This window comes from Polyodon spathula, chromosome 15 (assembly GCF_017654505.1).
Source record: "Polyodon spathula isolate WHYD16114869_AA chromosome 15, ASM1765450v1, whole genome shotgun sequence".
Taxonomy (NCBI): domain Eukaryota; kingdom Metazoa; phylum Chordata; class Actinopteri; order Acipenseriformes; family Polyodontidae; genus Polyodon; species Polyodon spathula.
The window spans coordinates 25,019,345-25,070,203 of NC_054548.1; the positions used below are offsets into that span (position 1 = coordinate 25,019,345).

General features: G+C 38.8%; 2 protein-coding genes across 7 annotated transcripts; one reads left to right on the forward strand and one right to left on the reverse strand.

Moving 5' to 3' along the window:
- Window positions 1–12,070: 12,070 nt before the first annotated feature.
- Window positions 12,071–19,953, reverse strand: LOC121328052 (PCI domain-containing protein 2-like). Of its 6 annotated transcripts, none has more exons than XM_041272514.1 (12): window positions 19,869–19,953; window positions 18,728–18,789; window positions 17,511–17,589; window positions 17,130–17,219; window positions 16,679–16,752; window positions 16,243–16,308; window positions 15,892–15,932; window positions 15,228–15,282; window positions 14,880–14,983; window positions 13,965–14,071; window positions 13,315–13,443; window positions 12,071–12,157 (listed from the first exon to the last, which is right to left on the reverse strand). In XM_041272514.1, the coding sequence occupies exons 6-12, from the start codon at window positions 16,261–16,263 to the stop codon at window positions 12,135–12,137; spliced, it is 480 nt and encodes a 159-aa protein (XP_041128448.1). In that variant the 5' UTR covers window positions 16,264–16,308; window positions 16,679–16,752; window positions 17,130–17,219; window positions 17,511–17,589; window positions 18,728–18,789; window positions 19,869–19,953; the 3' UTR covers window positions 12,071–12,134. The 6 variants fall into 6 exon arrangements, with proteins under 6 accessions (XP_041128448.1, XP_041128451.1, XP_041128452.1 ...); XM_041272517.1 differs by having other exon boundaries at window positions 19,860–19,945; XM_041272518.1 differs by lacking the exon at window positions 18,728–18,789 and having other exon boundaries at window positions 19,860–19,949.
- Window positions 19,954–20,482: 529 nt separating this feature from the next.
- Window positions 20,483–44,838, forward strand: LOC121327867 (cullin-4A-like). The gene is made up of 20 exons (XM_041272153.1): window positions 20,483–21,158; window positions 28,499–28,614; window positions 29,223–29,326; window positions 32,340–32,409; window positions 32,891–32,964; window positions 33,104–33,266; window positions 33,536–33,625; window positions 34,351–34,433; window positions 35,047–35,114; window positions 35,435–35,553; window positions 36,199–36,391; window positions 36,938–37,042; window positions 37,476–37,586; window positions 38,006–38,091; window positions 38,968–39,075; window positions 39,586–39,699; window positions 40,039–40,144; window positions 41,430–41,602; window positions 41,970–42,122; window positions 43,692–44,838. The coding sequence occupies exons 1-20, from the start codon at window positions 21,014–21,016 to the stop codon at window positions 43,785–43,787; spliced, it is 2,277 nt and encodes a 758-aa protein (XP_041128087.1). The 5' UTR covers window positions 20,483–21,013; the 3' UTR covers window positions 43,788–44,838.
- Window positions 44,839–50,859: the final 6,021 nt, after the last annotated feature.

The window sequence follows — 50,859 nt, forward strand, 5'->3', positions numbered from 1 at the left end:
ATTTTATAATGAGAAAAAGCCATAATCCTCAAATGAGTCACTTACGTCACAAACATGTGAATCACTCATCAGGCTTTTCATGAAATGTATTTTTATATATTATACAGAAATCAAAATGACCTTTTAAAATGAATGCATTTGATATAACACATGCTTCTTTGAAAACTGCACATGAGAGACTTACATACTGTAGCAAAGGGAAATACACAACCCTAACCCTAGCCCTACCCTTAGCCCTACTCCTAACCCTAACCCCTAACTCCTAACTCCTAAATCCTAACTCTTCATGAGCCAACACAGACATCCATGCCAGCTGGTCTCATCTTAAGCACATAGGACAGCACGCTCATTTTTTCTGGTCGCTCGCTTTCCCAAGACTCAGTTAGCACACGAGAGGCCTCTCATCTGGCGTCCACAGATCAGCTTGAATGGCAAGAACCCAGTAGATATTTGGGGCAGCTCTCAGTAAGCAAACAGCAGGTAGGACAGCCACTTGCCCCAATTTTTTCCTGTTTCAGATACAAACTTCTTCAACATGCTCCTCAATGTTTGGGTAACTGCTCGACTAAGCCTTTCCTGTCAACTCGGTTAGAGTGGAGTCACTTCCCCTGGGTGGTCCGATCACTAGACTTATTGCTGGATTTATGGCTGCTGCTCGATCCTCGACTCTTCCAGGTCTTTCCTCTCTGGATTGTGAGCAGCCGGTGGACAGGATGTTGGCGGTGGGAGGAGGAAGAGATGACACAGGAGAATTTTTAAAAACCAAGGTGGCATGTTTTTATTAGCAAGCTTGCAGGGACAGGCAGGAACAGTGCATCAAAAATAAAAGTAATAAAACAAACAACTTTGGATAAAATTCTTCTGTGCATTGCTTCCACCTTGCACCGCAGCATCCTGTGTAGTGATCACTCACAATTTGTGGCAGGGGTGGGATCCAGTGGCCGTTCAGAAAAGCAACTATATCATTGTCAAATCACAAATCGTTAACATTTCAAATAGCTGACATATTTGTTTAATTATCCCAGTTTCTAAATTCGACATCACATGATGTTCTTTCTTAAAACCGAGTTGCCAACGAGCTTGACCTCTCTGAACAAACATGTCTGCGCTGCAGCAGTCCAGATAAATCTTACAAAGGTTACTCCTCGTTAAACATTTGCAGATGCTGCCTTCCCGCTGTGCTTTTTTCCTTTGCGACTGGTGCTTCCCCAGAATCAGTAATTAGAGAAAACCAGAACTTAAAACAAATGTTTTCCTTGTCATTACAGTAAAAACAGTCTCACAGGTCCCTGTTGTTTTGCTTTTTGAATTTAAATTTCAGGACTTTATTTTTACTCTTTACCTCAATTAAAGCCATTCTTCTCCTGCCACTACATTATCCCTGTTATACCTGTTTTGCACGTTATAAAATATTAAATCAAACCGATCGCTGTCTACATTACCTGTTTGACAGCAGAGCAGGTGACACCCCTGTGGGGTCACGAGAGGGCAGCTCGAGTGGCATATTAAAAAGTGGCCTTTCTCTAGGGAGAGTGTATCGAACATTTAAGAATGCTAATACGTGTAAGGCGTTCCAGCATAACTTCCTTTACACAACTTTTTTTTTTATCAAAATGTATCTATTTTTAAACTAGTCTGCTAATGACAGTACAGTTGTGTTTAATATACAGTGTGTGTATAACACGCCTATATATATATGTGGGGTGTGGGGAGAGGGTGATACTGTATTTTTATAACCACATTATGCAAGGCAAAGCTGTATTTTTTTTATAAAAGCAACCACCCTCCCCCTCCAAACCCGTACAAGACTGTTACTTGTATACCAGTCTTACTGTAGTTTTTATGTTAGTGTTTCTATCGCAAGAGAGTGCAAGCCAACAGCTTTTTAGAAGAGCTAAAACAAGGTAACCTGGAAAGAGAAAGCAAGGAGGAGCAGTGCAGCTATGAAGAAGCGAGGGAAGTGTTTGAGAAGGAAGAACCAACTGTGAGTACTGGCCCCTCTCTCTCACTTTACAAGCATTGGCAGGATCCTGCTGGTCATTGTTTGTATTACTGTGTGCTAGTATTAACCAGACACAGACTTACTTCAATATGAAAGAGAGACTACTGAAATAAAATCCGGATTCAAATGTGCTGTAGTTGTTTTTCACTGTGTTGTTGTTTTTATGATTGCTTCTTCAATGCCTATACTTTCAGGTTTGGTCAGAGCTATGAAATAAATCCAGTTTAACACACAGTAAAACCTTTGGGAGGGGGGGAAGTATAGGAATTAATAAAATAAACTGTCAAACATACCTCAATGCTCACTGGTATATACTGTAAATACCACTTTATGAATAGCAAGGGTGGAGACGATGTACTGGTCACACAGTTTAATAGAATTTGGTACAATATTCCAGGTCCACTGATAACCCATATCCTTAATTGAAAAAAATAAAAATAAACAATAACAACAACAACAACAAAACATGAAATCAAAGCAATCCAGAAAGCTAAAAAATGATCTATCCATCAAAATATTACAATTACGGTTGAAAGGATTTATTACAAATATCGTTAAATAATTGATAATATATATTTGTATAGCGGATCAGCGGTGTAGCCGCTGTGTTGGAGGTGCCGGGTCAATCTCTGCCTGTGCACTGCATTTTCTTTTTTTTTTTTTCTTTTTCTTTTTCTAAGAAAAAAAAATGTCAAATATATCTGTGTATACGCGCCACACTGTTAGTTACCGTGATGTACTCAGGCTTATTGTTTTACTTAGTTTGAGGCACGAAAGCGTCACATTATATTTATTTTTGAGCAATTCTATATATTGTTTGAAATTCAATATTTTAAATGTAAACTAATTAATGAGGTATCACTGCCCAGGAAGACTTCGATAATATTTAATAAGCAATTAATAGTCAGACCAAGTAAAACATAGCACAAACACTGTGCAGCGTGTCTTTTTTGATTTATTTCACTCTTCTGTTTGGTTAAAGCTCTCTTTATCCCACAGTGTAGACTGCAAATAAATCTTTGGCTGCGTTCGCGTTACTCCTAGAAAGTCTGCGTTGAAGTCGGGAGTCATACGTTTTTCGTACAGACTGTCCAGTGAGGTATGTGTTCAATGGTATTAAACACTGGGGTCCCCCAATATTATACATGGGTGGGGGTACAGTGTTCCATAGCTATTGAGAAGCCAAATAATTCTGTATCCCCTCACAATGTAATCAAAACATGAGTTTAATGGATAATGTCATATGTTTTTTTGTACAGACTGTCCTGTGAGGTATGTGGTCAATTGTATTAAACACTGGGGTCCCCCAATATTCTACATGGGTGGGGGTACAGTATTCCATCATCAACTCTTCAGTTCCTGTTTGGAAGCTCACCAAAACAAACCACAATCCTTAGTACCCTACTAAAGATGGGGATCACGTAGACCCCAACTTTGTTCCACTTCTTTTTTTGTTGCAATTGGTATTAAGTTAAAAGAGCTGGGGATGATCCCAAGATAGTACCGTACTAGCTGGCCACAAAACTGCAGATTTAAACATTTTAGATTGTATAATTAATGAAAATTATACATGAATATGGCTGTGTCCTAAGGATTGCCTTGCATCTATTATATATTGCATCAGTCTCCAAGGTTGATAATTCACTTCCAGCAGTCCCAAGTTTTAATTCTTCATTGTTACATACCATATATATTTTATTAAGATTGGAATTTGACTTTTTAGAGATTGCATTGAGCAAATCTTAATGCTATTTGCATGCATTTCAATCCATTTGAAACGAGATCTGAGATCAGCATTCAGGGGGAGAAATCAATCTAAACTGGATCAGATTCTCAAACCTTTTAATAACATCCTTGGATTTGTACTCTACAATTTTGGCTATAATGGAAAAGGATGAAATGAGTGAGAGAATAGGTCCCAGTTGTTTTTATAACTTTGGTACAGATATGACCCTATTTATTTCTTTCTAAACTCAAGGCCCTCCATGACCTTAGGAATCCTGACTAAGGACCTCTGTGTTAGGTAGTTATTTCCAAACATTTTATCCTTTATTTTTAAATGTAATTATTGTTTAAATGTAGTTTTTTTTCAGTGCCTTAAAACAGGGTTTTCTATTGTATAGCTTAATTAAATATGGAGGCAGTAGCACATTCTAAAACATTAGATTAAAGAAATGTAAAACAAATGTCCCCCGAGTGGCTCACCTGGTAGAAGCACAGCCGCGTGGTGCGTAGTGTGAGTTATACGAAGTAGGCCTGTCATCGCTAGGGACTCCGAAAGAAGCGTCGCATTGGCCCAGGCGCGCCTGTGAGTTAGGGAGGAAAAACCAGCAGGGACTGTTTCTCCTCATCGCTCTACAGCAAACCTTAATGGCGAGGCACCCAGTGAGCTAAGAGCAGACACCTGCAAGACTGGCCTTTGTCCTCCAGAGGTCGGTAACTCGCTGACATCCAGTCTCGAATTCCTGGGAGGAAAAAGGAAGCTAGCTTGATAGTTGGATTGGAGGATGCCCATTGAATCTTCATGTCTCCTGAGTCATGTGGGGAATTGCTATGGTGAGGAGAAAACTATTGGGCATTCCAAATTGGGAGAAAATCAATAATTATCATGCACCAGTAATCCTCTTCCAATCAACAAGCTATGCTGTTGCTAGGTAATCTGTTCTTGATTACACCCCATCCCAGTCCCTTTATTTCTTGCTACAAATAGTTTAAATCAAATCTAAAGTTCCTTTAACAACCCTGTAGCAGGATGGTAGGAAAGCCCTGCTTAAATGTATTGTTTGCTTATTTTTAGAACGGGGTTTCCCCCTCCGCCCCTGTGCAGTTTATTTTGTGTTTGTTTATTATTATTTATTGTATTTATGATGGTGTAGCCATGTGTTTTGTTTTTTTAAAAACCTTGTGGTAATGTGTGGCTGTCAGCTAGTTTGTTTTTAAACTAGCCGGCAGTCACACATAATTATTAAACTTGTGCAGATTGTGGCTGAGGGATAATAGAATAATTACCAGCTAGTTACACCCTGCGGTATATAAGCCTGCAGCTCTCCCTGCTCTGGGTGGGAGTTCAGAGGAGGAACAAGAGGGAGCGAGGAGAAAAGAAACTAAACTAAAAACTTAAAGCTTAAAGCCTAAAGGTTCAGTGAAGGCTATTGCCCAGCCTAGTCGTATTATTTAGTATCCCCGATTGTAGGTTTTGTTTAAATCTTTTATTTCTTGCTCTGTGAGCAGTGTTTTGTTTTTGTTCAAATATTTTATTTATTTTTGTTGTTTTTGAACAACATCTTTTAACTGCAGTTACCTTGCTTTTGTTTTCTTCCTGCATTCCAGCCTAACGTCAGCTCAGCCAAATCCTGTCACAGTGTGGGATCACCAGTGCCTTCTGGACTCAGGTCAGAAAAGGGTACTGCAGTATTTTTTCTTTTTTGTTTGTATATAACTTTTTGGAGTGAGGAAGAAGAGGAAAAAGGAGGAGCTGGAGCATCAACAGCCGCAGCAAGTCTGCCTGACTTGCTTGAGGGGGGAGGAGTGGTGTGCTAAAGTTGGCGAGGTCGGCCACGTGTTGCCCAACTGCTACCACAGTCCACCTCAGGAAGAAGAGTTGGAACCAGAGCTACAACCACAGGAGGCGGGTGGCTGGGAAGCCCTCCTCCACAGCATGGGAGTACAGTACTGCTGCATCTGTGTGGAGTGGGGGCATTTCTCAGCGAACTGCTGTGCCCTCCCCCACTACAGCCCAAGAGGGAGGAGCCCAAATGTCTTGCGCCTGAGTGGGAGGAGCTTGAACGTCCTGCGCCTGAGTGGGAGGAGCCTGAATGTCCTGCGCCTACCTCTGCCAGCAGAGGGAGAATACCTGCTGGTTCCACCTCTACCTCCATGGGAGGACTGCGTGCCGCTCCCACCTCCACCAGCAGAAGGAGAATACCTGCTGGTTCTGCCACCATAACCGAGGTAGGACTGCTTGTCGCTCCCACCTCCACCAGTAGAGGGAGAATAACTTCTGGTTCCACCTCGACCACCATGGGAGGACTGTGTGCCGCTCTCACCTCCGCCAGCAGAGGGAGAATACCTGCTGGTTTCGCCTCCATCACCGTGGGAGGACTACTTGCCGCTCTCACCTCCGCCAGCAGAGGGAGAATACCTGCTGGTTCCCCCACTGCAGCCAGAAGGGAAGGAGCCCTTGCTGCCTTTGCCACCAGAAGGGGAGGAGCCCCTGTCGCCTTTGCCACCAGAAGAGGAGGAGCCCCTGCTGCCTTTGCCACCAGAAGGGGAGGAGCCCCTGTCGCCTTCGCCGCCAGAAGGGGAGGAGCCCCTGCTGCCTTTGCCACCAGAAGGGTAGGAGCCCCTGTCGTCTTTGCCGCCAGAAGGGGAGGAGCCCCTGCTGCTTTTGCCGCCAGAGGAGCAGGAGATGCCTCTCCCTTCACAACAGGACGGACCAGGACAAGAGGCTGATGGTCCGGAGCCCCCTTTGCATAGGCTGCTGGGCAGAGCAAGGGAGAAAACTGCTGGGTCGCAGCGTCTGCAGAGAGGGCCATACTCAGCACCACAGCTAGTCCTGGCTCCCCTCTTGCAGTCACCTCCCGAGGGTCCGCTGCCGCTACTGCCCTGTCGTGCATCACCTGGGGATGCCAGTTCGTTATCGCCTGGGCATGCCTGCCTTGCACCGCTCAGGGATGCCACGTTTATATCGCTTGGGGTTGCCTGCTGCTCCACATCGCCTGGGGCTGCCTGCTGCTCTGCTTCACCTGGGGTTGCCTGCTGCTGGACTGCCAGCTACAAATAAGGGGGGGGAGGTCAGAAGACCAGCTCCCCCTGTGACAGCGCAGCCGTAGGCCCACCAGTGGGCGCTGCCAACTACAAAGAAGGGGGGGGGAGAGGTCAGGAGACCATCACCCCCTATTGCAGTGCGGCCGGACACCCACCAGAGGGCGCTGCCGGCCACAGAGAGGGGAGGACCTCCCACCATGGCCACCCCCATGAATTATTCCAGACCCCTCTTTACGGGACTTTAAGACTGTGGGGGGAGGTGGCCGTTGGGGCCATGTGTGCTTCGCACAAGGAGGGGGATATGTAGCAGGGCGGTAGGAAAGCCCTGCTTAAATGTATTGTTTATGTTTAAAGCAGGGTTTCTCCCTCTGCCCCTGTGCAGTTCTTATTTTTGTTTATTATTATTTATTGTATTTATGACAGTGTAGCCATGTTTTGTTTTTAATAAAAAATCATGGTAATGTGTGGCTGTCGGCTAGTGTGTTGTTAGAACTAGCCGGCAGTCACACATAATTAATAAACTCATGCAGATTGTGGCCGAGGGGTAATAGAATTATTACCAGCTAGTTAAACCCCTCGTGACGGTATATAAGCCTGAAGCTCTCCCTGCTCTGGGTGGGAGTTCAGAGGAGGAACGAGAGTGAGCGAGGAGAAAATAAACTAAACTAAAAACTTAAAGCTTAAAGGATCAGTGAAGGCTATTGCCCAGGCTGGTCATATTATTTGGTGTCCATGATTTTGGTTTTGCTTAAATCTTTTATTTCTTGTTCTGTAGCAGTGTTTTGTTTTTTTTTCAAATATTTTACTTATTTTTGTTGTTTTTGAATAAACAGCGCACCAGCGCGTCTTTTAACTGCAGTACTGCCTTTTTGTGTCTCTTCCTGCTTCTGGACTGACGTCACCACTTAGCCGTCCTGTCACAAACCCCATACATGCTTCACTGCAATATGTCATTGTTTTAAGTTTCTCTTCCCAGATGGTGATCAGTGTAGCCACACCCCCTGTCAGAATGGGGGGTGCATGCACTGATGGTATTGGAGCTTATGTGTGCGACTGCAAGGATTGCATTATACCTGATTAACAATGCAAGTGTTAAATCAAAAGGTGATACCTAACTGGACAGGAGAAAAGGGATTTGGCAGTATAAATCAATGTTAAAACCATCAGCTAATGCATGGAAAAGTTTTGTGTGGTACGAGATTGCAGAGATAGAAGGAACAACCATCTGAACCGTTCTATTCCAGTAGTAAACCATTCATTCTGCTGTTAAAGGTAGAATAACTAGAAATGTACTAAATGAAACAAATGTTTCAGCTACATATCGTTAGTTTTCAGTTATTTTTTGTTTGGGCTCAGCATGGTTCATAGCAATATTTTCTGTTTTCCACTACCCCCCTTTTTTTTTTTTTTTTTTTTTTTGCATTGCTAATGTAAGACTAAAGGTAAGAGAGTGAGACTACTTTAACTATTAGTCTCACCTTCAACCCCTGTGCAAGCTTCCCTGTAATAAAAACACAGCTGTCACTCGGGAAGCTTGGAAAGGTTGTGAATCTTCTTTTCATGTCTGTTTTGGTTTCTAGATACAGTGTCTTCCTGGTGTTCGCTTTGGGTGTGATCAGTTTTGCCATCCTGGCTCCTATAACTCTTATGTTTGCTCCTGTACAAAGGATTACACACTTGCCGCAAATAAAAAGACTTGTATTCCTCAAGGTAGGATTAATGACAATTCTTACTATTTAATTAAATTTTATTTTGAGCTTGTCAGTGGTTCAGGTGGCAGCGTGAGGGCTGCAACCTAGTAAATCAAATGGAGCCCCTGAGCGTTCAGATTCCCCAAAATCCCCAAAACACTCCAGACCCCTGACACAACCACTGCTCCAGTCTAGTGATTTAAAATGTATACAATAGTACTTCACTGTTTGTATGCTGACAGTGAAGTTTCCCTGTGGAAAACAGATGACTTTCCAATTCCCTTGGCAGGTAATCAGGATTTTTTTCCCCAGTAATTTTTTTATTTAGCCTGCCCATTTATTTTCTTCCTAGTTCAGACTGACTTAAATTTAGCACACTCGTTCAGCAGGTTGTCATTCACAAACTTCTGGGGAATCAGCTTCTTACCACTTGCTATCATGCCTTTTCCAACATTTTTCAATAATAATCACTGTCCACAAAGTCATCAATGAAATGTAATTGACCAGGGTCACTAGATGCCATGCACTCCCATACCATAACTCTGCCCAACAAAGCACACAGGTTTCCTTGTATTCTCCCTTCAGCCGCCACATAACCTTCCCATCAGCATAACTGAAAACGTTTTAGTCTCAGCAAACCTTCGCACAGAATCCCAGGAGCCAGAGTCCATATTAAATGGTCAGTAGTTCATGAGAACTAGGACAGGACAGCCAATGGTTATTTGTCAGCTGCAAAGGCCGTGCTGGACTTACGTTGTGAGATAACAATTATGATGCAGCAGTTGGCATTCTCCAGAACAGATTTGGACGCAAAGTTATAATTAATGCTCACGTGAATAAACTGTTAAACTTGAAAAAATTGTTAGAGACAACAGCTTTGCATCAGCTGTGAATCTGAGCAATTTAGAGGCAATGCTTGTGGTTTCAGACAGCTATGGCAGCTTGATGTGCCCTATTTTACTGCAGATGACTACTGATGACATCGCTCTTGAGTTTAGTCATCAGAAAGATACAGATGAGTGGAAGGTGCCAGAACTCATAAGCTTTCTTCAGAAGGAAGTACAGAGAGCATTGCATTTGACTAAAGCAAACAGCACACCCAAAGAAACTCAGATAAATCAGAAATCCTTCCAGTAACAAGGATCTGCAGCATAAATTTTCAATCCAACTGGGTTTTTAACTCCTTTTACTGTTCATGTAAAATGTCTCTTCCAAGAAATGTGGGAAAGAGGATTGGACTGGGATGAAGCACTGCCACCAGACTTGTCTGACAGATGGCATCGATGGTATCTAGAGCTGCCGCATTTACACCACTTGTCCATACCAAGATGGTATTGTGCAGGAACAAAGTGGGGAATCAGTCCTGTCCAGCATTTGCACGTGTTCTGTGATGCAAGTGAAAGAGCATACAGTACAGTGGCCTATTTACAGTGTAAAGCTAGCAATGGGAAGGTGATTACAAGCCTAGTTGCATCGAAATCCAGAGTAACCCCTCTGAAGAAAATCACGCTTCCTCGCCATGAACTGTTAGGATCACTAATAGGCGCCAGACTAGGGTCACCAAACCTCTACAGACGGAGCAGGTGTAGTGCATATGTGGACAGACTCGATCATAGTTTTGCACTGGATATGCAGTACAACACAAAAATGGAAGCCGTTTGTACTAAGAGTGACAGACATTTAGTCACTGACAATCATCATCCTGATCACATTGCAGCAGGAAGTATAATCCTGCAGCTCTCCCCACACGAGGACAAATGATAGCCAGCTTGAAGGAATGCAAGCTTTGGACTGTTGACCTTTGTTCACAATGAGGTTGGCGAACCACAACCACTGACACCAGCACATTTCCTAGTTGGACAACGACTCGCCTCATTACCACCTCAGAAGTTTCCAACAGTCGATCAGCCACCTAACGCCAACAGGGAAGAGATGCCCCAGAGGTGGAAATACTGGCAAAGACTCGTGAAGTTTCTGGACCCGCTGGTGAAAGGAGTATTTGCTGGATCTCAAGTCAGCACATAGTAGCAATCCAACACAACCATCAGTGCTGAGCGTGAACGACGTAGGCCTCCTCAGCGAGGACAAGCTGCCAAAGCAGATGTGGAGAACTGGAAGAGTCATGGAACTGTTTCATGGACAAGTCAGATCCTGTTCCCTACGCTTGTCCTCAGGGACTCTGTTGACTCTGGACTCTGGACTCTTCTGTACCCTCTGGAAATCTAAACTACTGAATGACTACAATGACCAAAAGCTTTTGCTTTAAAGGAAAGAGAAAGATAGGAGATGGAACAGACAGGAAGAAGGTAACAATGACAAGAGAGAAAGTATTCCACATGTGTTTTTTTCTGCACAAAGAGATTAGTTTCACTCAATTTTTTTTTTTTGGTTAGATAATACAGTTGCTAAATGCAGTTATTGACAGTTGTAAAGAAAAAATAAAACCAAGTTTTCGTTAAGAAAATAAACTTTGTAGTCAGTTATTTTTACTTTAGCTATACTATACAGTGTTACATGTAACTGCCTTTGAATTAAAATGACATTACAGTACATTATTTTACTGTCAGGACTACCACTGCATCTGTGGCTTACTTTTCTGTTGCGATGCAAATCTTAACACTTTTTTCATTAAGTGGGAGATGCAAAGCTCTGCAATCCCCTCCCTCTTCCTCCTTCTCACCGCACTTGACACAGAACCGTATTACATGTAGTCAGTTTGCCCAGAAATGATTCTTAGAAGTGGATTGCTTTATTCTTATAAGCTGATTATTTTACACATGACAATAAAAATTGCAGCAAAAGTCTGATTTCTTGCACTAAGACACAGTGGACAGTGGGGGGAATAGATTCTGTTTGCTGACAACAAGCTTCTGATGTTGGTGAGAAATGTATCCCTTGATGTGTCCCTGGTAGGAAAAAAAAAACAAAAAAAACAGGTTAAGTTAGAGTAGGGGAAAAAATTGCATACAAACCTCTTCTGAACAGACGTTGTTTAAATTTAACAATGTCAGTACTTCACAGAAAACATGACTGTGAGACACAGGGACTTTAAACAGAAGAAAAAAACATGATGTCTGCCATTGAACAAATTGGATGCTGTACTTACCACGTAGATCAGATTAGCTAAAATGCACTGAACTTCATCAGTGTCCACATCATCCACCTGCATGAATTTGAGGGCAACGAGAAAAGCATCTAATGGCAACTGGTGGGTTTTAAGCAACTGATACCTTAAAAAAAAAAAAAAGTAATTTATGATTACTCATTTCATTATATTTGAAAAGGGCAAGCAGTTCAAACAGATATAGATATGTATTCATTTAACATATCAGGTGTTGCACGCATCCAAACCCACAGACATCAAAATTTAAATAAATCTAGTCAATGTGCTGAATAGACCTGTATAACACTCAATTTAAATATAGTTCTATTCTGCTTGACACAACAACATGAGCTGTTCTAGGAAAATACCACAAATATTAATAGGGTATTCACTACAGTATATGTAAATAGAAACTCAAAGACAACTCTAATCTGATAGTTTGAACAACCAAACCATTTTTTTACTCACACTTTCTTAAAGAAGTTCCTGTAGGTGATGATTTTTAGCTTCTCGAGAATGAGAAAGATGCCACAGCGAATGAAGAAGGCCTCGTGTTTTGCCAGGGCATCATTCAGGAGCAACAGATTTCCTTCACTATTGATAAAGCACAAATACATAGGAGAAATCACGTTGCTTACTGGTAATACTAGCTGAAACCAAGAACCCGATGCAATTAAACAGTTTTATTCAGAAACATTTTCTGTTGCATGTGATGATCAAACAAAACCAATACATATACATTTCAATGAATATCAGTTTCACAGACAAAGCTGCCCTTTGACATAAGTGATATCTGGATATGCATTTTACCCAACAGGTAGCACAGTAACACAATGATTAAACATGTTATGATCCCCCCCAGAGACAGAGGAGAACTGCTTATCCACTTTAGATAAAACTTGGTTAGGAGGTTCCTTATCACAAGTTATTGAATATATGCAACTAACTGGTTTCTCTGTACATAGTTGGTGGACTTGGGACATGGAAATCTTTTTCAAGGTACTGAGAGGTCTAAAGTTATTGTGTTTACAGCATGGCAGGGATGCAACTAAAATTGAAATTCTGTTATTTGGCTTTTTGCAGACTTTGAAACATTAGTTTTCTTTTGAATATTCATAAATTGATTTAAGTTTTCTCCCCATTCCTCACCCACTCAAAATATTATATTTTCGTGTAAGTATTTCAATTCCATTTTTGATCAAGCTAGTTACTACGCCCAGCACTTGCCACAATAATCAGACTGATTGGCCAACAGAATCAGGTGATAATGTATTTGTGAACAAAGAACCAATGTGCAACGTAAGAACATCATCCTCCGACATCGAAACATACCTACTGTATACTAGGATGCAATGTAAGGCTGATTATTACAATGTCGGAGTCAAAATTAAAGAGCATTTCCTAGAAAATAGTACCGGGATAATACTGAATAGTAGACAAAAAATGGGTATAAAATCAGTAAAAACCTGAAAAAATAAAATAAAATCCTGTAATTTTTCAGTATAATTTCGCACAAACTGGAAATGCAGAACACTAAATATATTCTATCCAACCCCCACCTAAGGGCCATATACAGTTCAGTAACTGAAACCAAAAAGTGTTTCTGCCAGTTTAACATTGCAAAAAAACAAAAGAATTACAAAGTAACTCTTACAGTACACGTCTCTGTACATTACAAAACCCTGCAACCCTAAGGTTTCAATAAACAGATTTTTATGGCAGAGAACAGAAATGTTAAACCTGTGACAGACCTTGAATGGTTTCATCTTTTCTACTCGCCAGAAGCATTTTCACAGGCAAAAGATAAATGAGAATCATCCGCTTGTTCTTCCGACTGGATCTGTGACAGTGTTGAAAGGAAAAGGACAGGTACTCCTCCGCTGGAGTGTAAGGGCACCAATTAAAGACTCAGCAAATTACAGACACTGGATAGGTAGAAGGGAAACGGAACAAAAGTGGGCAGAGTAATGGGGATTTAAAAGCCTAACATTCTCTAGACTTAAGACTTAAAATACTGTTTTACAGCTCAAATGTAACGGAGTAACTGAAGATAATCAGATGGCAGTGCTCCCCTGTCATAATGACCAAGAAGCTAAATAATGCACACAAAAAATGGGGAAAGGCTAAACTTCCTAATGACCAGTTATGATTTAAAGTACTGCATTACACAAGAATGAGAGTGGTCGTGGAATGGCACCATGGAGCCATGACCATACGGCCCAATAGCTAATGGAGAACTGGGAGTACTAAAATGAGAATGCACAGCATTCCAAATTCCTTTTTTTATTTAAAAATGTATAATTCAATATTTTTGCTGTACAGAGGATGAAGTAAAAAAAAATATATATATATATATATATATATATATATATCATAATTGTTTTGTAACTTGCTGAGTCACCTTGTTTGAAATCGCTGTCAAACATTGCTTTCCTGCCCACATAGTATTTATAGGTCACCCTCTGTGCCATGCTGTATTCATCCTTCAGGTTCGAGCTGTCAATAGCCCTGATGAGAGGTTTGCATAAGTGCAGTTTGTTAATCTGTAACAAACAAAACAGTAAATGCCAGATCTGTACAGATACAACTTGTAGATTACATGTGCTATTGACAGAGGGTATGAGCAACGGAATATAACATATTAAACAAAGCTGGTTGATGAGAAACAACATCCCCCACTTTTTAGAGTGATCAATGCCGGCATGGCTGTAATAAATCAAGATCACTTTTAGAGTCATCAATGCCAACACGACTGTAATAAATCAAGATCACTTTTTAGAGTCATCAATGCCGGCATGGCTGTAATAAATCAAGATCACTTTTAGAGTGATCAATGCCAACACGACTGTAATAAATCAAGATCACTTTTTAGAGTCATCAATGCCGGCATGGCTGTAATAAATCAAGATCACTTTTTACAGTCATCAATGCCGGCATGGCTGTAATAAATCAAGATCACTTTTAGAGTCATCAATGCCGGCATGGCTGTAATAAATCAAGATCACTTTTAGAGTCATCAATGCCGGCACGGCTGTAATAAATCAAGATCACTTTTAGAGTCATCAATGCCGGCACGGCTGTAATAAATCAAGATCACTTTTAGAGTCATCAATGCCGGCACGGCTGTAATAAATCAAGATCACTTTTTAGAGTCATCAATGCCGGCATGGCTGTAATAAATCAAGATCACTTTTTAGAGTCATCAATGCCGGCATGGCTGTAATAAATCAAGATCACTTTTAGAGTCATCTGGCCGATACGGCTGTTATAAATCAAGGTCCAGATCTCTTAAGATTAAGATCTCTGGCATTCTCACTTGTCACTGGCACAGATTCTGAAGCAGCTCATCAATTGTTCAGCTGCCTTTTCAAGCATGTCTCCAACTTTGCCCTTGCCCTTTCTGGACAGCTGTTGTTTTGCCTGTCACAAAACAAAACATCTTGTTTAAATGAAAAACAATATATCATTAAAGTTGTATCACTGCATGACTCATTCCTATTGGTGGGGATTTAAAAAGCTCAAATGCAGAACTGAGCCAAGATTGTGACATTTAAAAAATGTGCATATGTATACAATAGAGAACAAAAATTTGAAAAAGGAATCCTGACTCAGCATGGAAGATAAACCATAAACAAAGATTCTTATGGTTTAGTTGAATACTTACATTATTGGCAAAAATCCGAAGATCTAGGGCTACAGAATACATCATTGGCAATGCCCTTAAAGAGAAAATTAACAGAATATTGTGCAACTCTGTTTAAGAACCAAGCAAACGTTTGGTAAGAGTGACATTCAACCGTTATAATTAATCAGCCTCTCTCTCTTGTAATTTACATGTTTAGTTGTTTTAACACAATACAACTACTTTTGAGTTCTAGTACATGTCTTGTATTACAATTAGTTTACTGTATTATGACTGGTTAATGGACTAACAAATCTATAAATGGCTGCCACTTGCTTAAAAAAAAAAAAAAAAAAAAGTATTTACAGATCCAGATATTACATCACATGCAAATCAAAAGCATTCAACAAGTGAAAGAAAAACTCCTAAAATGAAGACGGACCATGTAGTCTGAGATGAACTGGGGAATTTGTAGCAGTTAGTAGGGATGTGTGACCAAAAAACCTCACGCACAGAAGCCAAGTAAAAACACAGTGATCAGCCTAATACAGTTCTACCAAGAAACACTTTATAACACGGCCCCTTTTGTAGAAATCACATCTTTATATGGACGATTCTTATTTGGCTGTTTCTGCACATTCAGTTTTTGGCAAGACACGTAATAACAATACAACACAGTCAGTGTTGTGCTTTTCTCCACACTTACCAATTTTCTTCTTTGTGAGCTTGGAAAGCCTTTAAAATGATGTATAATGTTAAGGGCAAGAAGAACTAATTTACAAGAAACAGCTACACAGCATCCAGTATGCAACTTACATTGAAATGAGACAGAGGCTACTGTGATTGTAGCGATGCATTTCTTATTTTCAATTTATTTCTTTAATAGTTTGATTAAGTTTAGAAACCAGACCAGTTCTGTATGACAGCCTTTAGATATCCAAGAATGGTTCAGCTTGGTCTTTTAAAAAATATTACAAGCTCACCATGCTCAATTTAAAGAGGCCTGCTGATTCATCTGAAAACACACAGCCTTCATTGACTGCTACTCAAAGGATATTGAATCACAACAGTTTGGCATTTGTATGCGTCTGCAAAGTCATGATTTGACACTGCGTATGTACACCTGCAAAGATTGAGAAATAAAAACAAGGAATGTTTACAGGTTCACAGTAAAGCAAAGTGGAGGAGTGTGGAAGGGTAGCTTGGCAGTTGAGGTAGGCAAACAGAAGGAATAGCAGAAGCATTTCTTAGGCTGAGGAGATGTCATGAAGCACTAGTAGAAGCATTTTACGCTTGCAATATCCATAGCACAGGCAGCTACTTTCCTTGAGTGCTCATCTGAACTGAGAAGTGGTTTCCCTGGTCCTCTTTTACACATGTAGCCAGGTTAAATTAGAAATCAATTATCCAGTTTTGAAGCCTTGCACTAGTTTTAACATGAAGGCAATCAAAATTATGAGTTACCCAAATCAGGTCCAAACAAAATGCTTTACCTTAAATGAGCAGCAACCATTTCATCATAAGGAGGCTCTAGTACTTGCTGGCACTTTTCTTCTGGGTTTGCTAGCTGTGTGTATATATATATATATATATATAATATATATATATATATATATATATATATATACACACACACACACACACACACAACATTTTGCAGTCACTGCAGGAAACAAACCAAATGTCAAGTAGCATCTCATTTGTTTTTACCTCAATTACCTCTTTCCTATTAAAAAAAACACACACACACACACACACACATTTGTTTTGAGTTTAAATAAGTCAAATATACAAATAATTAAATAACGGATTCATTTATTTTTAAAAAAAAACAATGTTACATAAAACCTAATAAGATACTTGTATTTACTTATTGCGTATTATTATGTGGACACAGGGTGTTAATGTGTGTTAGTGAAGTCGTTTAGCAGGTGTGTAGATTACCTGTAACCTTGGGTTTGCCACCTGGGGGTGCTTGAATGACAGCAACTCTGCACAGAAAGTTCCATCCCTTGTATCAATGGCCTCAAGTACCTAAAATAATTAAAACAAAGCGGAATGTTTTTCAATTGATGAAAGAAAACACAACCATCCTGAAGATTCACAATCAAGGCTATAAAAAATTAATTTTAATTTATATTATTATGGACTATGGTATTTTAGTGAAATTAACACATTTTCCATTCAATTTGTCACAAGTAGAATAATAATAATAATAATAATAATAATAATAATAATAATAATAATAAAAATAATAAATAACATTTCAGATCAAAACAAACTGAATTAATATGACAATCGACAGTGAACTGTGTAGAGTCTTACCTGTTGCAAGTATTGGTTTATTGTGATGTGCGCAATGCAGGGGTTGTCTCTGCTTTTCATCAAACAGTAATAACTGTCCCTGTAAAAAGTTATGAAAATGATAGCTTAGGGTTAATAGTGAATAAAGAAAATAATAATTTTGGCCACTAAAGCTCTTTTTAATATATATACTTTTTTTTTCACAATTCAGCAAATTTATTTGACTAACTGATGAGCAACGAATTGGGTAATCTAAAATTTAAACTTATACCATGTTGTGGGTGAATAACTGTTTGCCTTGTTGGTAGCGATTTGTGCAGCCGTCAGTCACAGCACTTCTGAATCAATGTACCCTTAATCACAGCCTTGTATGGCTGGAGAGCTAATTTTAAAGGTGTCAACATAACTTTTTAAATTATTATTTTGTTATCATAAAAATGTGTATTTTAAGTGCAATAGGTTTTAAAGGTATGGTGCTAAACTAAAATGTGTTATCTAGTTAATAAATGCCATTTCTCTTGCCTGTTGTACCCATCGTCCATGCATGGCTTGGAAGGTATCAACAAAAGGTGTTTATAGTTTTATTGTTTATTTATTTGACGACTTATACTGAAAAATAACTGCATTTTACAAACGCTCAAAGTGTACTGAACCAAACGTTGCTTAAACAAAAGTCAAATGGGGACGGAGGGGGGGGGGGGCGACGAACAAACTAAAGATTTGCCGAAAATATTACTATTTTTGTATTTATTTTTTTATTTTAAATAACGATAATTACATTTTGTCTATTTGTGACATGTGTTTTTTATTTCGATGAGGAGACTCCATTCGCATGTTTCTTACAAACTGACGCAGCAGCGAAGTTCCCAGCTATTCTCCAAGTAGAGTCCACAGTTTTTTTGTTGTTGTTGTTTTTGTTTTTTTTTTAATCATAGGGATGCAGTACAGTACACTGTAGTTGTGCAAACGTTTTAATATGCGGTTTATTTTCCTTTTTTGCTACGCATTACATGCATCAGTAGTAGTCCTATACTCTAACAATCACAATAATCTTCACAACTGATACTGCCTGGGTTTATGGTGTATGTTATGAATGTGTGTAATGGAAATATTATACAGGTGTTTTCGTAGTGTTTTGGTATTTTGGATGAAGTCAACATGTTGATTAGGCTTCAAAGTGAAGGGTCCTGAAAAGGTCAAGAACGAGGGTAATTTGATGTCAAATTTTGATGACTCACCTCAGTCACGTTAATGACAATCTCACGTGAAGGAAGTTGGGTAATATGCCCACTAGCCTTCCCTGATGAAAAACAAATGGCACTCTTATACCATTAGAGCCAGGGTCAACTGTACATATTAACGTAGCTTACATTTACATGTTAACATTGCCATATAAAGAGGTACATATACTACAAACACTACTTTATCTCCAAACTTTATATCTAGCTATAATAACCAACATACCAGATCCAATGTTGAGTACACAGTACACACATGCAGCATGCATATACACCTCGTTCACAATAAATATATATTATATCCATCCGTTTAAATGAGGGAACACAATCACATGTACACATCTGCAAATAATGTACATTCCACGAACTTAAATCTGCATATTTAAGCAATGTTAAGGTCTGTAGCGTCTTATGAACACAACTAATGATTCAGAAATGCATACATTTAAAGCCTTTACACATCAGTAGCCTATTCAATAGTTTCTTGCTTAACATTGTACTGTAGGCTATACCGCTGTCAGTGTATTGAATAAAGGTACATAAACTGGCAAACAAACGTACAATTTTCGGACCTTACACTGTCACTGGTCACGTTTTGGTACGCGCACCACATTCTGACGATGTCCTGTCGTGCGGAATTAAATGCACACTTACTTTGGAATACCGAAAGATCACGGTAAACCACGCCGATGAATGCATTAATAGCTTAAGTAATCACACAGACAAACTTCAACTAAACACTCACACATGCGCATATCTCAAAGTCTGGCAAAATTCCGCAATAGTAAAAATTCGGCACGACAGCACCTCTTTTTGGACCTACACCAGTGTAGATACTGTATAATTCCCAGCAGGAAGTAAAACAACTGTTGCCTGTGTTACTTGCCTGGTACTATTTGTTACAATCATAATACAATTCCACAACAAACCAGACTTTAATAGCCGATTTAGTGTCCTCTGTTCAATGTTATATCTGAGAATATTTGCTGTTATGAACTGCATCTTGCAGTCAACTTTACCTCAGCTATTTGACATGTTAACCCCCTGCAATGCGTCAATAGTTTTGACCACCCACAGCTAACAGTAGTAGGATCTTTAAAAAATAAATAAATAAATAAATAAATAAAAATACCAGACTAACAGCTGTTTTAACATCAATCGTTCACAGTCGTGATGAACACACCTCCTTGTTTTTAGTCGGAGTACAGGAAGTCGCTGTATAAAGGTCACGGAGCAGGTTGTACTTCCTGTTGGAAACTAAATTAGCTTTGTTGTCGGTAGCAGTATGCTCACAACAAATTGAGCAACTTAAGAAGAAAATGAATATATTCAGTGTATTTGTATGTAATACATCAATCACGATGTATGCCTCAAACGAAACAAGTATGTGCAGACAAAGACATTGATATATTATATGAATTCGTAAAATTCAGTTTTTTACTTTATATAATCATTGCATTGTCTTGAGTATTGCAGGTACTTAAATATGTGTATACGGCTTCCTACAAAAAAATAAAAAAAATGTTTTGACTTGCAGGAATAACGTTCCCCAGGGATTTCAGCCGGTTGACTAATGTCATTAATGAAAAAAAAATGTTAATGACGTTAAAATGGCTTAAATAAAAGATCAGAAGCCATATAAATGTAATACACATTTGTCACGAGTTGAGAAAGATCATTCTGACTGCACTAATAACATCGCCAAACTCAAGTGCACTTAGGAGGAAAAAAAAAAAACTCTCCCAAGATGCATCGGCTGGAGGTGGAGAAAGGGGCCATTTTGTTGGTTTTTGTTCCTTGTATGAAGCGGTTCACTGTTTTATTGGACTTTATGTAGTTATTATTATTATTTTTTATATATATATATATATAACGAGCGGGACATTTGTGTATAGGGAAGGGTTTTCGTTGACAGAAAAACGGGCTGTCATGGATTATTATCCCCAAACACACTGTAGTTAGTTTCATGCTTCGCTCAAGTACGAATACTTTTACTTCAGGGACAAAACTAGTTCATTACCCGAGTTGCTTTCAAGTAACTGATGTTGCTGGTGGAATACACAACAAACAGTTCTGGAGACATTGATTTAATTCATAAGAAAAAATATCTGGTTACTGGTAGACTGGTAAGGACCGTTGTGTTTACTCACAATAGCAATAAGCCATCAGCAGCTACTGGTTAGTCAACAGAAAATCATTAAATACCCCTAACCATATCAAGAGGAATCTGAGGAAGGACAGTACCCACCTGCCGTGTATGTCATATAACAAGCCGTGCCGCCAGCAATGATGTCAGAAGAGACTGGGCAGAAAAACAACAATAAAGCTAACTTCACTGCTTTAGCAGAGTACACGAACGGGCTTACAAAACCATCTGCACTAGTCACCAAACCTGGGGCATCTAAGAAATTAGTTATAAAAAATTTTAAAGGTAGGTTGGCTCTGAAATTAATTACTGCACTGTGTCTAAATATTATATTAATGTTTTGTCATGTTCCTCTGTTAGAACACTCAGTGTAACATGTTAGGATCTATTTCTGAAAACATACATCAGGCATGGATTGTTTTTATCTTAATACTTATAAGTATATAATATAAGATATTTTAGGGATGTGGTCTAATTGATATTAACTTATTTGCAATCCATAGATTCGAATACTGTAACGTTACTGTACTGTAGGAAAAAATTGTTAAAAAAAAAAAAAAAAAGTTTCTATTCCCACCGTACACAGGCTATGTCGACGTTATCTGTTTTGGACACTGTTGTAGAAGGCACGCATTCACCGCACCACGGCATCCTGCTGGTAATAAATCACACCACATTATGTTTCTAGAAGAACGGGGAGGACCAGTACATACCCCTTTGGAGTGATGTCATTTGCAACCAATCATAGTTAACCGCAGCGGTACACGACTTTTTGCCTTTACATACAGATACAGTACTTGTTTGTCTAAAAATACATACAAACAACTGTTAATTAACTGTGCTTATGTAATCAATTTGGATATGTTGAATTTAGAACGTGAATTCAGCGAGTTTGAATGGGATATGGCAAAACATTATGGACACAATCTGTACTATTTCACTGTATTTTAATAGTTTGATGTCCTCCACTTTTTTTCTCAGTAGACAGTGGGCCTGTCTCACCAAATTACCACTCCATTACAATTTATGGCACACAATTGAATGACAAGGGCCTAAGTTTTGTGGGAAATTTCACATGGAGAAAAACACATTTTTAAACTCCCATTGTGTTGCAGTTTGTGCCATTACAGGTATTCCCATGAGCCTTGATGGTGGGAGGCGTAACCGTGTGATTCACAGGCTACTGTACACAGTACCTCACCTACGGGCCTCAGGGCTTAGTGCAACGGTAATATACTTCCCCATAATCAGCGACAAGGAGTCTTTTTAGAAATAGGTACTAAGCCTTAGATTGGATTTAAGGATCTAAGCAGAAACGATAGCAATCATACAGAACACATAGTAGTATAATATACAGGTAAGATATTATTGGTAGGATGTAGATATATAGTAAAGTATCCATTAAAATATTCTTGTAGTGCCTTGTGAGCCAGCCTCTTTAAGCCCCTACTGTGTAGTTTGAACTCATACAGGAGCTGTATTCGCATTGATTATCCTGTAGTGTTGCTAGATTTAGAACCTGTGTCATTCCAGCTCAAGATGATCCCATTATGGGGAGGTGGTGGCTGGACTCCCTCAGAACATTTTGTGAAAAATCATTCAGATTGCAGAGGTGTGTAGCCCTGATGGTTTCTCAAAATAGTGCGGTCACAATTACCATGGGCCTGTGAACTTAAAATTACTTTGGCATTTTTAAATGACAAATTCCCCAATGATATATGTGATTGAGAAAAGGGTGGCTAATGTGCATGCAGAAGATCATGACCCACATTGTGACAATATATTTTGAAAATTGCAAAAATACAATGGGGGGCATGGTGAAAAGGTAAATTGTCAGAATGTTGTCTACTAAAAATCTGACACCACTTTTGACCACAAAAACAGATATATTCTGAAAGCTAAGATATTAAGCTTTAATTTAAGGTATGATATGCCTTTGTGTATCAAAGTGTCATTAACTCATGGCCCCCTTGTTGCTGCATGCCTAATATGTGATCACAGGTGTACGGGTGTGGTGAAAGTAACACAAATTTAATAATTAATGACAATTAATTAAACGTTAAATTTAAGCAAGTATTGAATATTGAATTTTGGCATCAAATAATAAATACTAGCATTAAATGTTAAATTCATATATCAGGTGTTGAATTTTAACATCAAATAATAAATTCAAGATTGAATATTAAATGCAAACATTTAATGTTAAACACTACCATTGAATGTTAAATACAACGGTCGAATGTTCAAAACTAGCATCAAACATGAACATTTTACATACAAAACAGGTAAAACAAGACGACCCTTTTTAATTTTAATTTCTACAGACAGCAGAAGACAGTACCATATTTCAGTTTAAAAATCAAAGTCTCTCATTGGCTGAACAGGTTAACAGGTAACAAGGAGGAACACTGATCTCCCCGGTGTGGGAGGGGGGGGGGGGGGGGGCAGATGGGATTGATTGACAGTTTTTAAGTGCATGCATCAAATGAATAAAAAGCACATCAAATGGATAAAAAGCACATTCGATTGTTGCATTTAACATTCAATACTTGCATTTAATATTCGATCGTGAATGTATTATTTGATGTTAAGATTTAACATTTGATAGATTAATTTAATATTTAATGCTAGAATTTATTATTTGATGCTAATATTCAATACTTGGTTAAATTTAATTTTTAATGAATTGTCATTCGTTATTTATTTTTTGTTACTTTCACCACCCATACAGGTGCACTGACAATATATTGGTAAAAGTAACTAGATGCTGGAGAGTTAATATATATTTGTGTGTGTGTGCATTGTATACAGTATGAGAAACAGCCTTGTTAAATCACAGTGGGTTACAAACAAGTTAAAGTATAACATGTGGTATTGAAGAAAGGTGATTTCTAAAATGTTATCAGTGTTGGGTTTACTGCCTTCCATTTTTCTGAAGCACACTGCTGAAAAACAAAACGGGTGCGCGCTTCGTTTGTGCATCAAAACCACTTCCCAGCAGAATTGAAGTGGAAGCACACGTGACCACAAAGAGGCCCTGTGTCTTTCAGGAGATCATAGTGTTCTTTGTTTAGGTTGCACATTTTTAAAATGGGTGAGATCTCTCTTCACAGGCACATAAGGAGATGACAGTAAAGTGAGGAGACCTCTCACCCAGGGGGCACTGAAAAGGTTAAAGGTATGAATGGGATCTGGACGTGGACTTTGTTTTTCAAACCCCAATTTGCTGCTACCATCTTTTAAAAATACTTTAACAAGACCTTGCTTTAGAGATACTCAGAAATGTAGGACTAAGGTTTTCAATATCAGTTTCAGGAACAGAGATTTTATCCACTGTATCCTAGAATGGAAGAAAGAACAAAAATAATACACTGATATTTCAGGATTATTCCTTTGACTTGCCATTGTCATAGTGGCTGTCTGTTATTACTAAATTAAATTTATTTAGGTTACATTTACCTGGAGATTACGAATGCTTTTTATATATATATATATATATATATATATATATATATATATATATATATATATACATATATATATATACACATATATATATATATATATATATATATATATATATATATATATATATATATATATATATATATATATATATATATTGTGATTTTAAGTTATCACACACTACCACCTGGTGGCAGTTCAGTATGGTAAATATCTGTGTCAGCTGTATCAAGGTCTTTATGACATCTTTGAAGGAAAGATCGTGGTGCATTTGCCAGGCCCAAATTGTCCTGTTTTAAAGGGAAAGTCAAATCAGAACTTTGAGTATCCAATAGTGCTGCTTTTGGATTGTTTAGTCCAGAATTACAGCCCCATTAACTAGGGATGGAAAGTTTAAACGTATAAACTAAAGAAGTGGTAAAACATTTAATATTATGCAAGACGTATGACCGGTCACGTGACAGATGTTGCCAAATGCATCTTTTTTTTATGCATTCATTTTAGTACTTTATCATCAGTAGTCCGTCGCGTATCAGACTGCTCTAGTGTGTCAGTAAGGGTGGATATTATAAAAAGCAAGGGGTTTGGCAATTGCCTCCAAGTAGTATTTCTAATTGGTGCAACAGAAAGATTGACACTGGCGGGTTTTATTCTTAGTCGATCTGGTGCTTCACTGGTGCACTGTGTGTGTTTATGTCTGTAGTAGGTGTGGTATGGTATCAATTGCATGGCGAACTAAGTAGAATTTTTTTTAGTTTGTTCTATATTTAAAATGGCATCTCTAAACAAAGGAAGCCAAGCATTTTTTTTTCTGAATTCGTTCTATATTTAAAAAGCCACATTTTGAGGAACCCGACGAGAAAACCGTGATATGTAAATAATTATGCCAAACAAAACTGCAGTACCACAAAAAACACAAGTTCAATGCTTCACAGTTTGAAATGAAAACATTCAGAATTATTGTGGATGGAGCACTGATGGCAATAAAAACCACACATCCATAACAACATTTGCTATAGATTTGACCGAACAGAGTGTTTACGTTATCCCCTATGAGGACAGTGTGCGTGAATCGTGAATGCAGCAGTTTTGAAATCGATTATCCCAATACTGTGCCGACCCATAAAACAATAATAGTGAGTCTGGAAAATAGCGAGGCTAAAGAAAATCGTGCTGCATTTGTTCATACAAAACTTTCAAAGGGAGGAAAAGTTGCAATTACCACAGACTCGTGGACCCCATTCCCCAATCTTCCCATAGGTGGAAGGCTTTTTTCACTTGAAATTGTTCTATAAGCTTTTTGTCCGAACAGCTGTTTATGTTTAGTCCAATTGTTATTTGTATGTTGGAACTACTGCGCTAAAGCAAAGGACCCCTGAGACACAATTCAAACAGGATGGCTAGGCATCTCTTTTTACAATTTAATGTAAAGTTGTGTGGATATGTGAATTTGAATACGTAATTTAGAATTACCATATACAATTAACTGCACAATAAGGCAAACATTATATTAATTACTTAATATATTACTTGATTGTGTGTTTATTTAGCATTTAAAATAGGACTTGTGGCAATGTTTGGGAGGTTTATGTACACTAGTACACTATGTAGATCTCAAAAATCCCAACACCACTGACCGCAAACTTTTAAATCTCTGAGGCAGACTTTTTAATATCAGTCACAATGCTCTACAATTCCAAAATATTGTGCTATTTTATCCCAGGTAATGACTTTCCAGAAGTGAAAGTATTTCCAACTTTTTTTTTCAATCGTAAGCACAACTCGCTTTCCTGTAGCCATTTTGCATTAGCGCTGTACAGTGTTCGTCTGATTTTTCATTACATTTTTTAAACCATATCATTTTTTGCAAAAATAAAAAAATACCAAAAAAAGTAATAGGTTTCAGTTTTTTTGTTGTTAAATGAGCCTTTAAAAAACACACTGTTCTAAAAACATTATACTATCCGAAAATGTGTTCAGTATGTATAGAGTTATATCTTCACTAGCAACTTTAATTACAACCATAAATATAAACATTTCAATGTATAATCTGATGTGTATGTGTTTTTTTTTGTTTGTTTTTTTTATTTTGTAGTTAAGTGTTGGAGATGTTAAAATGTTATTTGCTTATTTATGGTTTATTTGCTAAGAAAATACTAACCAGGGCTGCCAGCATCAGAATGCAATATAAAGAGTGAATGTAGATATGGTTTAAATGTTTAAACGCTGACATTGCAAACTGTTTAAACGTTCATAAAAAATTTACCAAAAGCACATCCCTACCATTAACCAAATATTGGGATTGTAGTGGATATGGCTGAACCTATTATTCTAAATGGGCTGCTTTGTGAAAACTTCAGATGGTATGTGTTTGGCATAGCTTATTGACTCATAGTAAAACCAGGAATGGATCAAACTGCTGTGCAATATTTTCCAGTCTATTTCCTAGACTATTTCCAGCCCTGCAAACTGCGAGTTATGTTGAATTGGATATTATTTTGTTGTGACTTTATGTTGACTGGGGGGCTAGCGCAGAACCCCCTAAGCAATTTTGTATTTACGTTTTGCTTTCTGTCCTCTCTGTCTAATCTGAGCACACTAAGGCTTGTTACTGATAAGTGTACCCAGCGATTCTCACTACTGGGAGTATTTTTTTTTCTGCATTTGTCATAGAGAGACAATAGGCTTGTTGTGTGGATAAAAGTAGCCTGATGAATGGAAAGGCAGGCAGTGTGCTGACAGCCGTGATGGAACCCTTTGTTCCTGCATTAATCTGGGTTTGAAAGCAATGTAAACAGCTTACAAGGTTTTATACATCCATTGTTAATTATTTTATGTTAAATCAACTGGTGCAAAGTAGGTTAGAAAACAAAGTCAGTTGTTGCCCTGGACCAGCGGCTTTCATTTCATGCCACTGGCTCTAGCAGTAATTACGAGAAAAAGGACAGTTGTATTATATGTGCACAAATCAAAGGTAAATGGCTCATTAAAAGCAGGCTGTCTTTTCTATTCAGTGTTTTCACTATACCTAAAACTGACCCACAAATACACATTACACTGTATTGTATTATGGTCTGTTTAGCTTCAGTGACTATACCCTGATGACTTGCTTAGTGTTTCTTTTTAAGGTTTGTTGCTCTAATAAACTGCTTGAGTTTGATTGAACTATACATGGTTGTATTGTTGCATGTTATTCTATGAGCATGCTGTCCAAGTGCTTCCCCGCCTATTCCAAGGCATTTACCATCTCGGTGTCTGGGATTCTCCCAAGGACCGCTACTATGTTGGGGACCAAGAACTTGAATGTATTTAACTACAGTTATGCAGAGTGTTGCTCAGTGATGGTACAAAAGCTTTGTATCACTTAGAATTTTAGGATTGATACATATAATAATAATAATAATAATAATAATAATAATAATAATAATAATAATAATAATAATATAATAATAAAATAAAAAAAAAAACTATATGAACATAATTTAGGTCTTATTTAACATCATGTAATCAGAGAAACTACAAAAAGAAATCACAGACTCTATCTGACGCTGTAGTAATTGTACAGTATTTCCAGTTAGATTCTGAAATGTCAGGTGAATATGGAAAAACTACAAAGAGGTATGCAATTCAATATGTTAACGTAACATTATTCAGCAGCTTTCATTCGACTTTAAAGCAGAATTAGTTAATTCTATAGGGTGATGCAAAACCTTTGGCCATTCTCTTTAAACTGTACACAATGGGACTACAAATGTAGTGAGATGTTGAAAAGAATACTGAGACTGATGCACTTCAGTAAACACATGCAAACAAATATTTTCTCAGTTATTTGTAAAGGGTGTTTCAAATGTATCATCCTTGTGGTTTTTACAACCTCAGGTCTGGTTTCAGCATCAGTATGCTCTTGCAGTGGTTTGTATGTGACCCACTCTTCAAAGCTGGCACTTCTCCAGGAATGTTAAGACATATTCTTTCTTCAAACAGGTTTCAGTAGAACAATGAATTAGGTTAGAATTCATGGAGTATTCCAGTGTCTTTATGTTTGTGTACTGGTGATATGTGTATCAGCAGTACACATAGTAAACAATATGGATATCGGTAAATTGCATTCATTTTACCGTTTGCATCATTTATTCATAATTCCCGTTTTAATTTCACAGATAGACCAAAGCTCTCGGATAATTACACTCAGGATACATGGAAAAAACTCCAGGAAGCAGTGGGAGCCATACAGAATAGCACCTCGATTAAATACAACCTGGAAGAGCTGTATCAGGTAAGTCAGGGGTTATGACTGCTAATTTACTTACATACAGTATGCAAAACAAATGAATAAAAACCAAAGTAGCACAAATTAGCTAAATAAATACATACTATACTACTTAGTCATACATTGTCATCTTATTAAAAGAGATTCATCTGAATTTTAAAGGAATGTTATTATTTTGGCAAAATTTATGCCTATCCAGTTGAAAATGTGGCCCCTTATTCAATGGTATTGTCTGTCTGTCACACCTGCTGTGGTGAACACGATACCTGCCGTCGGTTTTGACAAGTCTCCAGACTTGTATCATAGGTTCCTAGTCTCCTCTAGACCTTTTGGATTACATTTGAGTACAGTCGACAAACATGTGATACAAATATTTGATTTATAGATGCATGATTATGCTGACTCTCCACACACGTATGTATGTGCACTGGTTTATGATGCAGTGAATGAGGAGTCTTAGAAAAAGGCAGCCATGAATATTCAGTCCTGTTTTGGACCTGTTCTGATTTCTGTTCTCATCATTTGGTGGGTAAATGCTTCATTTAACACAGGTAAGAAGAGACGTACGCTTGTTACAGTCCAGGCTTCTTCAATGTTTTCTCTTTCTCTCCTAGGCAGTGGAAAACCTTTGTTCCTATAAGGTATCTGCTACACTGTACAAACAGCTAAGACAAGTCTGTGAAGATCATGTCAAAGCACAGATACATCAGTTCAGAGAATATCCTTTTGAGTTAAGAATAAGGGTTCTGTTTTGAAGCAATCTGAAGCTAATTATGGATGACTGTAACAGCATAAAACTACTGTAGTAAGAAAGACCATCCTGGACGGTGCAGTTAAATTATTGCTATGAGTAGTTTCTTTTCTAGTTTTGTACCATTACAATTATAAAACACAGATGAAGGTATTTGCTGAAACATCGGACGATTCTACTTGTAAAAACTGTTCTTGACAGTGTTCAAAGTTGTTGTGTTTTTTTTTGTTTTTTTTTTGGGTTGTTTTTTTTATTGAAGGATTGTCTGCAGAACCCTTATAAAAGTTTAAACTGTTCCACTTGTACTATGCTTTTCCTATGCATTTACCATGGCTTACCCTGTTTAGCTGTGTTTTATAAAAAGCTATCTCATACAGTACTGTGAAAAAGTATATGCCCCCTGTCTGATTTTCAGCATTTTTGCATATTTTTGACACTGAATGTGATCAAATCTTCAACCAAAATCTATTATTAGATAAAAGGGACCCTGAGTGAACAAATAACACAAAAGTTTGATAGAATCATTGTCTTGCTGCATGACTCAGCTACGCTTCAGCTTCAGCTCACAGACGGATGGCCTGACAGTCTCATGTAGAATTCTCTGATACAGAGCAGAATTCATGGTTCCTTCAATGATGGCAAGCATCCCCAAATCATGACACTACCACCACCATGCTTGACCGTAGGTATGAGGTTCTTGCTTTGGAATGCAGTGTTTGGTTTTCGCCAGACATAACAGGGCCCATGTTGGCCAAAAAGTTCCACTTTTGACTCCTCTGTCCATAGAATATTGTTCTAGAACTCTTGAGGACCATCCAGGTGCTTTTTGGCAAACTTGAGATGAGCATTCATGTTCTTCTTAGTGAGCAGTGGTTTCCTCTTGCTACTCTACCAAGAATCCCATTTTTGCCCAGTGTCTTTCTGATGGTGGAGTCTGGCAAAGTGGTTTGTAGTGCTCCGGTGTATAGGTGAGTTGAGGTGCTCCAACAAAGGACAAACACAAAGTCTACCGGTCAGGTTTCTTTTAATGCCCTTTTTAAACCGGGTTTCAAATAATAAAGCTGGCTCTACCCAGCAATGGGTATTGCCAGTGAAAACTGGACCCAAAATAATAAAGCTGGTTCTACCCAGCAATGGGTATTACCAGCTACAAAAAAAAAAGGGGTTGCAGTCCCAAAATAATAAACACAAAAACACGTCTCCAAACTGGGTGCTCTGGTGCAGGTGCGGTGCTCTGAGTGCTGGTGCTCGTGCGCGTTCAGGTCCGGGCTTCTTGCTGCAGCTCCAGCTTCGTATCAGCCATCTGGCAAAACAAACACAATACTCCTCAATGAACCCACACTTCATTCAAGATTCCGTCCTTGTCTTCTCCCATTAACCACAACAAAGGAGCCGATTACGGCGTCACGTCCCCCTAAAGTACCCTAAGCCCCGCACCCTCCGATAGCTAGTTCAATCACGTCTCCTCCAATTCATGACTGAAACTTCGCTCACCGTACTAGGGCGATGACTCCAGGTACCGTAACGCCGCCCTCTTCCTGAATGGCCGGCTCCCGACTGTCCCCAGGATGAACTGCCCAACCATTCAGTAGGAAGCCCGCAGCTCCTGTTGTACAGTGCCCTCACTGGTCGAGAGGGAGATTTTTGATTCGGATTCATTCACTCTCCGTCACATGGAGTTATGAACACTGACCCTAGCCGAGGTGAGAGAGGTCTGCAGATCCCTGGGTGTTGTTCTAGGGTTCTTTGTGAATTCCTGGACGATTTTATACTAACAGATTTTGGCAGGATGGCCACTCCTGGGAAGATTCACTACTGTCCGAAACTTTCTCCATTTGGACAATATGGCTCTGAATTTGGTTTTTTGGAGCCCCAGAGCCTTAGAAATGGCTTTGTAACCTTTTCCAGACTAATAGGCATCAACAACTTTTTTTCCAGTGGTCTTCAGGAATTTCTTTTGATCGTGGCATGATGTGCCTCTAGAACCTGCATGCTAACAACTGACACTGATGGTAAGGACCAAAGTTAGTCAGATTTATATTGGACAGGGCTGGCCCAAATCAGGCCTGATTGTTAACTAAAGTATTCAAACAGCTGACCCTAATTATCTCTTTAATTGGGTTAAGTTAACTAGGGGGGCAATAACGCTTTTACACCTGAAGATTGCATGTTTGATTACCTTGCACACCAAACAAATGAAGGAAGCACCAAACTTTGGTGTCATTTTTATCTCTCAGACTCCCTTTATATACTACTATAACCCACAAAAAGGAAAGCTAGGGGCCAGCTCTACAGGTCAGCCAGCTGTTAGCCAGGATAACATTGTCGATTGCCTGATAGGGCGAGAGAAGGTGGAGCTGGGGTTAAAAGATATGAAAACATATAAACAAACATTGTGAGACTTGTCTTGCTTCTAGGTGGCAATGTGAGTTCAACGCAGCCCCCAGCTTCCACTAGCACAGTGAGCTTTAAATCAGTCTTGTTTTCCCCAGTTCCTGTTTTAATGTGAGCGACTCATACCGGCCTTAAAGCTGCAGTGTCCGAGGAACTGAAATTGTATTCCTGGGCGATTTTGTTTATTAGATTACTCTGTAGTTTGCCACTTGCCACTATAATCATTCCTGGGAACTGCACAGGCATTCTCCTGTGACTGCCTGCAGAGGGTTACAAATGACACGCACAAGCTGGGCTGTAGATCACAGAAGCAAAGCAAACACGTGAAGGAAATTGGTGTTTTTGTTATCCTCATAACATTTTATGGAAACAGTATAGAACTGACATTTTTAACATGGTCCTATGCAATGAAGTAAGGGAACAACTCTCTTAAAACGGACCATAATGTCATTTTATTTTTCTTAATTTTCCTGATGGCTCTGATTTGAATTTAGAGTTGTGGCGAGGCACTGTTGCTGACATGCTTGTTTTGTATTATTATTATTGTTGTTGTTATTGTTATTATTATTCCTTAACGATGGTTCACAGATTCATTGGACAATGTTTTATTTCTTAAAAAGATGAATAAATGTTGGCAGGATCACTGTAGACAAATGGTAAGCATGTAAACCCTATTGATTCACGTTCAGGGTTGGGGTCGATTCCTGTTTTTCAATTCCAGTTCCTTTTTAAAATGAGTTCTGAATTCCAGTTCCAGTTCACATTCCTTTTTAATCCATTCCCACACGCCATTGATAAATCAGCAATCAGCAGTCTTCTGTTAAAATAAGCTTCTTACAGTGGCAACAAATTATTTAAATCACTGAAGTCACTGTTTTTTTTATTACATTGGCTTCAAATCAAAACAGTTGAACAATCACAATAATTATGTCTCCTAAAATAAAAACAATTAAAAATGGGAGTTGGAATTGGGAATTGATTTTAAAAAGTAATTGCAAATGGAATTGACTGGATGTAGACTAGCATCTAATGATTATTTTCTAAGTTCATTTTTGAAGCCAGGCATGGGCCAAAAAGGGCCTTAATGACAATGTTGAGCTTTATCATGTTTTCTATATTTTGATTTTTCTTTGATAGATAATGATAAGAAGCATTTTCTTATTTTTGGATCGAGTGTACGTCCTGCAGAATTCAATGCTGCCCTCTATTTGGTAAGTTATTTTTTTTTTAAACCCAATTTCCAGTATTACTTTCTGATATACAATATTCTCTGCACAGCTGCTTGTTTATCACACATCTGTTGTTTTGCATGCATATTCACACGGGTGCATCCCGGTGTCATTTTAACAGGGACACGGGTCTGGAGTTGTTCAGAAGCCATATAGTCAGTGATAAGATGGTCCAGAGTAAAACAGTTGACGCCATTCTTCAGTTGATTGAGAGAGAACGGAACGGGGAGGCTGTAGACAGAAGCTTGTTACGCAGCTTGCTAAATATGCTTTCAGACCTGCAGGTGAGTATTTAAAGTCTCCTCTACAGCACAGTACACTTTCTCCCACCCCCTCTACATTTTTTTTTTTTTTTACGAACACATTTTCATGCTGCTAGTAGCTTTTGACATTGGATTAGCCTTTCACAATACAAACAAGTTAACTGTTGTACTGCATAGCGTGCCGTACAGTGCACAATTAACAGCCATTTAAGTTTAAGGGATGTACGTGTCTGGGTGTTTTGACAAGTCAAATATTTTTAATTAAAGATTCTTTCCTTCCCCTTGATTAGGTGTATAAGGATTCTTTTGAACAGAAGTTTTTGAAAGAGACTCATCGTTTATATGCAGCTGAGGGTCAAAGCCTGATGCAAGAGAGAGAGGTAAATGTAACTTAGTCTAATTCTGATTCGTTTGGTCACACTCTGTAGAGTCACTTAGCCCCACATTCTTATGTTCTGCAGCAAGTCGATGGCATCTGCAAGTTTATCCATCAGGTCTGTGATGATTATGTTAAATTCCTAGGTTTGGTCACTGGTTCAACACAGCAATGTTAGGGTTAAACCTAAAAAAATATATATGTAAAAAAAAAAAACACCTCGTACTATCTCTGTTGTGGTTTGTCTTGTCTACAGAAACCGTCTATGAAATGTAAGCCTTATTATATGCAGTTGGGTGAATGTTATACGCTAATTAATTGTTAGAAAACACAATTCTCTCTCGGCTCAAATAACCAATAACAAGGGGACAATATTGCTGGTGAACCACTTGACAAAGAGGATTTAAAAAAAAAAAAAAGAAACTAAAATGGCAGTGTTCTGTAAAATACAGAGGGCTGAATAGTGCTTTATCTGTGACCATAACATACAGTGTGATGCTCATAAGCACCTTGTCATTTTGCTAAAAGATATTTTGTGTTTACTAGAGAAAGCCAGTTAAGTAGTACAGTATAGTACAGTACAGCAATGTCATTCGACTAAAACCCTAATGCATACTGTATGGTGTCTGGAAAAGTTGCATTGCTTGTGTGGCACATTACTTAAGGCTGGTTTCCTTTCAGAAAAAAAAAAACAACATCTCAGTATTGGTTTGTGTCTTGCATATTCAGGTACCAGAATATCTTCACCATGTCAACAAACGACTGGAGGAGGAGACAGATAGAGTAATAACATACTTGGATCAGAGCACACAGTAAGCACAGCGGAAGCCTTTGTTCAGCTCTTGTATGATGTTTCTGCCTGGCATGCCAAGGATGACTTCAATCTAGTTCTGAAACACGTGCCAACCAGTGCTTTTAAAATCCATTTTCTTACCTTATTAGTGTATTAACATTATCACTGTTGGTCTTTTTATTGTGCTGAGATTATTTTAGTTATTAATCATCATATTTTATTGTGAGGAATGCCACTCCCCGGCACTGAGGGTTGGGAAAGCTTGGAGTCAAAGCAAGGGAGGTTGCAGCAGGCTGATTCAACAGCCTTTCATACCTTTCAGCTGAACCACAGTAATGTTACTGGTGATATCATGTGTCTCGGCATCTCAAAGACTTAAAACTACCGGTAGAAGGAAATATGGTTTTGCAACAGTAGATGAAGCGCTATATTCTCACAGGATCTGGTCATCTTACCACCACATTCAGAACTCAGATACAGTAGTCAGTCCAGTATGTATTTAATCAGGAAACTATGCTGATAAATGAAATGCAATATACACTATCTAACTTTCAGAACCTGTTTGTGTTAGCATATTTAAATCTTTTGTGTTTGCCTTTTTTCGCATGTCTTAATCCTTCGTTTTTTAAAAGGAAACAGCTAATACTCACTGTGGAGAAGCAGTTACTCGGAGAACACCTGACAGCCATCCTTCAGAAAGGTAACTTTGTGTTTGACACGCATGTGTGGTTTCCACTTCAATTGAATTTGACATGTTTAATATCACAGTACGAAATTCAATACTGTTTAAAGTTGCTTTCGTTGTGTTGCTGCCTCCCTTCCTGATCTGTCAAAGTCAACCATTTTTTTGGAGCCTCCACCTGCCAAGTTTTATTGCTTTGATATGATTTTTTTTTCCCCACAACAGCAGCTGAAAGGGGCTGAGTGCCTTTCTCATTTTTGTGTGTGTGTGTTTGTATGTGTGCGTGTGTATGCCACATGCTGTTTGTATACCAGTATGTTTTTTGTGGTTCCTTACAGGGCTTCATCACCTGTTGGATGGAAACAGGATAACTGAGCTCACCCTCCTGTACCAGCTCTTCAGCAGGGTCAAAGGTGGACTGCAGGTGCTTTTGCAACACTGGAGCGAATACATTAAGGTACAGCACAGGGAGGTGTCACATTTCAAAGTCTTCTTGTTTCAGTTTTAGTTTACCCTATTTCTTTACTTAACTCATAAACATACACTACAAAATTAACCTTGTACATTTTAATTGAATGGCTTCATTCTTACTTGAAAAGTACATTTTATTACAGCTACAGGATAGTACATTAACCCATATACTGCCAAATGTTGCTTTCAGACACCATTCTGTTTTGTAACATTTTGCATTACGTAACATGCCCCTTTAGTTGAAATCTGACTCCTCTGGTAAAGCGAATTGCCTGAAAAGCGCTGCATACTAAATGCAGTGTCTTTGCAACACAGTTTAGTCACAGCAAAATTGATCCACGTTCCCATTCATTACTTAGTCTGTGTGACTTTCTTTGTGATAAAGACTGACCCTTGAGACTTCTTTCCTTGTTATACTCCTTGATAAAATGTGTTGCAGTCTTTTTCAGAACCCTACGTGCAGGATAAAGCAGCTTTGTGTGTCTTGTGTTGTATTAAAGAGCACCTCCTGTCTACTACACTAGCAGTACTACAGAAAACTATAACTGTGGGTACACAGCGCTGACCGCACAACTCCAACGTACTATTGGTTTGTGATTTGGTGTCATTCTTTGTCTCCTTTTGTTGCCAGACCTTTGGAAGTGCACTAGTGATGATGCCTGAGAAAGATAAAGACATGGTTCAGGAGCTGTTAGACTTCAAGGATAAAACAGACCAGATCACTGAGGCCTGCTTCCAGAAAAATGAAAAGTTTATCAATTCTATGAAGGAATCCTTTGAGACGTATATAAACAAGAGGCCCAACAAGCCTGCAGAACTAATAGGTACTTATTTGATTTGAAATACATTGTGCTACAAATATTACAGCAGCGTCTGGTTTCACAGACCCCAACGGTAACTCATCTTGGATATTGTTGTCCGTAATTTGTACCATTGTGAAACCAGGAGTAGGGCATTTTACATGCAGTAAAACTCACCAAACTCGCATACAGTATACTCACCAAACTATTCTAATCTGTCAGATACAGAACTATTTTATATTATCTAGAAAGTAGCACTTTCTAGAGAATATAAAATATAACCGGTATTTCAATTGCTCGATCATTTGAAAGTTTGTTTAAAAAATTGAAGGAATGTGTTTGCAGTAAGTGTGATTTCTAAGGAATCAGGGATGAAAACAAGACTATTGCATAGCAGTTTCACCCATCTCAGGTTTTACTATGAGCTTGATCAGCCACAGAGTATAGGTAACAAGCTCAAGTGTGTCTTCTGAAACTCATAGTAAAACCAGAAATGGATCAGACAGCTATGCAGTGGGAGTCTTATTTCCATCGCTGGATGAATACATTTGTTTTTGTTGACCTCTTTAGCAAAGTATGTTGATTCAAAATTACGTGCTGGAAATAAAGAAGCAACAGATGAAGAGCTGGAGAGAATACTGGATAAGATAATGATCATCTTCAGGTTTATCCATGGCAAGTACACATTCTAGATTATATTAAATGTACCAGTAAATTAGTTCCTGAGCATTCAATTCACAGACCTGCCGTTCTGTCTCTTTATTTCTTAAGGTTTTGTCTTGCACGCCTTTGAAAAGTGTATAAAGCAAGCAAAGAACCTAACAGTCTTTAGAACAACGAAGGGGTGACGTGGCAAGCATTACATTCCACTCCTTTAAATACATTGATTACTAACCTCTGAAAGAGGAAACACTTCAGCTGGGATTCTGATTGGATTTATTATTTTAAAAAACGAATTAGTGAATTAATTACCAGTAACATGGCTGCAGAGTCCCTTATTGAATCCAGGCATTGGTGATATATGTAGTTCACGGCTTTATCTGTGGCATATCTCTTTGGTTCATATTGCTTGTTTGTTTAGATTTCTATGCTGAAAATGTTTTTTCAGGTAAAGATGTGTTTGAGGCATTTTACAAGAAAGATCTTGCCAAGAGGTTGCTGGTTGGGAAGAGTGCTTCAGTAGATGCTGAGAAATCAATGCTGTCCAAACTGAAACATGGTAAGTAGCAACACACTGGAGATATTCTTCTATGAGCAATGGATGTTTGACCTAAAAAAAAAAAAAAAAAAAAAAAACACATCTAATTGTGACTTGATGCGAGCATTGCTTAGAACAATTAATTTGGATTTTAGAATCTTGTGCTACCTTCTCAGGGATTCTTACATTATTGAGCTAAAGGAGGTTTTGTTTTCAGAACAGAGTTTGATGTAATTTAGACATCAAGATTTGTCTTCATTGTTGATAATATTGATTCTCTGTCCACTTCCATTATCATCTCGGCCATATTGAAGGTTCCATTGCGCTGATGTTTGTGTAAATGCTGTAGGTCGCCTTTGGTTTTTGTCATAGAAACACTAGTTTGTGGCAGAAGCTGAGTCATGTGAGAGGTTCTATGATGATGCTTCTTTGTTCTTTAGAATGCGGAGCAGCATTTACCAGCAAACTAGAGGGGATGTTTAAAGACATGGAGCTATCGAAAGACGTCATGATTCAATTCAAACAGGTATTTATTATTTAATGGCATTGTTGTCTGTTGCATGCCTTTTTGTTGTAGGACCCCTAGTAGTATTATACACATAACAATGCCTGTTGAGAACAAGAGCAGTGTAATCTTGGTTCTTTATAGTTTAGTTACTGAAGTTTATTTTTATTTTCTTGCAAAGGTTCTTGGGAAATGCCTTTGTGTTCTAAAACCTTGGGCTTGTATATAAGTAAACGCCTTCATTGCTTGAAGATAAAGGAATTATTTTAATAATCGATGGGTCACTGGGAAGACAGAAAGTGAAGGGAATGAAAAATATGTTTTGTATACAGTTCCATATTCCATTAAAAGTACTTGCATTAAAATACAGGTTGTGTACTGCGTGCTATTGGGTAATGTGAGTTCAGTCATTAGTACTAAAATGTAAAAACAGGTAAATATAGGAAACGTGGTATAACTTTATTGGTAGTTTGTTTTCTGAAAATGTGATCAAAATAATTGCTTCAGCATTTTTTTTTTACTACTAATAAAAGGATACCCTGTTTCAAAATACTGTTCACAAAAACAGAGATTGTACTTCGTTGTTATTATGAACATTTACTATACAAAATATTGAAACCCCAGATTTAATAAGCTTTTTTTTCCCCAATGCAAATTTTGCTCCAGTATTGAAATTTAGGTTCATTTCTAAAAAGAGTGAGATCCAAATTAGAGTCACACTGAACTCTTTATTGCTTGAAGGTAATCGAAGGCTGAATAATTTTATTAAAACTAAGGGGATCATTTGTGAAACACTTATATACTGTCTATGGCACCGGCCTGACCTATTATGTTTAAAGTTTTAAATGTGTTTTTTTTTTTTTTTTTTTTTTTTAATTGAAATTATTTATTTTTCAGTTCGTGCAGAATCAAAGTGACCCAGGCAACATAGAACTGACAGTTAATATCCTCACGATGGGATACTGGCCTACATATATACCCATGGAGGTGCACCTTCCTCCTGAGGTATGGGAGCTCTGAAACCACCCACAAAACAGCTGCTTGTTCCATTTCTTCCTTAACTTGTTTGTGGAACTGGTGGACTGAACCAGCGTTGTTATTGTGGTACATCCAAGAGAGAACACCATTACAGATTACACAGTACATGTGGATGCAGGGTTATTGCTGCAGTTTGATAGTCTTTCAAGAATGTCCACCTCCTTATTTACCTCATTATAGGAGGGTTGATGGGAGGATGTTTGGAAACATGCTCAAAGGATGACCCTGCATGAAATCTTCAAATTAAGGAATTTAAAATGCATGTTTTAAATCTTGCAGTCACATAATCACTAAGCTTAAAGCTGTAGTGCCTTTTTCAGTTTTACATGAAGGCGGCATCTTTCCCTTGAAAGCCCATTTTGAAAATATCAATTCAGTAGGTGTTTCTTATAAAGTATACTGTAGTATAGCAAAGTACTATTAGAAGAAGATACATGCTGTTCATTCATGTGCCAATTAGCTAATTTACATTAACAGATGGTGAAACTTCAAGAAGTATTCAAGATGTTTTACCTTGGCAAGCACAGTGGCAGAAAGCTGCAGTGGCAACCCACACTTGGACATGCTGTTCTCAAATCAGAGTTTAAAGAGGTTGGTGTATACAATTACTGTATGTTTCTTTTCACTGTGCGTGTGGAACACCAATAAGGGTGGGGGTGTTGCAAGGGGACGGGTTAATGGTAACACTCTGGTGTTGACATGATTCTGAGAGCTCTATTGAGTCCATACGGCTGCTTTAAACCTATGGTTTTAAAAAGTCCCCAGGATGTTGTGCCTGAATTAGAAATGATACAAAGTGAAGAAGAAGAAAGCATTTAGTAAGATTAAAATAACTACATTAAATAAATTCTTCAAATTCTACAATTCTTGTAACTTGTAATTCTGTTGGTCAAAGTCACTGATTCCTGGGTTTGGGGATTTTATTTACAGGGTAAGAAGGAGCTTCAAGTGTCCCTCTTCCAGACCCTTGTCCTTCTCATGTTCAACGAAGGAGAGGAGTTCACCTTCGATGAGATTAAAACAGCTACTGGAATAGGTATGGAAATCTGTGGGAATGCATGACACTTTTTTCCTTAAATAATTAAAATACGTGTTTAACAGACATTACTGCTCTGAAGAATCCCAATACAAATACTCACACAATGAGGTAGATTTAAGGATCTAAACCGTATGGATCCAGTTCTATTATATTGCGTATATTATATTTGGAAATGTTGCTATGCAGTCAATAAATACAGTAGAACCCCATTCATCCGCGGCTCCCTGATGAGGTTTATCTGTGAAGTACAGTACATTATTGCCAATGTAGACTTCCTGTCCGCGCTGCACACGCACACACACGCACACACACACACTCACACACAACGACTCGAGCATCAGTCTCAAACCTGTGCCGTCGACGCAAAGACAGCAGTGCTACAGATGGGGAGGATTTATTTCCTGGTATGAGCAGCGGAAGCATGCCGAGTCTATTTCTAACTCATTTTAAAACATTATTTTGTCTTTGTAATATAGTATATTGCATACATCTCCAGTAAATGCTAATTTGGTTTATATTACCAGTTTCAGTATTTTATCATGCATTCCAGTCACAAGCAATGACACCTCATTTATCTGCGGATTTCACACATCCGTGGATCTATGTTTCTCCAAGCACGCGGATAAACGGAGTTCCACTGTACCATCAACTTAAATACAATAAACACCAGAATCATTTTTAACATTGCTAAATGGCAATTTTACTTGACTGTTTATATAAGAAAAAGTTACACTGTACAAAGTGGCATTTTTAATCATAGCAACATGTCAGCTTGAAACAGCTGGCAACTTTCTTAAAACAGCTGGTCGTAGGGGATGTTTTAAGGAATTTTCCAGTACTACAGTACCTAAAATCAAGAATGTTTCAAAGTTGTGGATTGAGTATTCCCCTTGGTGAAAATTGCTTCAAACTGTCCACTACAGTTAAAGCCATGGCAGCTGTACACCCACGTAGGCCTGCTGCAGTACAGTTACACAATGCTGCAACCGTGTTTTTTATGAGTGGCTTCCAATTCAGCTGCAACTGACAAACAAAAGTAGAAAGCCAGTCACATTAAATTAGATTTATTCATAGCTTCTCCCCAGTCGCGTTGCAAAGTGAATTTACTTAATCTTTTTAATAATTTGTTTCAGTTGGGTTCAAATTATTCAAATGCCAAATGTGACACAAAATTGGCAGCACTACCCTAGTATGGGATATTCCTGCAAGAAAGGCGTTGCACGTGGCATGGTGACAGTTATCCTAAATGTCCAATTGTCTGACCATTTTGTTTTTATCACAGAGGACGGTGAGCTGAGAAGAACTCTACAATCTCTTGCCTGTGGAAAAGCTCGAGTTCTTATTAAAAACCCCAAAGGAAAAGATGTAGAAGATGGTGATAAATTCTTATTTCACGCCGACTTCAGGCACAAGTTATTCAGGATAAAGATAAACCAGATACAGATGAAAGAAACGGTATTTGTTTTATTTTTTTTGTCAGTATTTGTACCTTGGCAAAATATGACATTTTCAACACACACGCTTAAGAAAATAAATTAATCTGCATGCATTAGACAAAGACAATACAAGCACTTTGGGTTAAAAGAAGCTGCAGAATACATTTGCATGCTGTCCGGTTCATAGGCACGCTACGCTTTTACTGAAACAGTAATTGATCGGCAAAGTGCCTGTTCAGGTTTAATGACACAAATTACTTGGAAAGCTGCAAGCTGTTGAATATTGTAAATAACCTTACTGTATGCTTTTATTTCTTTATTTCTTTATTTTTTAAACAGTGGATAGCATGCCATTTATTCTCTGTCCCTTCCCTCTTGTCTGTTAGATCGAGGAGCAAGTGAGCACCACGGAGAGGGTGTTTCAAGACAGACAATACCAGATAGATGCTGCCATTGTCCGCATCATGAAGATGAGGAAGACTCTGAGCCACAACCTTCTTGTGTCTGAGCTCTACAATCAACTCAAATTCCCAGTCAAGGTCTGCACAGTTATACTGCGCCCCTAAGGCTACCCAGCTACATTTATGCTGTGTCAACCCTTGCACCCACCATCCCAAGCCATAATGCTGGAATTCTAGATAGAGAACTAAAATTAGACTCTGATGCTGTAAATCTGTCAGCAAGGCCTCTGGCCACCATGGGCAGACGTCACTGGTTCCACATGACTGCTTTGCGCTAATTTCTCAGCACTGCAGGTCAAGGAATGATAACGGCACTCAAAACCAGTAAACTAAACATGTATATAGGTTTGAAAGGAGGTATAACTGCAGTGTACAGTAATTAATTTTTCCATGTACACAAAAGTTTAAATGATTAAAAAATAATTTATTTCGGTATGTTTTGGACAAAATCGCTTCTAGCTTAATGAAAAACTAAATTGAAAAGCTTACGTGAAAATATAATATTTTGAGTGGATGAGGAATGGGGAGAAAACGTAAATCAGTTTATGATCAAAAGAAAACAAATTTTTCGAAATATTCAAAAAGCCAAATGGCAGAAGTGGGCCAGATGAGGCAGAGGATGCATTGTGTTGCAAACACTGCTGCATTGATGTACATGTTTGTGCTGACAGAATACAAGAACATACTGAAAGTAAGTGACTCATTAAACTAAAACAAGAAAATGAACTGAGAGACAAGCAATCCATTTCTGCTGCTTTTACACACGATTTAATAAAAGAGAGAGCACAGAATGACTGTGTTAATGAGTTTGTCAGAGCGCTGCTTCGCTGGACAGCCATTGTTTATTGCAGATAGTTGTGTATTGGTGACTTCATGTGACAGTACTGTCCATCAGCTAAAACACTGTCTAACGCCGACAATCTTAATCGTAAACATTTGACAGCAAATTATGATGCTTTAGTTGGTAAACTTATGGAACACATTGATGGAAATATTGTGGTCAGTGTGGTTTTTGATGTGTTTCCCTATGCCTTGGGCCGTCCAGTTTTGTCAGTTGTCTTTGTTTTTTATGATTTCATGGTTAATAAACTTGTTTTGTGCTGATGTGCTGCTTGCCCAAACGTTCGCAAAGTACCAGCTAACTTGGGAAAATGTGGCCTCAACTTGCACAGATTCTGCTTCATTTCTTCATGGCAGAATTTGCCAGGGACATTAAACTTAATCAGAAACCAGAACTGCATTTTTTATATTATGTTTCCACACAAATAAAAAATTGTTCATAGAACAAAGAAACACTGAAAAATTCCCAGGAAAAATGTGTTAACATAAAAACCAAAAATCCACGACACTACTCATGAGTTAATTTAACGGATAAAATAAAATAAATAAAAATGTCAAGCATTTATTCCCGACTGTTGTTAAAGAAACAGCTTTAGTCAAGGCATTACAAAAGATAAGGCATTGACTAAAGTCTCCCTCATAAAATGGTGAATACCAGTATTTTTACATATCATTATAAAGTAAATGGTTGCGCTGTCCAGTATGAAAAAAGAAAAAAAAAAACACATGCATATGCTTTAATTGTATTGTATTTTTATTAGGAAATGATTGTTTTAACAACATTTTTTTGTATTCCAAATTCTGCAGCCTGGAGACTTGAAGAAGAGAATTGAATCCCTCATTGACAGAGACTACATGGAGAGAGATAAGGACAACCCCAACCAGTACCATTATGTAGCATAAATCTCCCTCCGGTGGCACTTCTCACCTCACCTGCAGAGCATTGGCAAAACAAAAAGGACTGCGCTCCTTCCAGCTTTGCTGCCAGCACATGTCAAAGCTCAGGGATAACCCAAGCAGTGGCATGCGCTGCGGGGAAGACAACACATTGTTTTGAGTTTTTATATCATTTCTTTTTCTGAAATACTTTTTTCAGTTTTGCTTTTAGTTTATGTTTTTGAGAAGCCCCCCATCTGGCTTCCCCTGTTGTCAACATAGTCAAACAGACGCAGGGGAAGGCAGAAAATAATGCTTGTGTTTGCGTATAGAATCCTTACCCTTCACGCCATTCAAGGTCCTGGCACAATTACTGGGTTTTTTTCTTAACAAATAATCTAGGCACCAAATTCGAGGCTCTGATGTTGTTTTTGTAGAGCTCGCCATATTTAAACTTAATTGGTTCTGTGCATAAACTGAGAATAATCTTTATTCTTAGCTATTGAGCTCCTGCTTTGTGAAGAAAGGAGTCTGATATAAAATTAAAAAAAAACATCTAAAATAGTAAAACTGTTAGAGCCTTACAAAGTGCCAAGCAGAGCAGGCTTCAACTTCTGCAGATTTTGTTCTGTTTTGTTATCTAGCACAGTCGGAAGTGTGTCTACTCCGAGAACAGTATCGCGCTGGTTTAGCCAGAGTGTTTCTGGTTTATGCTGATTAACATCTCTTTTCATTTTACTCACCGGAGTAGATTGTGTTGATGCATTGCAGTTTGCCTCTGGGGGGATACAAGGTAATGTACATGAAGAAATGTAAAGTGCAATTTACTGTTTCAATTGTAATTGCCAGGATTTGGGCTTTCTAAAGGAAACTGTTAATGTTAATGAAACAGGGAAGGTCTGTTTTGTGGAAATGACACCTTGGTTCACATTGTAAATATGTTGTTTGGTATGTGAAAGAGAAAAGAAAAAAAAGATTTAAGAATTGTATGGGTTATGTAACTGCGATGTTGAGTGAGTTGTACACTTGTAGATGGATTGTGTTAATAAAACTGCTGTATTTGCTAAGTACTGTAAAATAGCATATCTGATTTTATTGTATTCCTGGGTTATATAATGTGCATCTACCTCTCATTAGCTTTAGTATTATTGTAACTGCTCCCCTTCTCTTTCACATTTCATATTTGATACCATGTAGAAAATGTTCTGATTCATATCTGATTCAGGATCTTATCACCTGTTGATTGAGTTCAGTATATTTCAGCCGCACTAGAACTAGAACAGAATGAACTTTTTTTTTTCTCAAATTAATGATACAATACTATGTAGACTTGCATAGCTAAGTATATAACCCAAATGTGAAGAAAAGGCTGTTCATAAAACAAAACCCAGTTCACACACACATTTTGATTCTTTAATAACACCTTATTCTGGGTGGCATAAATAAGTATTACACTGATATGCAATTTAACCATTTATTTCAGGTCAGTTTCATGGTAATAATAAGCAGTCAATTTTGCTGCTTGTGCTCACATTTTTATATGTATGTTTATGAGGAGTTATATTGGTAGTTCTAATATTTGGGACATAGAGCTTTATAAAAACCAGTTTTTGGAATAATACAGAGATCCTTTTATATGGTTACACCCTACCCCCTATTATAATGACTAGGTTTAAGAATATGCTAACCCCTTTTAACAAAGCTTTGTGAACACTTTGGCCCTGAACCTACCTATGGTGTTACTTGCCCAGTCCAGATTTCCTCTTCTGTGAATTACTGTATTTATCTAGTTGTTTTCAGGAGGCTCTTGACAAACTTGTGTTACATTCTTGAGACCCAACCAAAAACACACCCTTTACATTATCTGACGAATTGGTTTTAGCTGTCAGGCATTGGGTCCAGAGGACCCTGAATGACTTGAACGTATTGTAAAAATACTAAACATGCCGATAGTTGAATGAACTAACGGTATACTGTAAATCTTCACTATTTAGGTCTCCTGTTAATCCAAACACATGTTCATTTTTTAATAAATTATGGGTGTGTCTATTCCTTTTAATATATTCCATTTGGAATATAACTAGAGAAGTGTTTGTTCAATTGTAATGGAGCTTGTTTGGGATAGCGCAGGTTATTGACAGTCTGAGGCACTTCATACATGCAGTACACATGTAACCCTGTGGAGTTAATGTGTAATTTGTTTTGAACCAAAAGAAAATTTACTCTGTTGTCAAAAAGTAGTAAAACTGTTTTTGGAATCTCATGCTACTCCTGGTTTTTATTTTATACCTTTTGTATGTGAAAAGTTTTACTACAGAAGCAGCATTTAAAGAAGTACTAAGCAAACCATAGTTTTACTTGCATCTTAACTCATGAAGTGATTAGGTACCAGGAAGCAGCATCCACTGTCTTTAAATTATGTGCATACTGCAACATGGCGTGAAACTATAACAAGCTAGATAAGTCAAAAAGATGGTATGCAGTAAATTTCGAAATCCATAGTTAAATATCCAATATGCTTAAATTGTGTACCAAAAAAATCCCAGTTCTGCAAGAGGGTTTTTTAATTTTTTAAACAGAATCGAACCATACACTGTACACTATGGATAATAAACACCTCAATTTACTTGATGAAGTCAAGAAGGGAGCTTGTGTGCCTTTAGAAAATGTAAACAAACTGATAAGCAAACTTTATGTTTTTTGAAGAAGTATTGCACAGAAGTGTAAACCATAAAACAATGTTCTAGTCACTTGAGAATCTTATTTTAGTACCACTGAAAAGTATTAGGGTCCATTCAAATTACAAAAATGCATTTTTAAATTTGCGTACACACAATAACACAGTTATGTATTTGTTTATTATTGTTGTATACATGAACTACACATTATATTCTAAAATCACTGTTTAGATGTTTTTAACATTCAACTAGGTTATGCTTTTCTATTTTTATGGAGGTACCATTCCATAGTGTTTTCAGCAGGGTAGTACACTGCATATGTTATACTGTACAGACAACAGAGATTGTTCACCTGGTATTTTGGCTTGTGTAATTGTTTTTGGCTACATTTAGTTTTTTCTACAACCTATGTCTACTATATACTAATATTCTGATTTATACAAATGAAAAACAGTTGTTATTTTTTTTTCAATAAAGAAATCATTAGGTTACTCATGTAACCTAGGTTCCCTGAAAGAGAAGACGACCACCAACGACATTATGTATGGGATATGCTTGCCCATTGGGTAGGTATCACTGAGCTCTGTATATCAGAGCTGGCAATAGGCCCCTTCTGGGATGACACACTTGGTCCCCGCCCACCGAGGGATTTAAACCTCGCAATTGGTAGTCATCTTCTCTTTCAGGGAAGGAAGGCTGTCTTTATAGATTCTTCAACTCTGTGGAGCGAATAGGCTCAAACGGGGCCTTCGTGAGAGCCTCCAGTACAACATCAAGGTTCCACTCTGGGAGGACAGTCCTCCTAGGAGGGCGTAATGACCGAGCTCCCCTGAGAAACCGGGTCGTCAGAAAATGCATACCTAAAGATACTGAATCTATGGGGGCATGGCACGCAGAGATAGCCGCTAAACACTCTTTCATTGTGGAAGGTGATCTTCCAGCAAGCTGTTCTTGGAAAAATTGCAAGATAACTGGCATGGGGCGAGAAAGCGGGTCGTGACTTGTAGTCAGACACCAAATCTGGAAATACTTCATCTTGTACGCATACAGCGACCTAGTGGTCTGCCCTAGTGCTCTGCAGAGTAGCCACTTCGATCCCTGTTGAAAAGGGAGAGACAACTCAGAATAGCTGCTACTCTGTCATCCAACAGGTATGCGTGCATCATAATGGAGTCCACCCGGAGTCCCAAGCACGTCATGCACTACACCGGTCAAAGCCGACTCCTGCATTGCCTCGCCAGATGCTGCGCCACCATTGCTGTGTGAGCCACTGCTCCCTCCCGCGACTGAGCACAGATTAGGCAGTCATCTAGATAGTTTAGTACTCTCTTCCCCTGCAACGCAAGGAGCCAGGATAGCGTCTACGCTCTTTGAAAATGTACGTGGGGCCAGGAAGAGGCCGAATGGCAGCACAGAGAACTTGTAATGCTTCCCGAATGCAAGGCAGAGATACTTCCTGTGCACTGGACAAATAGGAACGTGAAATACACATCCCGTAAGTCCATGGTGGTAAACCAGTCGCCTTGTGAGTCTGTTGGGATAGGCCTCTACCAACTTTGCACACCTAGATTTTGCAATATTTGACCATTCTTCTTTACAAAACTGTTCCAGCTCTGTCAAGTTCCTTGGGGAGCATTGATGGAGTATGAACTCATGGGGGTGGAGACTTATCCAATTATGATCTTTCAGTTTTGTATTTTTAATATATAATCTTTTTCTCAATACAAACCCCCCCCCCCAAAAGGGTGGAGTATGGTGTGTAGAGAAGTGGAAAAAATCCTCATTTAAATGCATGAAACTCTTAGGCACTGACACAAAAAAATGTGAAAAAAAGTTCAAGGTGTAGACTTTCTACAGGCACTGATATATATGTATATATATATATATATATATATATATATATATATATATATATATATATATATATACACACACACACACACACACACACACACACACACACACACACACACACACAGAGCATCAAAAGAAACTTACCACTTACATTTGTATAAAATTCATTAGATGTGATGGAGAAACGACAAACTGTTTTAGAGCAGATGCAGTGACTTTTATTATGCTGATTAACAATTGACATCACAAAGATGCTGCAAAATGATCTGTCGATGTTGGGCAGGTGTTGTGACTCTTGGTCTCCCAGTTCGTGGCTTGTCATTGACAGAGTGTGTCTGGTTATACCATCTTGCCAGGTTTGAAATTGCTGGCTATGAGCATCCAAGAAGGTGAGCCACAGTACGCTGCCCTAGTCCAGCCTCCAACATGCCGATTGCACAAATGCGCTGCTCTCTTGACAGATGAGGCATATTGTTTTTTCTCTGTGATTTTGTTTGTTACTTTTATTCAAGCTTGTAATTCAATAGCTGGAATCACTCTATATCCAGGGTCCAATCAACTGTCTCATTAATTAGGTGATTAAGTGCACATGCTTCAGTCATAGACACTCAAGCGTGTCATGGTCAAGGGTGAATGATCGAGTGAAAAAGTAGAAAGAAACCAAAAACATTTTGCCAATGTTCTTCATTTATATACCTTATTTTTTTCCGAAAATAAATGTGTTATAATAGTGATAGGTTTCTTTTTATGCTTGGTGTATATATATATATACACACACACACACACACACATATTTATTTTACAAATCAAAACAAGAAATAAACAAACATCTGAACAGACATCGGTTTACAATATACGGTACATATTTGTAAAACTGAAACGATAGCAATACCTTTTTATACTTTTCAACAGCAATCGGTTTATTATCAGTTGAGCAAAAGCAACTGAACAAAGTAGACAAACTTAAAAAAAACAAACATTTTACAGAAGCGCACAGCACAAGAAGTTATAACAAAAAGTAGGCCTATAATTTATGTCTTTTTCGACAATAGGGTATTCCTTTACCTTGAAGGCTGTTCACAATCAACAAAAGCGGGCCGTTCAATAGCTGAACCAAATTCTTCAATAGAACCAAATTCTCCTGGGCCATCTGGGGGCCACTAGGAGAACTGACGCCTTCTCTGATCAGACCTTTTCGAGAAACGCCGGGAGTAATGGCAGAGGCGGGAATGCGTAAAGAAGTGCTCTGGGCCATACATGGGCTAGGATGTCAATGCCGAGTGGACCGCCGCAGCAGTGGAGGGAGTACCACAGGGGACAATGTGTCGTCTCCGCCTAGGCGAAGAGATCAACCTGCGCCTTCCCGAACCATTCCCAAACACGCTCCACCACCTGAGGGTCGAGCCGCCACTCCGAAGGATGCGGTCCCTCCTTCAAGGAACATGCGTTGCCCGAAGGGACAGAAGGTTCTGTTGTGTCCAAATCAGGAGCCTGAAGGCTAGGCGATGCAAAACCCTGTTACCGAAGGCCACCCTGGTGGTTGACATACGCCACCACTGATGTGTTGTCCGTATGGATCAGCACATGCTTGTTCCGCACTATGGGTAGGAAGCGCTGGAGGGCAAAGAACACCGCCTGCAACTCCAGCATATTGATATGCAGGGACATCCAATGGCCCAACCAGGGCCCGCTGACTCCTCTGCCTTCACAGATGGCGCCCCAACCTGAGTTGGAGGCGTCCGTTGCCATCACCACCCTGTGGTTGTAGACCACTCCCGTTCAGACTCCTTGTCATCATCCCAAGAGGAGCGCACCTCCTCCATAAAATCAGGGAAAGTGGGGAAGGGTTGAGGTCGAGGAGCCAGGTCATGCGGCCGAAAGACGGAGTGACGTGGCTCTGCCTCTATTGTCCAGGGGACTTACAGGTACAATGCCGTGCCCCATGAGCGAGGGCATCGACCCTGACAGCGGTGGTACGCAAGTAACCGAGGAGACCTCAGAACGAGGGACCGCGTCCGTTGGGAACTCAAGTTCCGCCTCGACCTCCATCTCCACTGGAAAAGCGGACTCCCCCCCCATGAGGCAGCGATAGAGAGCGCATCCTCATCAGAACAAAGCGCCGGTCGACCCGCTCGTCCTGTTCTCCCACGGGGAGGTCAGGGAGTGGTATAACGACTCTGGTCGGTGCTGGGGGTGAGGGAGGCACCACACGGGGGGCCGCAGCCAGAGCCGGTGGGACCTGTTGCCTCTCCAAAAGCTCTATCATCTGGTTGATCTGAGCTTTCATTGTCCATGATATCCCACGCTTGCTGGGACTTCTTCAACCATCTAGCCATGACTGCGGGTGGACATGGATGCCTGTGCATAGGGGATCTCCCCAGAGGGGCTCTATTACGGTGTTGGGAGGCTGGCTGGGAGGGGCCAGCCTCCCAACACCGGTGCCAGGTGACTGGCGAGCACTCGGGGCTGAAAAGCCGCGCAGATCCCGCAAGAGCCGTGAAGGGCTGTAGAAGCATGCTCGGGGCCTAAGCACCGGGCACACATGGTGTGTCTGTCTTCCTGTGGGA

Bases quoted from the DNA above. Each gene is read 5' to 3' on its own strand.
- LOC121328052 (XM_041272514.1), bottom strand. From the start codon at position 16,263: ATGCCAAACTGTTGTGATTCA. The intron at 15,283-15,891 runs GTAAGTGTGGAG...TTTCTCTTTAAG, and splicing joins GCTCACAAAGAAGAAAATTG to GGCATTGCCAATGATGTATT. The intron at 14,072-14,879 runs GTGAGAATGCCA...ACCTCTCATCAG, and splicing joins AGAATCTGTGCCAGTGACAA to GGCTATTGACAGCTCGAACC.
- LOC121327867 (XM_041272153.1), top strand. From the start codon at position 21,014: ATGATGTCAGAAGAGACTGGGCAGAAAAACAACAATAAAGCTAACTTC. The intron at 38,092-38,967 runs GTATTTATTATT...TTTATTTTTCAG, and splicing joins TCATGATTCAATTCAAACAG to TTCGTGCAGAATCAAAGTGA. The intron at 42,123-43,691 runs GTCTGCACAGTT...CAAATTCTGCAG, and splicing joins AACTCAAATTCCCAGTCAAG to CCTGGAGACTTGAAGAAGAG.